Source organism: Engystomops pustulosus, chromosome 8 (assembly GCF_040894005.1).
Source record: "Engystomops pustulosus chromosome 8, aEngPut4.maternal, whole genome shotgun sequence".
Lineage (NCBI taxonomy): Eukaryota > Metazoa > Chordata > Amphibia > Anura > Leptodactylidae > Engystomops > Engystomops pustulosus.
The window spans coordinates 9,298,157-9,367,159 of NC_092418.1; the positions used below are offsets into that span (position 1 = coordinate 9,298,157).

General features: G+C 44.6%; 2 protein-coding genes across 6 annotated transcripts; one reads left to right on the top strand and one right to left on the bottom strand.

Annotated features, from left to right (window-relative positions):
- Positions 1-17,910: 17,910 nt before the first annotated feature.
- Positions 17,911-35,431, top strand: LOC140076004 (arylamine N-acetyltransferase, pineal gland isozyme NAT-3-like). Of its 3 annotated transcripts, none has more exons than XM_072122498.1 (3): positions 17,914-18,002; positions 33,773-33,812; positions 34,398-35,431. In XM_072122498.1, the coding sequence occupies exons 1-3, from the start codon at positions 17,941-17,943 to the stop codon at positions 35,211-35,213; spliced, it is 918 nt and encodes a 305-aa protein (XP_071978599.1). In that variant the 5' UTR covers positions 17,914-17,940; the 3' UTR covers positions 35,214-35,431. The 3 variants fall into 3 exon arrangements, with proteins under 3 accessions (XP_071978601.1, XP_071978599.1, XP_071978600.1); XM_072122499.1 differs by lacking the exon at positions 17,914-18,002 and adding an exon at positions 18,294-18,315; XM_072122500.1 differs by lacking the exon at positions 33,773-33,812 and having other exon boundaries at positions 17,911-18,002.
- Positions 35,432-39,709: 4,278 nt separating this feature from the next.
- LOC140074601 (NFATC2-interacting protein-like) lies at positions 39,710-57,503 on the bottom strand. 3 transcript variants are annotated; one of them, XM_072119614.1, is made up of 10 exons: positions 57,412-57,503; positions 52,573-52,725; positions 50,891-51,001; positions 50,254-50,341; positions 49,323-49,434; positions 49,162-49,245; positions 48,918-49,080; positions 48,066-48,210; positions 47,415-47,533; positions 39,710-40,182 (listed from the first exon to the last, which is right to left on the bottom strand). In XM_072119614.1, the coding sequence occupies exons 1-10, from the start codon at positions 57,490-57,492 to the stop codon at positions 40,027-40,029; spliced, it is 1,212 nt and encodes a 403-aa protein (XP_071975715.1). In that variant the 5' UTR covers positions 57,493-57,503; the 3' UTR covers positions 39,710-40,026. The 3 variants fall into 3 exon arrangements, with proteins under 3 accessions (XP_071975715.1, XP_071975717.1, XP_071975718.1); XM_072119616.1 differs by lacking the exons at positions 52,573-52,725; positions 57,412-57,503 and adding an exon at positions 51,676-51,793; XM_072119617.1 differs by lacking the exons at positions 52,573-52,725; positions 57,412-57,503 and adding an exon at positions 51,465-51,609.
- Positions 57,504-69,003: the final 11,500 nt, after the last annotated feature.

Sequence of the window (69,003 nt, forward strand, 5' to 3'; positions counted from 1 at the left end):
TGAGGATGAGGGGGTGACACAAGAGCTTACAGTCTATGAGGATGAGGGTGACACAAGAGCTTACAGTCTATGAGGATGATGAGGTGACACAAGAGCTTACAGTCTATGAGGATGAGGGGGTGACACAGGAGCTTACAGTCTATGAGGATGAAGGAGTGACACAAGAGCTTACAGTCTATGAGGATAAGAGGGGACACAAGAGCTTACAGTCTATGAGGATGAGGGGGACACAAGAGCTTACAGTCTATGAGGATGAGGGGGGACACAAGAGCTTACAGTCTATGAGGATGAATAGGGACACAAGAGCTTACAGTCTATGAGGATGGGGGGGACACAAGAGCTTATAGTCTATGAGGATGAAGGGGTGATACAAGAGCTTACAGTCTATGAGGATGAGGGGGGTGACACAAGAGCTTACAGTCTATGAGGATGAGGGGGACACAAGAGCTTACAGTCTATGAGGATGAGGGGTGACACAAGAGCTTACAGTCTATGAGGATGAGGGGGTGACACAAGAGCTTACAGTCTATGAGGGTGAGGAGGTGACACAAGAGCTTACAGTCTATGAGGGTAGACACAAGAGCTTACAGTCTATGAGGGTGAGGGGTGACACAAGAGCTTACAGTCTATGAGGATGGGGGGGACACAAGAGCTTACAGTCTATGAGGATGAGGGGGACACAAGAGCTTACAGTCTATGAGGATGAGGGGGTAACACAAGAGCTGATAGTCTATGAGGATGAGGGGGGGACACAAGAGCTTACAGTCTATGAGGATGAGGGGGGACACAAGAGCTTACAGTCTATGAGGATGAGGGAAGGACACAAGCTTACAGTCTATGAGGATGAGGGGGGGCACAAGAGCTTACAGTCTATGAGGATGAGGGGTGACACAAGAGCTTACAGTCTATGAGGATGAGGAGGTGACACAAGAGCTTACAGTCTATGAGGATGAGGGGGGGACACAAGAGCTTACGGTCTATGAGGATGAGGGATGACACAAGAGCTTACAGTCTATGAGGATGAGGGGGAGAAACAAGAACTTATAGTCTATGAGGATGAGGGGGGGCACAAGAGCTTACAGTCTATGAGGATGAGGGGGTGACACAAGAGCTTACAGTCTATGAGGATGAGGAGGTGACACAAGAGCTTACAGTCTGAGGATGAGGGGGTGACACAAGAGCTTACAGTCTATGAGGATGAGGGGGTGACACAAGAGCTTACAGTCTATGAGGATGGGGGGGACACAAGAGCTTACAGTCTATGAGGATGAGGGGGACACAAGAGCTTACGGTCTATGAGGATGAGGGATGACACAAGAGCTTACAGTCTATGAGGATGAGGGGGAGAAACAAGAACTTATAGTCTATGAGGATGAAGGGGGGCACAAGAGCTTACAGTCTATGAGGATGAGGGGGGACACAAGAGCTTACAGTCTATGAGGATGAGGAGGTGACACAAGAGCTTACAGTCTATGAGGCTGAGGGGGTGACACAAGAGCTTACAGTCTATGAGGATGAGGGGGTGACACAAGAGCTTACAGTCTATGAGGAAGAGGGGGTGACACAAGAGCTTACAGTCTATGAGGATGAGGAGGTGACACAAGAGCTTACAGTCTATGAGGATGAGGGGGTGACACAAGAGCTTACAGTCTATGAGGATGAGGGGGTGACACAAGAGCTTACAGTCTATGAGGATGAATAGGGACACAAGAGCTTACAGTCTATGAGGATGAGGGGGTGACACAAGAGCTTACAGTCTATGAGGATGAGGGTGTGACACAAGAGCTTACAGTCTATGAGGATGAGGGGGTGACACAAGAGCTTACAGTCTATGAGGATGAGAGGGTGACACAAGAGCTTACAGTCTATGAGGATGAGGGGGTGACACAAGAGCTTACAGTCTATGAGGATGAGGGGGTGACACAAGAGCTTACAGTCTATGAGGATGAATAGGGACACAAGAGCTTACAGTCTATGAGGATGAGGAGGTGACACAAGAGCTTACAGTCTATGAGGATGAGGGGGTGACACAAGAGCTTACAGTCTATGAGGATGAGGGGGGACACAAGAGCTTACAGTCTATGAGGATGAATAGGGACACAAGAGCTTACAGTCTATGAGGATGAATAGGGACACAAGAGCTTATAGTCTATGAGGATGAATAGGGACACAAGAGCTTACAGTCTATGAGGATGAAAAGGGACACAAGAGCTTACAGTCTATGAGGATGAGGGGGTGACACAAGAGCTTACTATCTATGAGGATGAGGGGGGGACACAAGAGCTTACAGTCTATGAGGATGAATAGGGACACAAGAGCTTACAGTCTATGAGGATGAGGGGGTGACACAAGAGCTTACAGTCTATGAGGATGAGGGGGGACACAAGAGCTTACAGTCTATGAGGATGAATAGGGACACAAGAGCTTACAGTCTATGAGGATGAGGAAGTGACACAAGAGCTTACAGTCTATGAGGATGAGGGGGTGACACAAGAGCTTACAGTCTATGAGGATGAGGGGGGACACAAGAGCTTACAGTCTATGAGGATGAATAGGGACACAAGAGCTTACAGTCTATGAGGATGGGGGGGACACAAGAGCTTACAGTCTATGAGGATGAGGGGGTGACACAAGAGCTTACAGTCTATGAGGATGAGGGGGGTGGGACACAAGAGCTTACGGTCTATGATGATGAGGGATGACACAAGAGCTTACAGTCTATGAGGATGAGGAGGGACACAAGAGCTTTCAGTCTATGAGGATGAGGGGGAGAAACAAGAACTTATAGTCTATGAGGATGAGGGGGGGCACAAGAGCTTACAGTCTATGAGGATGAGGGGGGACACAAGAGCTTACAGTCTATGAGGATGAGGAGGTGACACAAGAGCTTACAGTCTATGAGGCTGAGGGGGTGACACAAGAGCTTACAGTCTATGAGGATGAGGGGGTGACACAAGAGCTTACAGTCTATGAGGATGGGGGGGGGACACAAGATCTTACAGTCTATGAGAATGATGGTGACACAAGAGCTTACAGTCTATGAGAATGATGGTGACACAAGAGCTTACAGTCTATGAGGATGAGGAGGTGACACAAGAGCTTACAGTCTATGAGGATGAGGGGTGACACAAGAGCTTACAGTCTATGAGGATGAGGGGGTGACACAAGAGCTTACAGTCTATGAGGATGAGGGGGGGCACAAGAGCTTACAGTCTATGAGGATGAATAGGGACACAAGAGCTTACAGTCTATGAGGATGAGGGGGGGACACAAGAGCTTACAGTCTATGAGGATGAATAGGGACACAAGAGCTCACAGTCTATGAGGATGAGGAGGTGACACAAGAGCTTACAGTCTATGAGGATGAAAAGGGACACAAGAGCTTACAGTCTATGAGGATGAGGGGGTGACACAAGAGCTTACAGTCTATGAGGATGAGGGGGGGGGACACAAGAGCTTACAGTCTATGAGGATGAGGGAGGAGACACAAGAGCTTACAGTCTATGAGGATGAGGGGGGGACACAAGAGCTTACAGTCTATGAGGATGAGGAGGTGACACAAGAGCTTACAGTCTATGAGGATGACACAAGAGCTTACAGTCTATGAGGATGAGGGGGTGACACAAGAGCTTACAATCTATGAGGATGAGGGGGTGACACAAGAGCTTACAGTCTATGAGGATGAGGGGGTGACACAAGAGCTTACAGTCTATGAGGATGAGGGGGTGACACAAGAGCTTACAGTCTATGAGGATGAGGAGGTGACACAAGAGCTTACAGTCTATGAGGATGAGGGGGTGACACAAGAGCTTACAGTCTATGAGGATGAGGGGGTGACACAAGAGCTTACAGTCTATGAGGATGAGGGGGGGACACAAGAGCTCACAGTCTATGAGAATGAGGGGTGACACAAGAGCTTACAGTCTATGAGGATGAGGAGGTGACACAAGAGCTTACAGTCTATGAGGATGAGGGGAGACAAGATCTTACAGTCTATGAGGATGAGGGGGTGACACAAGAGCTTACAGTCTATGAGGATGAGGGGAGGACACAAGAGCTTACAGTCTATGAGGATGAGGGGGTGACACAAGAGCTTACAGTCTATGAGGATGAGGGGGTGACACAAGAGCTTACAGTCTATGAGGATGAGGGGGTGACACAAGAGCTTACAGTCTATGAGGATGAGGGGGGACACAAGAGCTTACAGTCTATGAGGATGAGGGGGTGACACAAGAGCTTACAGTCTATGAGGATGAGGGGGTGACACAAGAGCTTACAGTCTATGAGGATGAATAGGGACACAAGAGCTTACAGTCTATGAGGATGAGGAGGTGACACAAGAGCTTACAGTCTATGAGGATGAGGGGGTGACACAAGAGCTTACAGTCTATGAGGATGAGGGGGGACACAAGAGCTTACAGTCTATGAGGATGAATAGGGACACAAGAGCTTACAGTCTATGAGGATGAATAGGGACACAAGAGCTTATAGTCTATGAGGATGAATAGGGACACAAGAGCTTACAGTCTATGAGGATGAAAAGGGACACAAGAGCTTACAGTCTATGAGGATGAGGGGGTGACACAAGAGCTTACAGTCTATGAGGATGAGGGGGGGACACAAGAGCTTACAGTCTATGAGGATGAATAGGGACACAAGAGCTTACAGTCTATGAGGATGAGGGGGTGACACAAGAGCTTACAGTCTATGAGGATGAGGGGGGACACAAGAGCTTACAGTCTATGAGGATGAATAGGGACACAAGAGCTTACAGTCTATGAGGATGAGGAAGTGACACAAGAGCTTACAGTCTATGAGGATGAGGGGGTGACACAAGAGCTTACAGTCTATGAGGATGAGGGGGGACACAAGAGCTTACAGTCTATGAGGATGAATAGGGACACAAGAGCTTACAGTCTATGAGGATGGGGGGGACACAAGAGCTTACAGTCTATGAGGATGAGGGGGTGACACAAGAGCTTACAGTCTATGAGGATGAGGGGGGTGGGACACAAGAGCTTACGGTCTATGATGATGAGGGATGACACAAGAGCTTACAGTCTATGAGGATGAGGGGGTGACACAAGAGCTTACAGTCTATGAGGATGAGGGGGTGACACAAGAGCTTACAGTCTATGAGGATGAGGGGGTGACACAAGAGCTTACAGTCTATGAGGATGAGGGGGTGACACAAGAGCTTTCAGTCTATGAGGATGAGGGGGAGAAACAAGAACTTATAGTCTATGAGGATGAGGGGGGGCACAAGAGCTTACAGTCTATGAGGATGAGGGGGGACACAAGAGCTTACAGTCTATGAGGATGAGGAGGTGACACAAGAGCTTACAGTCTATGAGGCTGAGGGGGTGACACAAGAGCTTACAGTCTATGAGGATGAGGGGGTGACACAAGAGCTTACAGTCTATGAGGATGGGGGGGGGACACAAGATCTTACAGTCTATGAGAATGATGGTGACACAAGAGCTTACAGTCTATGAGGATGAGGAGGTGACACAAGAGCTTACAGTCTATGAGGATGAGGGGTGACACAAGAGCTTACAGTCTATGAGGATGAGGGGGTGACACAAGAGCTTACAGTCTATGAGGATGAGGGGGGACACAAGAGCTTACAGTCTATGAGGATGAATAGGGACACAAGAGCTTACAGTCTATGAGGATGAGGGGGGGACACAAGAGCTTACAGTCTATGAGGATGAATAGGGACACAAGAGCTCACAGTCTATGAGGATGAGGAGGTGACACAAGAGCTTACAGTCTATGAGGATGAAAAGGGACACTAGAGCTTACAGTCTATGAGGATGAGGGGGTGACACAAGAGCTTACAGTCTATGAGGATGAGGGGGGGGACACAAGAGCTTACAGTCTATGAGGATGAGGGGTGACACAAGAGCTTACAGTCTATGAGGATGAGGAGGTGGCACAAGAGCTTACAGTCTATGAGGATGAGGGGGTGACACAAGAGCTTACAGTCTATGAGGATGAGGGGGTGACACAAGAGCTTACAGTCTATGAGGATGAGGGGGGGACACAAGAGCTTACAGTCTATGAGAATGAGGGGTGACACAAGAGCTTACAGTCTATGAGGATGAGGAGGTGACACAAGAGCTTACAGTCTATGAGGATGAGGGGAGACAAGATCTTACAGTCTATGAGGATGAGGGGGTGACACAAGAGCTTACAGTCTATGAGGATGAGGGGAGGACACAAGAGCTTACAGTCTATGAGGATGAGGGGGTGACACAAGAGCTTACAGTCTATGAGGATGAGGGGGTGACACAAGAGCTTACAGTCTATGAGGATGAGGGGGTGACACAAGAGCTTACAGTCTATGAGGATGAGGGGGGACACAAGAGCTTACAGTCTATGAGGATGAGGGGGTGACACAAGAGCTTACAGTCTATGAGGATGAGGGGGTGACACAAGAGCTTACAGTCTATGAGGATGAATAGGGACACAAGAGCTTACAGTCTATGAGGATGAATAGGGACACAAGAGCTTATAGTCTATGAGGATGAATAGGGACACAGGAGGTATAAGAGCTTGTATAATGGTCCAGCCATTCTTTATTGGGAAACAGTAAAATAATTGAATAAATAAAACTAATGCTGCTTGAAGCAGCCATAAGCCACATCTTGTATACAAAGTCTGGGGGGCTACCTTGCACACTGGCAGAATCATCTTCCGAGTCCCAGGTTTGTTTTGCTTTGGATGCATTAAAAAATAATGTGATAGAAAACAAAGCAGAGATATTTGTCTCCACAGATGCAGTGAAGGGGTTTCCTGCTAAGTGAAACACAGAAATCGATGAAAGTTGATCTGCCAAAAAATTGAGATGATGGCAGTCCGCAAAGTCCCTTCCTGCTTCACCTCTGACCGAGTATCTAAAGGTTCAAAGAATTCCGAGCGGGTTATGAAGTAATATTACACCGATTATGTTACAAGATGATTAGATTTTCCATCAGGCTTTTTGTAATAGACATTCATTGGACTTTATGTCGCTGACTGCACAATATCTGCAAATGTCCATTCATGATGTACAAAAAGATATCGCCGGGGTGGAAAAGAAGTCAAATGAATACAAATGAGTTCAACTTTGTACGAGATGAGTTGGAGAAAAATATTGGACTTTTGAAAAACCTCAATAAATCAGAAAGGGATACAAGAGATCACCTGGGCAGATGAAAGACGAAGAATAGAAGATTCTCTAAACTATATCGGAAGAGCGATCTACGGACTCCGAGCAAGGAGGAAGAATGAAGGAATGACATAAAGGTCATTAAAAATAAAAAGTCTGGAAAAAACACAGAACGAGAGGAAAATTCAAGTGAAGAAATAAGTGTGAAAGAAAACACATTGGGGCGCATTTACTAAGGGTCCGAACGCCGCACTTTTGTCGGGTTTCCCGAATATTTCCGTTCAGCGCCGAATTGCCCCAGGATTTTGGCGCACGCAATCGGTTTGTGGCGCATCGGCGCCGGCTTTCACGCAACAGAAATTTGGGGGGGCGTGGCCGTCGGTTAACCCGACGGATTCGGAAAGAAACGCAGTATTTAAAAAACAATTTGTGTTGCAAGATCAGTACTCACATACACCAGGAAGAAGAAGGTGAACTCCGGCGGACCTCGGCGCAGCAGCGACACCCGGATATCGGGCCCACGGACCTTAGAGAATCCCGGCAGACCCGAATCCTCGTCGGAGAACGCACCGCGGGATCGCGACTGGACCGGATAAGTAAATCTGCCCCAGACTGTCACCAAAAATCTCAAGTAGCAGAATCGGTTCTTGCTGTTAATATTTTTGACATGTAGTGAAGTATCTGTGATTGACTAAGCGCAGGGTTTTGTGCTGACTGGTAATATGATTAAGTTTGACTTTACTGTGGACTTTTATCAATGTTGTAGAAGTTTAAGGCTTAAAATGTTTTTTGGAGGTGAAAAGCTTAGAATTTTCGATGTCCAAGGAGATTCCCCAAAAATTGAGAGCAAAAAGTAACTTTTACAAGAGGTTGGCTGGTGACCCACCGGCATCTGTGGCCAAGGAGATTGAACAGGTTCTCAATGATGCTCTCCAGGCCAAACAACTATTCCAAGTGTTATTTAACAGACGCCCCCAGGTCCCAATCCTATACCTCCTTCTAAAAATCCATAAAAAGTATGGCCAAACCTCCAGGAACACCAATCGTTTCGGGAGTTTCCATCCTGCAACCGTTAACTATTTTTCATTGATTCTTTCCTTAAAGGGGTTATCCGGGTTTAAAAATCTTTTTATGGCCGGGCTGGGGAGGGCTAGTTAAACATAATAAACATGTACTTACCTCCTCCGGCGCCGCCGATGTCCCGCTCCGCGGTCACTTCGATCCGTGCCCCTGTAAACAAACAGTGGCACGGAAGCCGCTCACAGGGAGCTTCCGGTCCGCGTTGTGGACGGCTCCTCCCATCCGTCCCTATCTCTCAGCGTTGTAAGCGCTGGGAGATGGTGCGCATGGGAGCTTCTGGCGGGCCGGAAGCTCCCTGTGCGCCCTTGTAATGAAACCGGCGCACGGAGAAGACGGGCCGCGGCGCGGGACATCGGCAGCACCGGAGGAGGTAAGTACATGCCATTTAAAGGATACAGTGGTTTTTTTTTTAATAGAATCAAGGGCATTAAGGTTTAGGAGTTTGTATGTTCTCTCTGTGTCTCCGTGGGTTTCCTCCAGGTCTCCCAGTTTCCTCCCACACACCAAAACATACTGCTAGGTTGATTAGATTGTGAGCCCCATTGGGGACAGGGACTGATTTGGACAACTCTGTATTTTGTTCAAACTCGAGCAATTGTGCCTCGTTTCCCTTCCACAATAGGAAGACATCGTCCAAGTATGGACAAGGCACGTGAACGGGCTCCCCAATGCACGAGCCAACTAATATAGTGACATAAATATATTGGCATAACTGGGGGTCACTGAGGAACCCATTCTGGTTCCTTACAACTGATGAAAGAACTGATTCCCAAACCTAAAGTAGTTTCTAGTTGTAACAGTGTCCTGATGAACTGAATCATCCTATTGCTCAACCAAGCGTCCTCGCACAACCTGTTTCTTGTTATATGGTGTGTCCGAGTACAGACTTTTAACCCTTTCCCACGAAGGCCCTCCCCACCTCAAATCCATAACTTTTTTTATTTCTCCTTGTACAGAGCGGTGCGAGGGCTTGTTTTCTGCGTAACACATTGCACTTCATAGTGATGGTATTTAATATTCAATGCCGTGTACTGGAAAGCAAGAAGAAAAAATTGAAAATGCAGTCAAATTGGTGGGAAAAAAAACTTATTTGCGACGTTTTCTTGTGGGCTAAATTCCTGACACAAGCATTATGTGTGAACACTCCTCGATAGATCAGGTTGCCATATTAGGTCATCCAAGAGGTTTGCCTTTAATTAGAATAGAGGCGTGTATTTAGGTTTACCTGTGAGGTCTATGCGTAAGCTTGAGAAAGGGGAGGTCCCCCAAAGGTAGCAAGAATGAACCCATGCCGTTCTAATCCATGTGGCTATGTCTATGAATACTGTACAGGTGTGGAGTGGACTACTGCTATTTAAGGACTATTTTTGGACTATTGAACACATGTCATATTCTCTGGTATCGTAGAACCACGAGATGCTGGAAGAATGGTCCCGTTTTTTGGAGGCGCTGCTGTCGGAGTGGAATGAGTGTATACACTCGATAGGATGTATACTTCTTTATTTGTTGAGAGACACTACGCGTTTCGGCCCCGGACCGGGGCCTTCGTCAGGTGCAGTAAAAAACATACATTTCCAAAGAACAATAGGCATTTAAATACATGAAAGGTTGACGTCACTGATGACATAGTCGGAAGTGACGTGAACCCCGTTAATAAAGATTGATTGTAAAAAAATGTAAAAAAAAAAAAAAAAAAAAAAAGTTTTTTTACATAATAACGATAAAAAAAGGATTTATATATAAAATCAAGTTAGTTTTTTCATAAAAGATTAAGAACATCATTGTGTGTTACCTCGGGGCATAGGTGATGAGGTATGTAAAAGGACCTGAACTTGTGGCGCACGGGAGTGTGGCGCACGGAGGGAGAGACGGTGTGAGTGGGATGCACCTCTGGGTGTGGAAGGACAGAGGGATCGATGGATGTATATATGTATATATATTTGAAAAATATCTGCAAGTGAAAGGGACCCAACTGGACAGTAGTAGCGTGTGGAGGTAAGTGAATAAAGTGGACACTATGGGTTGTATCGGAGGGGGAAAAAAGGATGTTTGTGTGGGAAGAATAATTATATGAAATGATTATACATATTCAATGACTTCATTTAGTCCATCTGGTTGGAGACTTTTAATCTTATAGATCCAGAACGATTCTCTTTTATTAAGTCTTTCATGTCTGTTGTTTAGGTCTTCTGCGATCTGTTCTATCCCTATAAGTTTTAATTGGTGAAAATTTTTATTATGTACTAGGGTAAGGTGTTTAGATAAACTTTGTTGCAAAAAACCTGACTTGGTTTTTGAGCGATGGCCATTCATGCGCATCCTTAGGGATTGAACGGTGCGACCTACATACTGGAGACCGCATTTGCATGTAATCAGGTACACCACGTATGATGAATCACAGGTGATGTGTTGTTTACAAGGATGTGTTTCGCCGGTACTCGTGGATCTAAAGGTCTGTTTACCATTGTCGATTATATTGCAACATAAGCATTTGGGTTTATTACATTTGAATGAACCAGGGGTTTTTATACCAGAACTGGACATATTTGTGTATTGGCTCGTATTTTTTAGCTTGCTGGGAGCTAATATATTTTTGATTGACCTGGCCTTCCTGTATGTGATGCTGGGTTGGAGTGGGAGTTCATTTTTGAGAATCGGATCTTGTAGTAAAATGTGCCAATGTTCTTGTAAAGTTTTTCGTATGGCGTGATGACCTTTGTCGAAGGTAGTAACGAAATTGTAGTCGAAACTATTTGTGTCTAGCTTTTTTTGAGAAAGATTGGGTTTCTTTTTTTCTTTGTTAAGTTGATAAGCTGTCTGGATGAGTTTTTTCGGAAATTTTTTCTCATTAAATTTCTTAGATATTATTTTTGCTTGTTCGTGATAGTCCTTATTTGAGGAGCAGTTTTTTCGGATCCTGGCAAATTGGCTAAAAGGTATATTTTTAAGCCATTTGTTATAGTGAGCACTCCTATAGTCGAGATATCCGTTGCTATCGACTTTTTTGAAATGATTTTTTGTAACGATGGTGTTCGAATTGTGGCTTATTTCTAGGTCTAAAAAAACCATAAGGTCTTTATTAATGTTTGCCGTGAAGTTGATGCCCCAGTTGTTGTGATTGAGTTCTTCAATGAATGTTTCTGCCTCCTGTACTGTACTTTTTGCGATCAAGAAGATGTCGTCGATGTAACGACGGTAATATACGATTTTTTTGGTCCAGAATTGGGAAACGAATACCACAGAGGACTCGAAGTGGCCCATGAATAAATTAGCGTAACTGGGTGCCACTCGAGTCCCCATGGCCGTTCCCAATATTTGATGGTAGATTTTTTCTTGGAAGGAGAAGTAATTGTGTGTAAGGATAAAGTCTAATCCTTGTAGTATGAATTGAATTTGTTCTGGGGGAGCATCTAGTTGTTGGTTGAGAAAGAATTCTGTGGCTACGTGGTACGTGGTGTACCTGATTACATGCAAATGCGGTCTCCAGTATGTAGGTCGCACCGTTCAATCCCTAAGGATGCGCATGAATGGCCATCGCTCAAAAACCAAGTCAGGTTTTTTGCAACAAAGTTTATCTAAACACCTTACCCTAGTACATAATAAAAATTTTCACCAATTAAAACTTATAGGGATAGAACAGATCGCAGAAGACCTAAACAACAGACATGAAAGACTTAATAAAAGAGAATCGTTCTGGATCTATAAGATTAAAAGTCTCCAACCAGATGGACTAAATGAAGTCATTGAATATGTATAATCATTTCATATAATTATTCTTCCCACACAAACATCCTTTTTTCCCCCTCCGATACAACCCATAGTGTCCACTTTATTCACTTACCTCCACACGCTACTACTGTCCAGTTGGGTCCCTTTCACTTGCAGATATTTTTCAAATATATATACATATATACATCCATCGATCCCTCTGTCCTTCCACACCCAGAGGTGCATCCCACTCACACCGTCTCTCCCTCCGTGCGCCACACTCCCGTGCGCCACAAGTTCAGGTCCTTTTACATACCTCATCACCTATGCCCCGAGGTAACACACAATGATGTTCTTAATCTTTTATGAAAAAACTAACTTGATTTTATATATAAATCCTTTTTTTATCGTTATTATGTAAAAAAACTTTTTTTTTTTTTTTTTTTTTTTACATTTTTTTACAATCAATCTTTATTAACGGGGTTCACGTCACTTCCGACTATGTCATCAGTGACGTCAACCTTTCATGTATTTAAATGCCTATTGTTCTTTGGAAATGTATGTTTTTTACTGCACCTGACGAAGGCCCCGGTCCGGGGCCGAAACGCGTAGTGTCTCTCAACAAATAAAGAAGTATACATCCTATCGAGTGTATACACTCATTCCACTCCGACAGCAGCGCCTCCAAAAAACGGGACCATTCTTCCAGCATCTCGTGGTTCTACGCTTCCTCCGCCGAGTCCGACATCTGCTATATGCCCGGACCTGACCATCCCGTTGGCAGCAGCTCTCACTTGCGATTTACACGCTATAATCGATCACTCCACAAGGTGAGAACCTGACTTTTCTACCTTACATATGGTTTTTAGAAATACACTTGAATCTTTCGCTATTCTTGTCTCCCGCACCGTGGTGAACTGGTGCACTACGTGCACCAACCCATAGCATTTTCGTCATATTCTCTGGTATGTGTATTTTCATAAAATTCGATAAAGAAACATTTAGCACAAGAAAGAATTGGATATTGGAACATTGGATATACACTGGATTAGAACGGCATGGGTTCATTCTTGCTACCTTTGGGGGACCTCCCCTTTCTCAAGCTTACGCATAGACCTCACAGGTAAACCTAAATACACGCCTCTATTCTAATTAAAGGTTATGTTATATAGAATTGTTTCCCCTAAATCCCTTCCTCACCCAATCCCTTCCCTTCCTTGGTTGAACTTGATGGACAAGTGTCTTTTTTCAACCGTATAAACTATGAAACTATGAAACTATGAAACTATGAAACTGATTGTCTGTGCTGCTCACTCCTCAGCTCTCAGCCCCCACCTTTGTGCTCCTGTAAAACTCCTCCCTCCTGCTTCTTCATTCACAGAAGAGGTCACAGCCTCCTGAGACAGGAGCTGTACAGGAGCACAAAGGGGGGGGGATGATTAAAGAGATGGGTTTTAATAGTATGTTTGAAGCGTGTAGTGATGAAGTGAACTGACCAAGATGGAGAGGTCAGGGTTGGGTTGGTTAGTAGAGGACATGATCTTAGAGATTTCATTGTGGACTGTAATGCCGCCACTTTCTGACCCGGTTAAGGTTCTTTGCCAGTAGGACAAAGGGATCTGTGTTATTGTACTTTCTCCTTTGTTGCATATAAGACGTATAACAGCAAGAATTTGGCTGCTGCCGTGTTTATTAATAAATGAAAGTCTCGTCTTGTGTATCACCTGCTCGCAGCGGCAACCGGTCACATCAAAACGATCTTCGCTGCTTGTATTGGAAAGTTTGACAAAACTTTTGGTTCAGCTCCTCTACTGTTTTCAGTTGTGATTCTGTTGGATGTAGGATGTGAGGAGCAGTAGAAATGTCATTTACACCCTACTTGTTACACCCATGTTGGACTGATGGCACCAGTGGTAGAGTATTTAGAGAATTGTAACGAGCTCTTGTACTCTTTCCTTACTATCTTGTTGATTGTTTCGCTATGTAGAGGATTTTTGCAAATGGACTGTGTAAGATTGCTGTGAGGTCATGTGGTGACACCATCCTTTGTTCCAAATGAAGAATGGAAAAATAACTTGTGCCCTTTATCCAACCCTAACATGGCGTCTTAGGGGTGCCAGGTTAGGCTTGTGGGTGTCTGGGAAATTCACCTGCTCGTAAGTCTTTATCAAAGTGATTGACATCAATTTTCCCGGGCACAGGACACGTATGGACCCGCTGTTTAGCTGATTCATTTCCCTTCTCAATAGAAATTGAACTTTTGGGAAAGTGTATAACAGCCGCCCAAAGCTGCTGATTTCCTCTAGGTGCACCCAACCTGTCGGGGGGAGGTGGATCGTTCCCATCTTTCTAGCTCCACTCTAATCTTTCCAATCACCGGTGGATAGTTGATGACAAACATAATAAAGCAGGAGATTAGTTGATTCTAATACTTAGATATTTGATAGTTGGATGTAGAACAGGGACCTAATCTCATTATATATAGGATATATCTTCCAAGGGTAAAGGGTCTATGCATAACATTTCATATTTCCCCAAATTTTGCCAAATATCGGAATGTGGCGCATGAGCCCACCCAGGTATTTCCCTCGGTCATTGATGAAGAGAAGGACATAATCTGCAAATAATGCGGCATGTAGGGTTTGGGTACATAGCCGTATTCCCTGTGTAAGAGTTTCTAATACTGGATGAGACGTGCTGCAATGGAAAGTTGAATAACGTTTTGACGGTGGGAACTCCCATCCCGTGCCTTTTCGGAGGTGATTTATAGCCCAGTATTCTGACTTCAGCACTGGGTGTAGTGTATGAGGCAGTAAAGAAGATGCAGAAGGCACCTGTGAAGTCCAATTTATCCAAGACCAGGTCCAACCAACGCCGGACGACCTTACTGAAAGCTTTTTCTGCGTCTTCGGTTACTAACACTCTTTTACCCGCTCCGTAGAGCGGTGTCATCACTTACCTGACATTCACGCCCAAGTCGTACCCTTTATAAAGCCGTACTGGGTGCGGTGAATCAGATCCGGCATGACCTGCGCCAGTCTGTCCACCATAATTTTCACCACGTGTTTTAAGTCCTGATTTATTAACAAGATAGGACTATACAATCCTGAGTATGGTTCCTGTCCGGTTGTCTGGTTTTGCAATGACTTCTATGGGCTATGTTTGTCGTTGGGTGGATCGGGTCACCATGTAGGAGTGATGTAGAACCTGGCTAGAGGTGGAGATATATGTGTTCAAAGCACTTTATAAAATTCAGGATTAGGTCTTGTGGTTTATTGTGGATTGAACGTCTAGGTCTTTGATATCTACGTTTGTTCTTGAGTCACCGGGAGATTTGATAATCGTAGATATTACTCAACTTTTTGTAGGTCATATGGAAAATTATCATTATATGATTGCTCATGGTTGCGTACAAAGGCATATACCATGGATTTTGGTGAGTCACACTGTGCGCTATATGATGGATTTGCCACGCCTTTGCCTTATTTCTATGATGAAATAGGGGAAGCCACCCCATAGCGCCCTCCTAAGGTGCTCTTTAGATTTCAACGCAGATTCATATACCTGTCTGGTCTCACTCCACAGATGAAGAGAATCGGGGTCGGGAGTTTGTAAATTATTTGTGTACACCCTACGAAGATTATCACTAAGGGAGTAAGATTTTCTTTTTTGCGTCTATTTTAAGGTTGGAAACATGAGAATTGATGTTACTGCGTATGACATGTACCCCATTGTGGAATTCAGTGCTCCTTAGTAATTGCAGGAATCTGTCATCTTTGGCAAAAAAAAGTCTAGAAATCTCTATATCCTATGGTTGCCTTTATGATGTGTGGTGGTGAGCGTTAAGGTGACTGGATTGCAGGGCTGCCAACGGGAATTTAAAGGGATATTCGTCCCACAAAGACAAGTTTCTTATATGTACTCAGGATAACAAAATAACACACTCTCTAATTCACTGTTATTAACAAAAATAATGCATTTCACAGATATAAGTCCAACCTGTCTCTATCACTCCTGGTGTATACAATTTCAGTTTCCCTGGGATCCGACCTGAAATCTTATGATTTTTATGGTCGGGCAGGACAGATTTTTCTCATGAATAGCTTCTCCTGTCTGCTCCATGCAGTGTGATCTCTGCCCCTCCCCTCCATTACAAGACGAGCTCACACACAGATACTTCCTGCTGGCAAGAGACTTACTCTACAAGCAACAGACAGATAAGGTCTTTATAGCAGGGGAAGGAGGCATGTAGCAGTGCTGACAGTGTGTCTTATATCCATCTCATGGATCTCATCATCTCTCATCTCTCTTTTTCTATGTGTCAGGTGCTAGTAGAATATTCAGAAGCTAAATGAAAGTGTAGATAAACCCTGTACCCTGATCATCTAAGCACATTGTCAGCACAGACAAAATCATGAAGTGTCTGCCTAGAGAGTCCCCGCTCACACTCTGGAATCTTACACTGACCATCACTGAGTGATAGGAGCTAAAACGGCAATAAAAATGTAAATGTAAAAATTGTAAAGTAACGGGTTACAAGTTATCTTTAGTAAACATCACTAGGGGATTATAATTTAGAACTTTACTCTGACGTAAAATTTTTTTTGTCCCCTACCCTTCCCCAAACACATCAGTTTCCCAACTTATGTTTGTGATGTGCTGCTGTAGCAGTAGCAGGGCCGCATCTGCCATGAGACGGGATGAAAATTCCGCCCCAGGCGGCAGATGCATAGCCATGAAGGAGGGGGCGAAATGGCTGTGGGTGATTCGTACTGCCAGATTACCATTACTATCCTCTGTGTCTGTAGAGGCAAGAAGAACAGCGCTGTACAGTGCAGCAAAACAGCGCAGACCCATTTGTCTGTGAGGACGCAGACAGTGTTTGATAACGTTACGTCGCCCGCGTCCATGCAAGGTAGTGCTGCCCGGAAGAAGAGCCAAGAGGAGAGGACCTCAGAGTGGGAGGAGGTGAGTACAAGTTTTATTATTTTTAAACTGGCCACATCATTGATAGAACAATAATTTTTTTTTGGGGGGGGGGATACATATAACAATAACACTATGGTACCCAGGATTAAAATGGGTGTACAACGTATTTTAATGAGTACTATAAATAAATAAAATGCGGGTGGAGGAGACTTTTTCTGGGGGGATGGATTATTAGTGGGATACTGTATATAGCTTAAATCGGGGGATCGTATGTGGGGGTCAGACCTTAAATAAAAGAGGTGCATTTATGGGGAGGGCTGTTATAGGGTACTGTATATAATTAAAGTGGGAGGTTCCCTCTACAGGGGCAGATTTTTATTACGGTGGGGGGCTGTATATGGGGTTCTGTATAGTTCATTAGGTTGGTGTTTTATATATACCATATATACTCGAGTATAAGCCTAGTTTTTCAGCACAAAAAAAATGTGCTGAAAACCCCAACTCGGCTTATACTCGAGTAAAAAAATATAGGTTTTACCAGGTTTATATGGTAAAATTAGGGGCCTGGCTTATACTTGGGTCGGCTTATACTCGAGTATATACGGTAAGTTTATTAGGGTGGCACTATTTAAATTATTAGGGAGCTGTATTGTGTAGTTTGGGATATATAGTACTTAGGATTGTCGTGGACGGGAGAAATCGCGTTTCAGTTTTCGTTTCAGGCAGCAAAAAAAAACTAGAATCGGCCCGGAGTAGCAGTATAAACTTAATCACAGGAGATAGTGGTTACCCCGATGGTCTAGAATTTTTAAAGGATCAAATTTTTGCATAAAATTTGTTACACAGAAGCTATAAAATAGCTAAACATATTACATGGGGACAGTACCGAAACCAATCTTACTACATAGATACAGAACCAGAACCAATCTGACTTCTCCAGGACATGTATTCCGACCTCCCATTATAATCCATAAAAAAGTGATTTTTCGGTACTTCCCCTTTAAGTGATAGTAGTATATGTTCAGCCCTCAGTGCTGTGACCAATCCCATGTAAGTTATGAGGAAATGACATGACGTGTTATATGACTCCTGGGGACTCGAGGCTTTACTCGTCTTGCAGGAACTTCATCAGGTGAGTGACCCGGGACACGAGGGGCCATTATTTATCTTTAGACATGTCCTCCCCTAAATAATATCGCACCTGAGTGATAGAGAGCGACAGACACAAGAGATCAGCCCCTCCATGAAGTGTCAGATACTCACAGATCATATATAACACAAGAATATTATATACCGGCATACTGCCCAGGATATAGAGGAGCCCCAGGAGAGGTTCATATAGAGCAATATTATAGCTTTGTGGATTGTTGTACATAAACCGAGGCCGTTCATATCCCTTCACATCTGAACAGAGGCTGAGTGGACTTTGAATGATTGTGGAGCTGGTGAGATACTTACATCCTTTTATATTATAGTAGTTATATTCCTGTACATAGGGGGCAGTATTATAGTAGTTATATTCCTGTACATAGGGGGCAGTATTATAGTAGTTATATCCCTGTACAGAGGGGGCAGTATTATAGTAGTTATATCCCTGTACATAGGGGGCAGTATTATAGTAGTTATATCCCTGTACAGAGGGGGCAGTATTATAGTAGTTATATCCCTGTACATAGGGGGCAGTATTATAGTAGTAATTATCTTGTACATAGGGGGCAGTATTATAGTAGTTATATTCTTGTACATAGGGGCAGTATTATAGTAGTTATATTCCTGTACATAGGGGGCAGTATTATAGTAGTTATATTCTTGTACATAGGGGGCAGTATTATAGCAGTTGTATTCCTGTACATAGGGAGCAGTATTATAGTAGTTATATTCTTGTACATAGGGGGCAGTATTATAGCAGTTGTATTCCTGTACATAGGGAGCAGTATTATAGTAGTTATATTCCTGTACATAGGGGACAGTATTATAGTAGTTATATTCTTGTACATGGGGGGCAGTATTATAGTAGTTATATTCCTGTACATAGGGGGCAGTATTATAGTAGTTATATCCCTGTACAGAGGGGGCAGTATTATAGTAGTTATATCCCTGTACATAGGGGGCAGTATTATAGTAGTTATATTCCTGTACATAGGGGGCAGTATTATAGTAGTTATATTCTTGTACATAGGGGGCAGTATTATAGCAGTTGTATTCCTGTACATAGGGAGCAGTATTATAGTAGTTATATTCCTGTACATAGGGGACAGTATTATAGTAGTTATATTCTTGTACATGGGGGGCAGTATTATAGTAGTTATATTCCTGTACATAGGGGGCAGTATTATAGTAGTTATATCCCTGTACAGAGGGGGCAGTATTATAGTAGTTATATCCCTGTACATAGGGGGCAGTATTATAGTAGTTATATTCCTGTACATAGGGGGCAGTATTATAGTAGTTATATTCCTGTACATAGGGGCAGTATTATAGTAGTTATATTCCTGTACATAGGGGGCAGTATTATAGTAGTTATATCCCTGTACATAGGGGGCAGTGTTATAGTAGTTATATTCTTGTACATAGGGGGCAGTATTATAGTAGTTATATTCCTGTACATAGGGGGCAGTATTATAGTAGTTATATTCTTGTACATAGGGGGCAGTATTATAGCAGTTGTATTCCTGTACATAGGGAGCAGTATTATAGTAGTTATATTCCTGTACATAGGGGACAGTATTATAGTAGTTATATCCCTGTACATAGGGGGCAGTATTATAGTAGTTATATCCCTGTACATAGGGGGCAGTATTATAGTAGTAATTATCTTGTACATAGGGGGCAGTATTATAGTAGTTATATTCTTGTACATAGGGGGCAGTATTATAGTAGTTATATTCCTGTACATAGGGGGCAGTATTATAGTAGTTATATTCCTGTACATAGGGGGCAGTATTATAGTAGTTATATTCCTGTAAATAGGGGGCAGTATTATAGTAGTTATATTCTTGTACATAGGGGGCAGTATTATAGCAGTTGTATTCCTGTACATAGGGAGCAGTATTATAGTAGTTATATTCCTGTACATAGGGGACAGTATTATAGTAGTTATATTCTTGTACATGGGGGGCAGTATTATAGTAGTTATATTCCTGTACATAGGGGGCAGTATTATAGTAGTTATATTCTTGTACATAGGGGGCAGTATTATAGTAGTTATATTCTTGTACAAAGGGGCAGTATTATAGTAGTTATATTCTTGTACATAGGGGGCAGTATTATAGTAGTTATATTCCTGTACATAGGGAGCAGTATTATAGTAGTTATATCCCTGTATATAGGGGACAGTATTATAGTAGTTATATTCTTGTACATAGGGGGCAGTATTATAGTAGTTATATTCCTGTACATAGGGAGCAGTATTATAGTAGTTATATCCCTGTATATAGGAGGCAGTATTATAGTAGTTATATCCCTGTATATAGGGGACAGTATTATAGTAGTTATATTCCTGTACATAGGGGACAGTATTATAGTAGTTATATTCCTGTACATAGGGGGCAGTATTATAGTAGTTATATTCTTGTACATAGGGGGCAGTATTATAGAAGGTATATTCTTGTACATAGGGGGCAGTATTATAGTAGTTATATTCCGGTACATAGGGGGCAGTATTATAGTAGTTATATTCCTGTACATAGGGGGCAGTATTATAGTAGTTATATTCTTGTACATAGGGGGCAGTTTTATAGTAGTTATGTCCCTGTACATAGGGGGCAGTATTATAGTAGTTATATTCCTGTACATAGAGGGCAGTACTATAGTAGTTATATTCTTGTACATAGGGGCAGTATTATAGTAGTTATATTCCTGTACATAGGGGGCAGTATTATAGTAGTTATATTCTTGTACATAGGGGGCAGTATTATAGTAGTTATATTCTTGTACATAGGGGCAGTATTATAGTAGTCATATTCCTGTACATAGGGGGCAGTATAATAGTAGTTATATTCCTGTACATAGGGGGCAGTATTATACTAGTTATATTCTTGTACATAGGGGCAGTATTATAGTAGTTATATTCTTGTACATAGGGGGCAGTATTATAGTAGTTATATTCTTGTACATAGGGGGCAGTATTATAGTAGTTATATTCTTGTACATAGGGGGCAGTATTATAGTAGTTATATTCTTGTACATAGGGGGCAGTATTATACTAGTTATATTCTTGTACATAGGAGGCAGTATTAAAGTAGTTATATTCTTGTACATAGGGGCAGTATTATAGTAGTTATATTCCTGTACATAGGGGGCAGTATTATAGTAGTTATATTCTTGTACATAGGGGGCAGTATTATACTAGTTATATTCCTGTACATAGGGGGCAGTATTATAGTAGTTATATTCCTGTACATAGGGGGCAGTATTATAGTAGTTATATTCCTGTACATAGGGGGCAGTATTATAGTAGTTATATTCTTGTACATAGGGGCAGTATTATGGTAGTTATATTCCTGTACATAGGGGGCAGTATTATAGTAGTTATATTCTTGTACATACTGGGCAGTATTATAGTAGTTATATTCCTGTACATAGGGGGCAGTATTATAGTAGTTATATTCCTGTACATAGGGGGCAGTATTATAGTAGTTATATTCTTGTACATAGGGGCAGTATTATGGTAGTTATATTCCTGTACATAGGGGGCAGTATTATAGTAGTTATATTCTTGCACATACTGGGCAGTATTATAGTAGTTATATTCTTGTACATAGGGGCAGTATTATAGTAGTCATATTCCTGTACATAGGGGGCAGTATTATAGTAGTTATATTCCTGTACATAGGGGGCAGTATTATAGTAGTTATATTCTTGTACATAGGAGGCAGTATTAAAGTAGTTATATTCTTGTACATAGGGGCAGTATTATAGTAGTTATATTCTTGTACATAGGTGCAGTATTATAGTAGTTATATTCCTGTACATAGGGGGCAGTATTATAGTAGTTATATTCCTGTACATAGGGGGCAGTATTATAGTAGTTATATTCTTGTACATAGGAGGCAGTATTATAGTAGTTATATTCTTGTACATAGGAGGCAGTATTATAGTAGTTATATTCTTGCACATAGGGTACAGTATTATAGTAGTTATATTCTTGTACATAGGGGCAGTATTATAGTAGTTATATTCTTGTACATAGGGGCAGTATTATAGTAGTTATATTCTTGTACATAGGGGGCAGTATTATAGTAGTTATATTCCTGTACATAGGGGGCAGTATTATAGTAGTTATATTCCTGTACATAGGGAGCAGTATTATAGTAGTTATATTCCTGTACATAGGGGGCAGTATTATAGTAGTTATATTCCTGTACATAGGGGGCAGTATTATAGTAGTTATATTCCTGTACATAGGGGGCAGTATTATAGTAGTTATATTCTTGCACATAGGGTACAGTATTATAGTAGTTATATTCTTGTACATAGGGGCAGTATTATAGTAGTTATATTCTTGTACATAGGGGCAGTATTATAGTAACTGAATGCAAATAATTCCACCTTTCTGTTTATCATTACGGCAAAAACTTGTGCAATTCTCTAGAATTCTCTTCGTACGGGGTAGAAGAAGCTTTGTATGTTGACTAAAGAGAATTCCATGCAAATGCCAGAATGTCTCACAGGTGGGAATGACATCTGCAAAGAGTTTGTATGTTCTCTCTGTGTTTGCGTGGGTTTCCTCCGGGTCCTCCAGTTTCCTCCCACACTCCAAAACATACTGGTAGGTTGATCAGATTGTGAGCCCCATTGGGGACAGGGACTGATATAACAAGCTCTGTGCAGCGCAGCGTAATCTGTGTGCGCTATATAAATAAAGGAATTATTATTATTATTAATTATAGTAGTTATATTCCTGTACATAGGGGGCAGTATTATAGTAGTTATATTCCTGTACATAGGGGGCAGTATTATAGTAGTTATATTCCTGTACATAGGGGGCAGTATTATAGTAGTTATAGTCCTGTACATAGGGGGCAGTATTATAGTAGTTATATTCCTGTAAATAGGGGGCAGTATTATAGTAGTTATATCCCTGTACATAGGGGGCAGTATTATAGTAGTTATATTCCTGTACATAGGGGGCAGTATTATAGTAGTTATATTCCTGTACATAGGGGGCAGTATTATAGTAGTTATATTCCTGTACATAGGGGGCAGTATTATAGTAGTTATATTCTTGTACATAGGGGGCAGTATTATAGTAGTTACATTCCTGTACATAGGGGGCAGTATTATAGTAGTTATATTCTTGTACATAGGAGGCAGTATTATAGTAGTTATATTCTTGTACATAGGGGGCAGTATTATAGTAGTTATATTCCTGTACATAGGGGGCAGTATTATGGTAGTTATATTCTTGTACATAGGAGGCAGTATTATAGTAGTTATATTCCTGTACATAGGGGGCAGTATTATAGTAGTTATATTCCTGTACATAGGGGGCAGTATTATGGTAGTTATATTCTTGTACATAGGGGGCAGTATTATAGTAGTTATATTCTTGTACATAGGGGGCAGTATTATAGTAGTTATATTCCTGTACATAGGGGGCAGTATTATAGTAGTTATATTCCTGTACATAGGGAGCAGTATTATAGTAGTTATAGTCCTGTACATAGGGGGCAGTATTATAGTAGTTATATTCTTGTACATAGGAGGCAGTATTATAGTAGTTATATTCTTGTACATAGAAGGCAGTATTATAGTAGTTATATTCTTGTACATAGGGGGCAGTATTATAGTAGTTATATTCCTGTACATAGGGAGCAGTATTATAGTAGTTATAGTCCTGTACATAGGGGGCAGTATTATAGTAGTTATATTCTTGTACATAGGGGGCAGTATTATACTAGTTATATTCCTGTACATAGGGGGCAGTATTATAGTAGTTATATTCCTGTACATAGGGGGCAGTATTATAGTAGTTATATTCCTGTACATAGGGGGCAGTATTATAGTAGTTATATTCTTGTACATAGGAGGCAGTATTATAGTAGTTATATTCCTGTACATAGGGGCAGTATTAAAGTAGTTATATCCCTGTACATAGGGGGCAGTATTATAGTAGTTATATTCTTGTACATAGGAGGCAGTATTATAGTAGTTATATTCCTGTACATAGGGGCAGTATTATAGTAGTTATATTCTTGTACGTAGGGGGCGGTATTATAGTAGTTATATTCTTGTACATAGGGGGCAGTATTATAGTAGTTATATTCCTGTACATAGGGGGCAGTATTATAGTAGTTATATTCCTGTACATAGGGGGCAGTATTATAGTAGTTATATTCCTGTACATAGGGGGCAGTATTATAGTAGTTATATTCCTGTACATAGGGGGCAGTATTATAGTAGTTATATTCCTGTACATAGGGGGCAGTATTATAGTAGTTATATTCTTGTACATAGGAGGCAGTATTATAGTAGTTATATTCCTGTACATAGGGGCAGTATTATAGTAGTTATATTCTTGTACATAGGGGGCGGTATTATAGTAGTTATATTCTTGTACATAGGGGGCAGTATTATAGTAGTTATATTCCTGTACATAGGGGGCAGTATTATAGTAGTTATATTCTTGTACAATGGGGCAGTATTATAGTAGTTATATTCTTGTACATAGGGGGCAGTATTATAGTAGTTATATTCCTGTACATAGGGGGCAGTATTATAGTAGTTATATTCCTGTACATAGGGGGCAGTATTATAGTAGTTATATCCCTGTACATAGGGGCCAGTATTATAGTAGTTATATTCTTGTACATAGGGGGCAGTATTATAGTAGTTATATTCTTGTACATAGGGGTCAGTATTATAGTAGTTATATTCCTGTACATAGGGGGCAGTATTATAGTAGTTATATTCCTGTACATAGGGGGCAGTATTATAGTAGTTATATTCCTGTACATAGGGGGCAGTATTATAGTAGTTATATTCTTGTACATAGAGGGCAGTATTATAGTAGTTATATTCTTGTACATAGGGGGCAGTATTATAGTAGTTATATTCCTGTACATAGGGGGCAGTATTATAGTAGTTATATTCCTGTACATAGGAGGCAGTATTATAGTAGTTATATTACTGTACATAGGGGGCGGTATTATAGTAGTTATATTCCTGTACATAGGAGGCGGTATTATAGTAGTTATATTCTTGTACATAGGGGGCGGTATTATAGTAGTTATATTCTTGTACATAGGGGGCGGTATTATAGTAGTTATATTCTTGTACATAGGGGGCAGTATTATACTAGTTATATTCCTGTACATAGGGGGCAGTATTATAGTAGTTATATTCCTGTACATAGGGGGCAGTATTATAGTAGTTATATTCCTGTACATAGGGGGCAGTATTATAGTAGTTATATTCTTGTACATAGGAGGCAGTATTATAGTAGTTATATTCCTGTACATAGGGGCAGTATTATAGTAGTTATATCCCTGTACATAGGGGGCAGTATTATAGTAGTTATATTCTTGTACATAGGAAGCAGTATTATAGTAGTTATATTCCTGTACATAGGGGGCAGTATTATAGTAGTTATATTCCTGTACATAGGGGGCAGTATTATAGTAGTTATATTCTTGTACATAGGAGGCAGTATTATAGTAGTTATATTCCTGTACATAGGGGCAGTATTATAGTAGTTATATCCCTGTACATAGGGGGCAGTATTATAGTAGTTATATTCTTGTACATAGGAGGCAGTATTATAGTAGTTATATTCCTGTACATAGGGGCAGTATTATAGTAGTTATATTCTTGTACGTAGGGGGCGGTATTATAGTAGTTATATTCTTGTACATAGGGGGCAGTATTATAGTAGTTATATTCCTGTACATAGGGGGCAGTATTATAGTAGTTATATTCCTGTACATAGGGGGCAGTATTATAGTAGTTATATTCCTGTACATAGGGGGCAGTATTATAGTAGTTATATTCCTGTACATAGGGGGCAGTATTATAGTAGTTATATTCCTGTACATAGGGGGCAGTATTATAGTAGTTATATTCTTGTACATAGGAGGCAGTATTATAGTAGTTATATTCCTGTACATAGAGGCAGTATTATAGTAGTTATATTCTTGTACATAGGGGGCGGTATTATAGTAGTTATATTCTTGTACATAGGGGGCAGTATTATAGTAGTTATATTCCTGTACATAGGGGGCAGTATTATAGTAGTTATATTCTTGTACAATGGGGCAGTATTATAGTAGTTATATTCTTGTACATAGGGGGCAGTATTATAGTAGTTATATTCCTGTACATAGGGGGCAGTATTATAGTAGTTATATTCCTGTACATAGGGGGCAGTATTATAGTAGTTATATCCCTGTACATAGGGGCCAGTATTATAGTAGTTATATTCCTGTACATAGAGGGCAGTATTATAGTAGTTATATTCTTGTACATAGGGGTCAGTATTATAGTAGTTATATTCCTGTACATAGGGGGCAGTATTATAGTAGTTATATTCCTGTACATAGGGGGCAGTATTATAGTAGTTATATTCCTGTACATAGGGGGCAGTATTATAGTAGTTATATTCTTGTACATAGAGGGCAGTATTATAGTAGTTATATTCTTGTACATAGGGGGCAGTATTATAGTAGTTATATTCCTGTACATAGGGGGCAGTATTATAGTAGTTATATTCCTGTACATAGGAGGCAGTATTATAGTAGTTATATTACTGTACATAGGGGGCGGTATTATAGTAGTTATATTCCTGTACATAGGAGGCGGTATTATAGTAGTTATATTCTTGTACATAGGGGGCGGTATTATAGTAGTTATATTCTTGTACATAGGGGGCGGTATTATAGTAGTTATATTCCTGTACATAGGGGGCGGTATTATAGTAGTTATATTCCTGTACATAGGGGGCAGTATTATAGTAGTTATATTCCTGTACACAGGGGGCGGTATTATAGTAGTTATATTCCTGTACACAGGGGGCGGTATTATAGTAGTTATATTCTTGTACATAGGGGGCAGTATTATAGTAGTTATATTTCTGTACATAGGGGGCATTATTATAGTAGTTATATTCTTGTACATAGGGGGCAGTATTATAGTAGTTATATTCTTGTACATAGGGGGCAGTATTATAGTAGTTATATTCTTGTACATAGGGGGCAGTATTATAGTAGTTATATTCTTGTACATAGGGGGCGGTATTATAGTAGTTATATTCCTGTACATAGGGGGCGGTATTATAGTAGTTATATTCCTGTACATAGGGGGCAGTATTATAGTAGTTATATTCCTGTACATAGGGGCGGTATTATAGTAGTTATATTCCTGTACATAGGGGGCGGTATTATAGTAGTTATATTCCTGTACATAGGGGGCAGTATTATAGTAGTTATATTCTTGTACATAGAAGGCAGTATTATAGTAGTTATATTCTTGTACATAGGGGCAGTATTATAGTAGTTATATTCTTGTACATAGGGGCAGTATTATAGTAACTGAATGCAAATAATTCCACCTTTCTGTTTATCATTACGGCAAAAACTTGTGCAATTCTCTAGAATTCTCTTCGTATGGGGTAGAAGAAGCTTTGTATGTTGACTAAAGAGAATTCCATGCAAATGCCAGAATGTCTCACAGGTGGGAATGACATCTGCAAAGAGTTTGTATGTTCTCTCCGTGTTTGCGTGGGTTTCCTCCGGGTCCTCCAGTTTCCTCCCACACTCCAAAACATACTGGTAGGTTGATCAGATTGTGAGCCCCATTGGGGACAGGGACTGATATAACAAGCTCTGTGCAGCGCAGCGTAATCTGTGTGCGCTATATAAATAAAGGAATTATTATTATTATTAATTATAGTAGTTATATTCCTGTACATAGGGGGCAGTATTATAGTAGTTATATTCCTGTACATAGGGGGCAGTATTATAGTAGTTATATTCCTGTACATAGGGGGCAGTATTATAGTAGTTATATTCTTGTACATAGGAGGCAGTATTATAGTAATTATATTCTTGTACATAGGGGGCAGTATTATAGTAGTTATATTCTTGTACATAGGGGGCAGTATTATAGTAGTTATATACCTGTACATAGGGGGCAGTATTATAGTAGTTATATTCCTGTACATAGGGGGTAGTATTATAGTAGTTATATTCTTGTACATAGGGGGCAGTATTATAGTAGTTATATTCCTGTACATAGGGGGCAGTATTATAGTAGTTATATTCTTGTACAATGGGGCAGTATTATAGTAGTTATATTCTTGTACATAGGGGGCAGTATTATAGTAGTTATATTCTTGTACATAGAGGGCAGTATTATATTAGTTATATTCTTGTACATAGGGGCAGTATTATAGTAGTTATATTCCTGTACATAGGGGGCAGTATTATAGTAGTTATATACCTGTACATAGGGGGCAGTATTATAGTAGTTATATTCCTGTACATAGGGGGTAGTATTATAGTAGTTATATTCTTGTACATAGGGGGCAGTATTATAGTAGTTATATTCCTGTACATAGGGGGCAGTATTATAGTAGTTATATTCTTGTACAATGGGGCAGTATTATAGTAGTTATATTCTTGTACATAGGGGGCAGTATTATAGTAGTTATATTCCTGTACATAGGGGGCAGTATTATAGTAGTTATATTCCTGTACATAGGGGGCAGTATTATAGTAGTTATATTCTTGTACATAGGAGGCAGTATTATAGTAGTTATATTCCTGTACATAGGGGCAGTATTATAGTAGTTATATCCCTGTACATAGGGGGCAGTATTATAGTAGTTATATTCTTGTACATAGGAGGCAGTATTATAGTAGTTATATTCCTGTACATAGGGGCAGTATTATAGTAGTTATATTCTTGTACGTAGGGGGCGGTATTATAGTAGTTATATTCTTGTACATAGGGGGCAGTATTATAGTAGTTATATTCCTGTACATAGGGGGCAGTATTATAGTAGTTATATTCCTGTACATAGGGGGCAGTATTATAGTAGTTATATTCCTGTACATAGGGGGCAGTATTATAGTAGTTATATTCCTGTACATAGGGGGCAGTATTATAGTAGTTATATTCCTGTACATAGGGGGCAGTATTATAGTAGTTATATTCTTGTACATAGGAGGCAGTATTATAGTAGTTATATTCCTGTACATAGGGGCAGTATTATAGTAGTTATATTCTTGTACATAGGGGGCGGTATTATAGTAGTTATATTCTTGTACATAGGGGGCAGTATTATAGTAGTTATATTCCTGTACATAGGGGGCAGTATTATAGTAGTTATATTCTTGTACAATGGGGCAGTATTATAGTAGTTATATTCTTGTACATAGGGGGCAGTATTATAGTAGTTATATTCCTGTACATAGGGGGCAGTATTATAGTAGTTATATTCCTGTACATAGGGGGCAGTATTATAGTAGTTATATCCCTGTACATAGGGGCCAGTATTATAGTAGTTATATTCTTGTACATAGGGGGCAGTATTATAGTAGTTATATTCTTGTACATAGGGGTCAGTATTATAGTAGTTATATTCCTGTACATAGGGGGCAGTATTATAGTAGTTATATTCCTGTACATAGGGGGCAGTATTATAGTAGTTATATTCCTGTACATAGGGGGCAGTATTATAGTAGTTATATTCTTGTACATAGAGGGCAGTATTATATTAGTTATATTCTTGTACATAGGGGCAGTATTATAGTAGTTATATTCCTGTACATAGGGGGCAGTATTATAGTAGTTATATTCCTGTACATAGGAGGCAGTATTATAGTAGTTATATTACTGTACATAGGGGGCGGTATTATAGTAGTTATATTCCTGTACATAGGAGGCGGTATTATAGTAGTTATATTCTTGTACATAGGGGGCGGTATTATAGTAGTTATATTCTTGTACATAGGGGGCGGTATTATAGTAGTTATATTCCTGTACATAGGGGGCGGTATTATAGTAGTTATATTCCTGTACATAGGGGGCGGTATTATAGTAGTTATATTCCTGTACACAGGGGGCGGTATTATAATAGTTATATTCTTGTACATAGGGGGCAGTATTATAGTAGTTATATTTCTGTACATAGGGGGCATTATTATAGTAGTTATATTCTTGTACATAGGGGGCAGTATTATAGTAGTTATATTCTTGTACATAGGGGGCAGTATTATAGTAGTTATATTCTTGTACATAGGGGGCAGTATTATAGTAGTTATATTCTTGTACATAGGGGGCGGTATTATAGTAGTTATATTCCTGTACATAGGGGGCGGTATTATAGTAGTTATATTTTTGTACATAGGGGGCAGTATTATAGTAGTTATATTCCTGTACATAGGGGCGGTATTATAGTAGTTATATTCCTGTACACAGGGGGCGGTATTATAGTAGTTATATTCTTGTACATAGGGGGCGGTATTATAGTAGTTATATTCCTGTACATAGGGGGCGGTATTATAGTAGTTATATTCTTGTACATAGGGGGCAGTATTATAGTAGTTATATTCCTGTACATAGGGGGCAGTATTATAGTAGTTATATTCCTGTACATAGGGGGCGGTATTATAGTAGTTATATTCCTGTACACAGGGGGCGGTATTATAGTAGTTATATTCTTGTACACAGGGGGCGGTATTATAGTAGTTATATTCCTGTACATAGAGGGCGGTATTATAGTAGTTATATTCCTGTACATAGGGGGCAGTATTATAGTAGTTATATTCCTGTACATAGGGGGCAGTATTATAGTAGTTATATTCTTGTACATAGAAGGCAGTATTATAGTAGTTATATTCTTGTACATAGGGGCAGTATTATAGTAGTTATATTCTTGTACATAGGGGCAGTATTATAGTAACTGAATGCAAATAATTCCACCTTTCTGTTTATCATTACGGCAAAAACTTGTGCAATTCTCTAGAATTCTCTTCGTATGGGGTAGAAGAAGCTTTGTATGTTGACTAAAGAGAATTCCATGCAAATGTCAGAATGTCTCACAGGTGGGAATGACATCTGCAAAGAGTTTGTATGTTCTCTCCGTGTTTGCGTGGGTTTCCTCCGGGTCCTCCAGTTTCCTCCCACACTCCAAAACATACTGGTAGGTTGATCAGATTGTGAGCCCCATTGGGGACAGGGACTGATATAACAAGCTCTGTGCAGCGCAGCGTAATCTGTGTGCGCTATATAAATAAAGGAATTATTATTATTATTAATTATAGTAGTTATATTCCTGTACATAGGGGGCAGTATTATAGTAGTTATATTCCTGTACATAGGGGGCAGTATTATAGTAGTTATATTCCTGTACATAGGGGGCAGTATTATAGTAGTTATATTCTTGTACATAGGAGGCAGTATTATAGTAATTATATTCTTGTACATAGGGGGCAGTATTATAGTAGTTATATTCTTGTACATAGGGGGCAGTATTATAGTAGTTATATACCTGTACATAGGGGGCAGTATTATAGTAGTTATATTCCTGTACATAGGGGGTAGTATTATAGTAGTTATATTCTTGTACATAGGGGGCAGTATTATAGTAGTTATATTCCTGTACATAGGGGGCAGTATTATAGTAGTTATATTCTTGTACAATGGGGCAGTATTATAGTAGTTATATTCTTGTACATAGGGGGCAGTATTATAGTAGTTATATTCCTGTACATAGGGGGCAGTATTATAGTAGTTATATTCCTGTACATAGGGGGCAGTATTATAGTAGTTATATCCCTGTACATAGGGGCCAGTATTATAGTAGTTATATTCCTGTACATAGGGGGCAGTATTATAGTAGTTATATTCCTGTACATAGGGGGCAGTATTATAGTAGTTATATTCTTGTACATAGAGGGCAGTATTATAGTAGTTATATTCTTGTACATAGGGGGCAGTATTATAGTAGTTATATTCCTGTACATAGGGGGCAGTATTATAGTAGTTATATTCCTGTACATAGGAGGCAGTATTATAGTAGTTATATTACTGTACATAGGGGGCGGTATTATAGTAGTTATATTCCTGTACATAGGAGGCGGTATTATAGTAGTTATATTCTTGTACATAGGGGGCGGTATTATAGTAGTTATATTCTTGTACATAGGGGGCGGTATTATAGTAGTTATATTCCTGTACATAGGGGGCGGTATTATAGTAGTTATATTCCTGTACATAGGGGGCGGTATTATAGTAGTTATATTCCTGTACACAGGGGGCGGTATTATAGTAGTTATATTCCTGTACACAGGGGGCGGTATTATAGTAGTTATATTCTTGTACATAGGGGGCAGTATTATAGTAGTTATATTTCTGTACATAGGGGGCATTATTATAGTAGTTATATTCTTGTACATAGGGGGCAGTATTATAGTAGTTATATTCTTGTACATAGGGGGCAGTATTATAGTAGTTATATTCTTGTACATAGGGGGCAGTATTATAGTAGTTATATTCTTGTACATAGGGGGCAGTATTATAGTAGTTATATTCCTGTACATAGGGGGCAGTATTATAGTAGTTATATTCCTGTACATAGGGGCGGTATTATAGTAGTTATATTCCTGTAGACAGGGGGCGGTATTATAGTAGTTATATTCTTGTACATAGGGGGCGGTATTATAGTAGTTATATTCCTGTACATAGGGGGCGGTATTATAGTAGTTATATTCTTGTACATAGGGGGCAGTATTATAGTAGTTATATTCCTGTACATTGGGGGCAGTATTATAGTAGTTATATTCCTGTACATAGGGGGCGGTATTATAGTAGTTATATTCCTGTACACAGGGGGCGGTATTATAGTAGTTATATTCTTGTACACAGGGGGCGGTATTATAGTAGGTATATTCCTGTACACAGGGGGCAGTATTATAGTAGTTATATTCCTGTACATAGGGGGCAGTATTATAGTAGTTATATTCCTGTACATAGGGGGCAGTATTATAGTAGTTATATTCCTGTACATAGGGGACAGTATTATAGTAGTAATATTCTTGTACATAGGGGGCAGTATTATAGTAGTTATATTGTTGTATATAGGGGGCAGTATTATAGTAGTTATATTCTTGTACATAGGGGGCAGTATTATAGTAGTTATATTCTTGTACATAGGGGGCAGTATTATAGTAGTTATATTGTTGTACATAGGGGGCAGTATTATAGTAGTTATATTCTTGTACATAGGGGGCAGTATTATAGTAGTTATATTCCTGTACATAGGGGGCGGTATTATAGTAGTTATATTCTTGTACACAGGGGGCGGTATTATAGTAGTTATATTCCTGTACATAGGGGGCAGTATTATAGTAGTTATATTCCTGTACATAGGGGGCAGTATTATAGTAGTTATATTCCTGTACATAGGGGACAGTATTATAGTAGTAATATTCTTGTACATAGGGGGCAGTATTATAGTAGTTATATTGTTGTATATAGGGGGCAGTATTATAGTAGTTATATTCTTGTACATAGGGGGCAGTATTATAGTAGTTATATTCTTGTACATAGGGGGCAGTATTATAGTAGTTATATTGTTGTACATAGGGGGCAGTATTATAGTAGTTATATTCCTGTACATAGGGGGCGGTATTATAGTAGTTATATTCCTGTACATAGGGAGCAGTATTATAGTAGTTATATTCTTGTACATAGGGGGCAGTATTATAGTAGTTATATTCCTGTACATAGAGGGCAGTATTATAGTAATTATATTCTTGTGTATAGAGTGCCATATTATGGCAGTTTCTATACATGGGGCAGTATTATATTTCTAATTTATTTCTGTTCTATTTTCAAAGAACTTTTAAAATAAATGGGATGTGGCTGAAACTGTAATAATTGGAATATTTTATCATACAGGACACGTCACACCATGGACCTGAAATTGGACCCCCAAAGGGTGAGTTTTACAGACTCTGAGCCTCATTCAACTTCAGCATTACAGACATTACACCGCCATCATGTTCGGGCTGTGACCATACACAGTGGAGAGGACATTATCGTGGATATATGACAATATAGTTATAAGATGATGAGGAGGTTTCTGGTGTGAGGACAATGGTCTTTTTCCGGCTTTTATAACACAGATGGTGTCATCCAGGATGAGGGACCATATAACTTGGGTTTCTGTCCCACTATATGACCAAATGATATTCACAGTAGAGCTAGGAGCAAGGAGATGGGTTTGTGATGTTAGTTTTGGGGAAGGGGTCACAGAACCTTTCCGGTTGGAGGTGGAGGAGTGTAGACCACTCAAGATGCAGATATTGTGATCCTTAATCTGTCTCAATCAGTAAGGCTCATAAGTGTGTCCATGATGCTACACAATGGCGGTGCATTTCATTAGATGTCTTCTTCTGACCTGTCATGTCCTGTCATGGTTGACCAGCCCGCTATAAGTCGTCACCAAATCATAATGGCCATAGGAGAATTATTTGCCATGTTCTTGGTTTCTCTTGACTAATCAGTGATAGTTCTCTTCTAGGACTTGTCCAAGATGGATCTGAACCACTATCTCCGGAGGGTTGGGATTACCGAATTCACAGCAGCGTCAATACAACCCTCCCTGTCTACTCTACGCACTTTACACCACCACCACCTGCACTCTGTGCCCTTTGAAAACCTCAGTGTCCACAGCGGGGAGAAGATCCTTCTGGATATCTGCTGGATATTTGATAAGATTGTCCTAAGGAAACGTGGAGGCTTCTGTTTCGAGAACAATAGTCTTTTCTTTTGGGTCTTGCAGCAAGTTGGGTTCCAAGCACGAATGTTATCAGGAAGAGTTAGGGACCCAGTGACCGGTGTGTATGGGCCACCATTTGACCATATGCTATTGGTGGTAGAGCTGGAAGGAAGGAGATGGCTGTGTGATGTTGGTTTTGGGGAAATGATAACTGAACCGATCCCATTGGAGGCAGGATGGGAAGAGGAGCAGGACAGCGGTGTGTACCGGTTACGTGTAGATGGAGAGGAGTGGTTTATAGAGAGGAAGGATGAGGAGGCCTGGAGAAGTCTTTACAAGTTCACCCTGGAGGAGAGGTCATCTGAAGAATACCGAGAGATGTGCGAGTTTCATCAGACTGACCCAAGCTCGTTCTTTCTTATAAGGTCCTTGTGCACTCTACAGCTTCCACGTGCCAGACTGACATACATGGGGCATCGGCTGACCAGCACCGAGTACATGAAGGGAGGTGGAAGTGTGAAGACCACGAGAGAACTCAGCGACGAGGAGATACCTGGTCTACTCAGAGATAAATTTGGGATTGTCCTGAATAGGAAACTGATACCAAAAGATGGCTAGCCCTGGATCCATCAGCCCGTGTCTATCTGTATGCATCAGGAATTATCTGCAGGATGTGACGATGGGGCCACACCTCCAGTGTCACCTGATGCTGACACTTCCTGCTGGGGGAGGGGAGACACTTCTTCCCCCTTGTCTGTTATGAAAAGAAACGGCTCAGTGAATGTTAAAAAGCTTTCTGGGAATGTAATAAAAAATAAGATGGATTTTTGAATTTATCTTTATGATTTTTGTATCACATTATAACGAGCCTTTAGGGTTTTCTGGTTGTGAAATTTTAACTCAATATTTAGATTTATATTTGTTCCTGTGTGCTGTCCCCATGTAGATCCTTCCTCCAGCACCTCTACTGCCCATATGTATGGTGTGTACACCAAGGGTGTCACCACGGGACCACATCTTCCTTGTGGTTGCTTTAAAGGTGCCAAATGTGTTTGCTATATACATCAATATCGGAGAAGCCATTACCTACATCTGCACCGGACTCCACACAAGAGGAGGGTCCATTGTCCTGTAATATTCATCCAGTTTGACTCATCATTAAGGAAATATTTCTTCCCAACACTCAACCTGGTGATCAGAATAAATGCCTAGATCGTTAATCCCAGAAATCCAACTATAACCCTACAATCTGAGCATTGGGGGGCCCCTCAGGACCCCCAGAGCGTTCACCATGACCACTTCTTCTAGCAGACGCTCCATGATCTCACTGCTCCTACAGCAAAGAACCTCCTTCTCTGTAGGAACCTTCTTCCCTCTAGATGTGGAGGACGGTCTCTTCTTCATGGATCATGGTGGAGCTTTCTGTGATATGACCCTTCATTTATTAATGAATTACTAATGATACTGGCTCCTCGGTGCCTGGTCCACGTGTCAGAGTCCCCTGATAATATACTGGCAGGTCACCATTAAGACAATTACCCAGAACAACCCCTTTAGTTTGAGCTGCTAATAATAAAACATTTGGACATTCAGGATTCTCACCAGTTGAGCTTTCATTTCATTACACCCTGCAGATGCTGGACCCCAAAACATTAAATTATTGTCTGCAAGTAGCTGATGATTCCATCCAATGGAAAGCAAAACGAGATTAAGATGCCACCAGAGCCGGGGAGTCCTCCAGCTACAGGCCGCGTCACCTCCATTCCAGCCTCCAGGTTACAGTACAACAAAGAGACCGAATCTCGGACATCCCCTTATGTTGAAGGCTTGAAGATAATATCCATAAATACGTAAAGTAGATGTCTCTTGCATTGACCTGTGAGATTTCTATGGCCCTGGAGAAGCGATTGGGCGCATAGACTTCAATGTGGTCTATAAGCGTGAGCTGCCACCTCCTGGATTACGTGACGAGTCCAGCTACTTATCTATTATAGATATAGATTGGGTGTAGGACACATTGTCCCTCATGGTTATTGTGTGTCCTGTTCACAGATGATGTCGGCAGCGTTGGATTATCTGAATGTGGAGAACATTACAAATTCTTCACTAACGTCCCCGCACCATCCTCTAAGACCCCACTGCTCAGTCATTGGGGCACATTCACTAAGAATGTAGGAAACTGCACTAAAAGTTCTCTGTCCATGTATAACGCCAATGTCTCTACTAAGCTGCAAGCTATTCCGCAGGAGGTCTCCCAACACACCACACGCCTGGAGGCCCGAGCAACCGAGCTGGAACATACCCGGCCTTACCACAGACTATAACCCAAGACCTGGTCAGTGAAAATAATAGAAGATGTGGAGAATCACTCCAGGCACAACAAATAAGAATAGTGGGCATCCCCAATCCTGTCCTCCAAGAGGAACTTGTATAAAAGTTGAACAAGCCCAACCCCAACAACAACTGCAATAGTCCCGATCCAAACTCTGACAAAATGGAGATCCTCGGCGCCTTTAATAGACCAAAGGTTAAACTGGACTCCATTAAATACTAATTGTATGACAGGACTATGAAAAGGAAGGCATTCCCCCAAATTTACACAGAACTCTATACACAGCAGGTGCACTTTGTATTGGCCTATCCTACGTACATACCACCCATGGAACCATGACCTCCCAAAGCTGCTGGACTCCTTCCAAGCTACTGTCGAAAACACCCATCACCTTCGAGAACCAACTCCTGCAAGATCACCAAATACTCACATTGCTCAGCACCCAAGGAACACAAATCTAGAAGAGCTCCTAGTTCCCGGCCCAACACGCTCCTCGGTTAGTCTTACAAGCCTTCCTGAGACTAATGTGACCCCCTGGGCTTATACCTTTGATGGCCTCGTCAACAGACACTTTGTTATATGTTATTTACAGAGACTCCTTGTCCGCTACATATGGCCCTCGAAATACTCTTTCTCCTGCCCAAAAGAAGAAAGTCCTAGAGTCTTTCTAGGTGGTGGGAGAGATTCGGTTCCTCTAGTAGACCGGCTACAGGTTCTGTTATATTTACTGCTGTTGGTAATAGTTAATAGGGGGGGGGGGGTGTTGGATAATCCACAACCACACTAGGAAGCAGCTAAAACTGCCCTAAGGGGCCATATAAAATTTTATATGATAAGCGTTGGGGCCAAGGTAGAGCCACATAGCAAAGTATTGCGACTTGGGTACACAACGTCCTTATCTCACCCTCTCTGACTAATAAAACAACCGGGCAAAGAGCCAAACAGGATTATGAGAAGGAGCAGTTTTATGGTACAAAGTTAGAGGCCAAATTACTGCGCAGGGCCCCTACAATGGCCCTGAAGGACCTCGCGGCCGCACTCCGAAACTATGACATAGATGAGGTTCTCAAACCTTTCGTTGGTCCCCTCTAGGACATAGATCCCCCTTCCACCTGTCTGGATCTCTGACTTGAAACTACTCAATTCCCTAATAACTATAGGTAGGTCATAGGTGTAAACGACACGGGTCCAAGTCTAGAAGGGGAACGAATTACACATAATGTCAATATGGCACAATAGAAAGGAGCCCCCCCCTCTCCACGGCCACTGATAAATGTGGACCTAAAATTCTTAGGCTCCAGGTGGGGCTACTTTTCCTAGCTACTAAATACCTACCTGGGACACTTACCGCTTCTAGTCTCCTCCATCAGGGCAAACCCTGAATCCTTACTTTGATGCTGGTCGAGGGAATAACTACCTAGACGCTGCGCTACCCCAGGTACAGACTCTCGTTTCTATTCCCACAATTATGTAAAGATATCGGGGATTGACTCTCTAGCGCATTATTCAAAGGGTGGAAAAAAGGACCTGGGTTTTTCCTGACCTTACACCCCTGATTCTGAATGGGCGGGCCCAAATCAGAGTAACGGTCATTCGCCATCGGTGGCTAGACATACACTTTCCATTTCTTCATGGTTTTACATCACAATGCACCTCACAGGTTGAAATGTAAGGAACCGATTATCAACCTGTATCACGGTATATGCAGGAGTGTCCCAGCCTTGAGCCTTTTGCCTCAGGCAGCAACTCCTGCAGCAAGATGGGAGGCAGCATCAGGGGTGCAGGGCCCTGCTACAAAACAGAACTTAACCATGGAGAGAGATGGTAAAATTAAGGAATGAGGTGATGATGGTGGTTATAGTAGTGACAGGGAGGCTAGTGAACCTTCTCTGGGGTCTCTCTCCTCTATAATTCCCCGGGTGCTTTGGGGGGGGGGGATGTCTGTCTCCTCCATAACTCCCCGAGTGGTGAGACTAGAGGCCTTTGCTTTGCCACCATTTTCAGGACTGTACGGCCTTTTGATCACTTGTTAAAAGATAAAATTATATGTTGCAAAAAGGTGGCCATTTAGACGCTATTTTCTGTTAATCTATTTTGATAAATCAGACATTTTGGGAGGCGGCGATACCTAACAGGTTCATGATTTTTACTCTTTATTTTTAGATCTGTAAAGGGGGATTTATTTATCAATTATTTTTTTTTACCATTTAGGTTACCTTAACATTAGTATGGCATTATATGGTGGATTTTACTAACCATCTGTTACAATGTGCTAGTGGCACATTGTAACAGATCATAAAGAACTGTACAGCCTCAGGTCTTACATAGTCACTGATCTAAGCCAAAATGGCGGTGTCCACGGGTGTTACCGGGGGGTGTTTCCTGCAATACGCAGCAAGCACCCACCTTGTATGGAGAAGGCCATGAACCCTCTACATACATACTCTACTGACATGTGACCGTACCAATATGTCACATGTCATTAAGGGGTTTAAATCTATTAAACCCTACTAAACCTATATAAATTTCATATTCCAGTCTTCATACTGACCCAAATAAAAAAGGGGAGGAGTCATTAAGAGCGCACATAACGCCATAACAGCAGAGCCCAGGAGAAAATGGTGCAAATGTGGTTTGGAATATTAAACACCGTCACCAAGTGAAATTTGTTACACAAAAAACGAGCCCTCGTACAGCTCCGCACATAGAAAGAAAAAAAAAAAGTGGCCCCAGGGGGAAGGGGTTAACCCCCAGATGACGACATGACAGACGGTCCAAGCCCTGCACCAACATTGACCAGAACCAAACCCGGCCCTTTATTTCTTACAAAATATTACACATTTATGAAAATCCTACATACAACGCAATGTAGAAAATGTAATTCTGCCTTGTGTGACCCCGAGCCGTCCTCATGGTCAGGGGCTTAGGGGTTCTAAAAGCAAAGTCCAAATACTTGTGGTTGCTGGAGGATCCAGTTCTCAGTACCCCGTGCGGTAGGTCCCATACATGTAGGTGACCGCGGTCTTAGAACGTGACCTCTCCATGGCACGCGGCCTCCATCTTGAATACGGCCCCTGGTCCGTGTATTACAGACGTGGCTCACGCCCACGCCTCTATGATGTCATCGCTCTCCAGGCCCAGCTCCTCGGGGGTGCTCCTCCCTTTTAGCTTCTGCCCTTCGAACATGAAGCAAACACTTTTGGAGAGGCCCATGGCGGCTTTGTACTGATCCATGAGAGACTGGAGGGGCTCCTTCTGCAGAGAAAAGAGGGATCCCCCTCAAAATCAATATATACCCCACAACAGTCCACAGCACAGATAGAAGGGCAATAAGACACAAGGGACAAGAGAAGGAAGTCCTAAGCTGTACACAAAATGTGGCTGCAATACCAACAACAGTCACTATACAATGTACAGCGCTGTGCCAGGAAAGGGATCCTCAAACAGATGATCTTTAGCGCCCCCCCCCCCCCCCCCCTTCACATCTGATACTGATCACATATTAAAGGGAACCTGGCACCAGTTGACACCCTTTTAGTAGTAAAAAAAAAAAATTTCCCCTCACATCCCATAACTCAACTTTTACATGGCATATAGTCATATGGAGCAGTGAGTCGGATTGGGCGGAGTCCTGCAGCTCCTCCCCACGTCCCGTGCCTCCTTAGTCAGCACTTCATGTCATGTGACCAGGGTGATGTCATCTAAGGTGCTTTACCCACTAACATTTGCATAGTCTGCCCCATGTATGTATCTGATCACATGAAACCACAGTACTCTCCTAGGATTCCTGCTCCTCCCCATCCTCCATGGAGGCTGCTGTAATTTCATGTGATCAGATACATACAGGGGGCAGATTATGCAAATGTTAATGACATCACCCTGGTCACATGACACGAAGTGTTGAATGGCGGGATAGAGCCAATCTATTTTAGCGAGCTAAACACGCCCCCTCCGACTCCTGCTAGATCTGGTTCCTGGTTTATGCCAGGGAAGATAAAGTTGATTTTATGGGGATGGGGAACAATTTATAGCTAAAAGGTAAGTAATAGGGATCTATGGGAACCTGTCACTAGCTGCATTTGTGAAAAAATGTGGCAACAGGTTTCCTTTAATAAATCTAACTTTCCCCTTTAAAGGCCATCTCCCACCCGGGTGAAGGATTGTAAACCAAGCACTGACATACTGGTGTGCTCCTCCTCTGAAACTGCCATTACTAGAGTCTCCAATGATCTCCTCACTGCTAAATCTAGAGGTGACTATTCTCTCCTGGTTCTTCTGGATCTCTCAGAGCGTTCGATACTGTGGACCACCAGCTCCTCCTCAGGGGCTTTGCTCCATTGGCCTGAAGGGCTCTGCACTCTCTTGGTTTTCTTCCTATCTCTCTGACCGCACTTTCAGTGTCTCCTTTTCTGGTTCTTTCTCTTCTAATCTTCCTCAGGTGTCAGGGTCCTCAGGGCTCAGTCCTAGGTCCTCTTCCTCTCAGTGTCGGGGTCCTCAGGGCTCAGTCCTAGGTCCTCTCCTCTCAGTGTCGGGGTCCTCAGGGCTCAGTCCTAGGTCCTCTTCCTCTCAGTGTCGGGGTCCTCAGAGCTCAGTCCTAGGTCCTCTTCCTCTCAGTGTCGGGGTCCTCAGGGCTCAGTCCTAGGTCCTCTTCCTCTCAGTGTCGGGGTCCTCAGGGCTCAGTCCTAGGTCCTCTTCCTCTCAGTGTCGGGGGTCCTCAGGGCTCAGTCCTAGGTCCTCTTCCTCTCCGTGTCGGGGTCCTCAGGGCTCAGTCCTAGGTCCTCTTCCTCTCAGTGTCGGGGGTCCTCAGGGCTCAGTCCTAGGTCCTCTTCCTCTCAGTGTCGGGGGTCCTCAGGGATCAGTCCTAGGTCCTCTTCCTCTGTGTCGGGGGTCCTCAGGGATCAGTCCTAGGTCCTCTCCTCTCAGTGTCGGGGTTCCTCAGGGATCAGTCCTAGGTCCTCTTCCTCTGTGTCGGGGGTCCTCAGGGCTCAGTCCTAGGTCCTCTTCCTCTCAGTGTCAGGGGTCCTCAGGGGTCAGTCCTAGGTCGTCTTCTCTTCTCTCTCTATACTGCCCCCATTGGACAAACCATCAGCAGATTTGGTTTCCAGTATGATCTCTGCTGATGACCCCCAGCTGTATACTTCTGCACCCCAGCCTTACTCCAGAACACTAGTGACTGTCTCTCTGCTGTCTCTAACATCATGTCCTCTCTCTTCCTGAAACTTAATCTAAGACTGAACTTGTCTTTCCACCATCCACTAACCGACCCACCCCCGACCTCTCCATCTCTGTCTGTGGGATCACTATAGCCCCGGGGCACAGGCCGCTGTCTTGGGGTTGTGCTGGACTTTGACCTCTACTTTGCACCGTATATTCATTCTCTTGCTGCATCTCAGAAACATCTCCAGAATCCGACCATTTCTGAAAACTGAAACCTCTAAAACACTAATTGTCGCTCTGATTCCCTCTCGTCTAGACTCCTGTAACTCCCTACTAATCGTCTTCCACTCGCTAAACTCTCTCCTCTACAATCTATTCTTCACGCAGCAGCCAGGCTCATCTATCAGACCAAACGCTACACAGATGCCTCCAATCTGTGCCAATCACTGCACTGGCTGCCCGTCTCCTTCCGAATACAGTTTACAATAATCACCCTCATCCACAAAGCTCTGCACAATGCTGCACCTCCCTATCTCTCATCTGTCTATCGCCCTTCCCGAGCTCTTCCATCTACCAGTGACATTAGTTCAAACCCCTCATGCACGTCTCCAGGACTTCTCCCGAGCTGCACCAAGTCTCTGGAATGTCCTTCCCCGGACTCTCAGACTAATTCCCAACACCCAAAGCTTCAGACCTGCTCTCATAATCTCTGCATGAAATGTCACCTCTCCCTTTACTAATCCATCCTCCCGTTTGTTGTCCGGCACCAGTAATATACCAAGCTCCCGGCTTCTCTGCAGTCACCTTGGACCTTGTATATAAGATGCAGCTGATGGCTGGTTCAACCTGCAGCATTTCTATTAAATGTTATATTAACCCTTTATAAAGAATGGCTGGACCATTATACAAGCTAGTGTGCCTCCTCTTCATCCTCAGACTGTAAGCTCTTGTGTCACCCCTCATCCTCATAGATTGTAAGCTCTTGTGTCACCCCTCATCCTCATAGACTGTAAGCTCTTGTGTCACCCCCTCATCCACATAGACTGTAAGCTCTTGTCACTCCCCTCATCCTCATAGACTGTAAGCTCTTGTGTCACCCCCTCATCCTCATAGACTGTAAGCTCTTGTGTCACCCCCTCATCCTCATAGACTGTAAGCTCTTGTGTCACCCCCTCATCCTCATAGACTGTAAGCTCTTGTGTCACCCCCTCATCCTCATAGACTGTAAGCTCTTGTCACTCCCCTCATCCTCATAGACTGTAAGCTCTTGTCACTCCCCTCATCCTCATAGACTGTAAGCTCTTGTGTCACCCCCTCATCCTCATAGACTGTAAGCTCTTGTGTCACCCCCTCATCCTCAGACTGTAAGCTCTTGTCACTCCCCCTCATCCTCAGACTGTAAGCTCTTGTCACTCCCCTCATCCTCATAGACTGTAAGCTCTTGTGTCACCCCCCTCATCCTCATAGACTGTAAGCTCTTGTGTCACCCCCTCATCCTCATAGACTGTAAGCTCTTGTCACTCCCTCATCCTCATAGATTGTAAGCTCTTGTGTCCCTCCTCATCCGCATAGACTGTAAGCTCTTGTGTCCCCCCTCATCCGCATAGACTGTAAGCTCTTGTGTCACCCCCTCATCCTCAGACTGTAAGCTCTTGTCACTCCCCTCATCCTCATAGACTGTAAGCTCTTGTGTCACCCCCCTCATCCTCATAGACTGTAAGCTCTTGTGTCACCCCCTCATCCTCATAGACTGTAAGCTCTTGTCACTCCCTCATCCTCATAGATTGTAAGCTCTTGTGTCCCTCCTCATCCGCATAGACTGTAAGCTCTTGTGTCCCCCCTCATCCGCATAGACTGTAAGCTCTTGTGTCACCCCCTCATCCTCATAGACTGTAAGCTCTTGTGTCCCCCCTCATCCTCATAGACTGTAAGCTCTTGTGTCACCCCCTCATCCTCATAGGCTGTAAGCTCTTGTGTCACCCCCTCATCCTCATAGACTGTAAGCTCTTGTCTCCTCCCTCATCCTCATAGACTGTAAGCTCTTGTGTCACCCCCTCATCCTCATAGACTGTAAGCTCTTGTCTCCTCCCTCATCCTCATAGACTGTAAGCTCTTGTGTCCCCCCTCATCCTCATAGACTGTAAGCTCCTGTGTCACCCCCTCATCCTCATAGACTGTAAGCTCTTGTGTCACCCCCTCATCCTCATAGACTGTAAGCTCTTGTGTCACCCCCTCATCCGCATAGACTGTAAGCACTTGTGTCACCCCCTCATCCTCATAGACTGTAAGCTCTTGTGTCACCCCCTCATCCTCATAGACTGTAAGCTCTTGTGTCTCCCCTCATCCTCAGACTGTAAGCTCTTGTGTCTCCCCTCATCCTCATAGACTGTAAGCTCTTGTGTCTCCCCTCATCCTCATAGACCAGTGATGGCAAACCTTTTAGAGCCTGAGTGCCCAAACTTCAACCAAAAGCCACTTATTTATTGCAAAGTGCAACACAGCAATTTAAGAAGTAATGTATTTCTCCTTGTTCATTGACAACTTTCAATCCTTCAGCCTCCCAAGTACACCAACACAGTTAAAAGGAGGAGGGAAAATTCATCTATCATTGTAGGAAGGTTCTGCAGGCAGATTCTTTGAGTTGTATCTGGTGAACTTCATTCTGGGGTGATGGCCTGGGTGCCCACAGAAAGGGCTCAGAGTGCCGCCTCTGGCACCCGTGCCATAGGTCCGCCACCCCTGTCAGACTGTAAGCTCTTGTGTCACCCCTCATCCTCATAGACTGTAATCTCGTGTCACCCCCTCATCCTCATAGACTGTAAGCTCTTGTGTCACCCCCTCATCCTCATAGACTGTAAGCTCTTGTGTCACCCCCTCATCCTCATAGACTGTAAGCTCTTGTGTCCCCTCCCTCATCCTCATAGACTGTAAGATCTTGTGTCACCCCCTCATCCTCATAGACTGTAAGCTCATGTGTCACCCCCTCATCCTCATAGACTGTAAGCTCTTGTGTCACCCCCTCATCCTCATAGACTGTAAGCTCTTGTGTCACCCCCTCATCCTCATAGACTGTAAGCTCTTGTGTCACCCCCTCATCCACATAGACTGTAAGCTCTTGTGTCACCCCCTCATCCACATAGACTGTAAGCTCTTGTGTCACCCCCTCATCCTCATAGACTGTAAGCTCTTGTGTCACCCCCTCATCCTCATAGACTGTAAGCTCTTGTGTCACCCCCTCATCCTCATAGACTGTAAGCTCTTGTGTCACCCCCTCATCCTCATAGACTGTAAGCTCTTGTGTCACCCCCTCATCCTCATAGACTGTAAGCTCCTGTGTCCCCTCCCTCATCCTCAGACTGTAAGCTCCTGTGTCCCCTCCCTCATCCTCATAGACTGTAAGATCTTGTGTCACCCCCTCATCCTCATAGACTGTAAGCTCTTGTCACTCCCCTCATCCTCAGACTGTAAGCTCTTGTGTCACCCCCTCATCCTCATAGACTGTAAGCTCATGTGTCACCCCCTCATCCTCATAGACTGTAAGCTCTTGTGTCCTCCCTCATCCGCATAGACTGTAAGCTCTTGTGTCCCTCCTCATCCGCATAGACTGTAAGCTCTTGTGTCCTCCCCCTCATCCTCATAGACTGTAAGCTCTTGTGTCACCCCCTCATCCTCATAGACTGTAAGCTCTTGTGTCACCCCCTCATCCTCATAGACTGTAAGCTCTTGTGTCACCCCCTCATCCTCATAGACTGTAAGCTCTTCTGCCCCCCTCATCCTCATAGACTGTAAGCTCTTGTGTCCCCCCCTCATCCTCATAGACTGTAAGCTCTTGTGTCCCCCTCATCCTCATAGACTGTAAGCTCTTGTGTCACCCCCTCATCCTCATAGACTGTAAGCTCTTGTGTCCCCCCCCTCAGCCTCATAGACTGTAAGCTCTTGTGTCACCTCCTCATCCTCATAGACTGTAAGCTCTTGTGTCTCCTCCTCATCCTCATAGACTGTAAGCTCAAGTGTCTCCCCTCTCATCCTCATAGACTGTAAGCTCTTGTGTCCCCCCTCATCCTCATAGACTGTAAGCTCTTGTGTCACCCCCTCATCCTCATAGACTGTAAGCTCTTGTGTCACCCCCTCATCCTCATAGACTGTAAGCTCTTGTGTCACCTACTCATCTTCATAGACTGTAAGCTCTTGTGTCACCCCCTCATCCTCATAGACTGTAAGCTCTTGTGTCACCTCCTCATCCTCATAGACTAAGCTCTTGTGTCACCCCCTCATCCTCATAGACTGTAAGCTCTTGTGTCACCCCTCATCCTCATAGACTGTAAGCTCTTGTGTCACCCCCTCATCCTCATAGACTGTAAGCTCTTGTGTCCCCCCCTCATCCTCATAGACTGTAAGCTCTTGTGTCACCCCCTCATCCTCATAGACTGTAAGCTCTTGTGTCACCTCCTCATCCTCATAGACTGTAAGCTCTTGTGTCACCCCCTCATCCTCATAGACTGTAAGCTCTTGTGTCACCCCCTCATCCTCATAGACTGTAAGCTCTTGTGTCCCCCCTCATCCTCATAGACTGTAAGCTCTTGTGTCACCCCCTCATCCTCATAGACTGTAAGCTCTTGTGTCACCCCCTCATCCTCATAGACTGTAAGCTCTTGTGTCACCCCCTCATCCTCATAGACTGTAAGCTCTTGTGTCACCCCCTCATCCTCATAGACTGTAAGCTCTTGTGTCCTCCCCCTCATCCTCATAGACTGTAAGCTCTTGTGTCCCCCCTCATCCTCATAGACTGTAAGCTCTTGTGTCACCCCCTCATCCTCATAGACTGTAAGCTCTTGTGTCCTCCCCCTCATCCTCATAGACTGTAAGCTCTTGTGTCACCCCCTCATCCTCATAGACTGTAAGCTCTTGTGTCACCCCCTCATCCTCATAGACTGTAAGCTCTTGTGTCCCTCCTCATCCTCATAGACTGTAAGCTCTTGTGTCACCCCCTCATCCTCAGACTGTAAGCTCTTGTGTCCTCCCCTCATCCTCATAGACTGTAAGCTCTTGTGTCACCCCCTCATCCTCATAGACTGTAAGCTCTTGTGTCACCCCCTCATCCTCATAGACTGTAAGCTCTTGTGTCACCCCCTCATCCTCATAGACTGTAAGCTCTTGGGTCACCCCCTCATCCTCATAGACTGTAAGCTCTTGTGTCACCCCCTCATCCTCATAGACTGTAAGCTCTTGTGTCACCCCCTCATCCTCATACTGTTTGTTGGGGTAAAATCTGGTAATAAAGGAAACATAACTGCCCCCTCCCCTATAATTACCCTCTATACATCTCTTACCGTCCCGATGCTGATGCTGAGGTGTGACTGCTTGTCCTTGCCCTGGACCTTCAGACAGACCTTCCCATCGGAATGATCCCCGGATCCCACATTCCTGGGGGCGGAGTGGACGACACAGTCTGGAAGGAGGAGACGAGAGCAGGTGAGACCCCGGAGTCATCAATAATCTCCAACACTGCAGCACAACAGAGAGTGCAGGACATCACAGAGCATCATGTACAATCATCAAGCGTCCACAAGTAACGCACCATCTCCTCGCCGCGCACCCTGACCTCCACCGCACAAGGCTGAGAGGTCAAGGGTCAGACATGAGGATACAGATCTGTACCAATACAAGTAGTACCAATACAAAAAATAGAAAAGGGACCCCGCAGGGGCCCCACAGCCCACACGCGGCCCTCCCCGCAGGGGCCCCACAGCCCACACGCGGCCCTCCCCGCAGGGGCCCCACAGCCCACACGCGGATATGTAATCGCTTTCTACTGATTGGACGTTTGTGAATAAAGGAGAAGTGGAATGAGAAAGGATTCTGTGTCGTGATTGGTGGATATAATGGTTAGTATAGAGCAGCGAGGGGCTTTATAGACCCCTATACACACTACAGAGACCTCCACCACCACCACCCGGCTCCTGCCTCCTCCTCTGACTCACCGATGATGTCGGCCACCGTGAGGTTCAGGGATTGTGGCGTCTCCTTGGTGTCGAGCTCCTCGTCTCCGCGCAGCAGTAAGACCTGAGAGGAGGCCACCTCCAGCCGGGAGGCCACAGACTCCACCAACCTCTGCAGGGAGTCCGTCTGAAGACACAAGACGAGTTAGGAAGAGCCGGTAATGACTCCCCTGCCGCCCCCCACATAGTCACATGCTCCACAACCTAACCCTACAAGAAGGATTGCTGCACCTCCTGACACAGGGCCAGCAGAGGAAGGGAACCCGTCCTTTCTAGAATTCTCACTTTTTACCTATTAAAGTCTCCTCCAAAATCCTGTGACATTGAGCAGAAAAGAGTCAGATTTAAGATGAGTTAAGTTTAGGAGGCTGCAAGTGGAGAGTCACTTTACACATCTCTATCTTTAGCTCTATAGCACCTAGAAACATGGTGCTGGTGTCATATTAACGATAAGAATCTTATCTTTCATGTCACTAAATTTGTAGTTCTGTGATCTTCAGACACAGGCAGACAACAGCCAAAGATATAGCTGAGAAATAAAAACTACCCGTTTCTCTAACCACGATCCTGATGTAATCTGAAAGATGAGATTCTTATCTTTAATATGACACCATGTTTCTAGGTGCAATGCAAGAGAAGAAAGGGGCATCAAATGACACTCTCCCTGCAGCATCTAAACCTGACTCGTCTCAGGTAAACATGACTCTTCTCTGATTATTGTCATAACAATGAGAGCATTTTTTAAAAATAGTTAAATGAGGGGGGCAGATAGTTCAGTGGGGCAATATCTGGTGACAGGTTCCCTCTCATCCCATTACAGCACAATCATCTCACCGGTCGGATGTTTATCCTGAAGATTTTCCCCCTGCGCCGCACTTTGATGGTGACCTCTGGTGGTGGGCTGCTCCCCAGCACTATCAGGTCGTTGTCATCGTTTGCAGAGTTATGTGATGGAGACAGGAAGGTGCCCAGGTCCTGTAGACGCGCTTCCATCGCCCTGGTAAGAGAAGACGTGTGCACGTTACACGCAGGGTCCTGCACAGAGCTCAGGCACAGCAGGGTCAGGCTGAGGACTCACCGGATTTTCCGATTCACTCCTCCTCTTCTTTTCCTCACCGGAGTGTTTGGGGAGGGCGGCGGAGACGGAGAAGAGTCTCGTAATCTGTAAAATGGAGTCAGGTGCGTCAGGGCCAGGTAGAGGGGGAGGGGCAGTTTTGGGCAGGGGGAGGGGCCTGTTACCTTTCACATGGGGCGTTCCTATTGTTCTCTACATCTTCAGAGTCGGAGAGGTCGTACGTGGGAACCGCGGGTTGTACAGGCGGAGGCTCCACGGGGGCTTCACTCTCCAGGTCTGACGAGACACAAAGTGACCGGACTCATGTGTGGAAGCTTCCGGGGAAACGACTCCCTACCCCCTCCTGTCACCAGGGTGGTCTCACCTACCCCCTCCTGTCACCAGGGTGGTCTCACCTACCCCCTCCTGTCACCAGGGTGGTCTCACCTACCCCCTCCTGTCACCAGGGTGGTCTCACCTACCCCCTCCTGTCACCAGGGTGGTCTCACCTACCCCCTCCTGTCACCAGGGTGGTCTCACCTACCCCCTCCTGTCACCAGGGTGGTCTCACCTACCCCCTCCTGTCACCAGGGTGGTCTCACCTACCCCCTCCTGTCACCAGGGTGGTCTCACCTACCCCCTCCTGTCACCAGGGTGGTCTCACCTACCCCCTCCTGTCACCAGGGTGGTCTCACCTACCCCCTCCTGTCACCAGGGTGGTCTCACCTACCCCCTCCTGTCACCAGGGTGGTCTCACCTACCCCCTCCTGTCACCAGGGTGGTCTCACCTACCCCCTCCTGTCACCAGGGTGGTCTCACCTACCCCCTCCTGTCACCAGGGTGGTCTCACCTACCCCCTCCTGTCACCAGGGTGGTCTCACCTACCCCCTCCTGTCACCAGGGTGGTCTCACCTACCCCCTCCTGTCACCAGGGTGGTCTCACCTACCCCCTCCTGTCACCAGGGTGGTCTCACCTACCCCCTCCTGTCACCAGGGTGGTCTCACCTACCCCCTCCTGTCACCAGGGTGGTCTCACCTACCCCACCCCCCCGGGTGGTCTCACCTACCCCACCCCCCCGGGTGGTCTCACCTACCCCACCCCCCGGGTGGTCTCACCTTCATAGCCCTGCTTCTTCTGTAGCTCCTTCTCCATCTGGGCCAAAGCACTGAGGTTATCGGGCATCAGCTTTAGGGAACTATTCACCTGCACGGACGATACAGAAGTGTGAACGCAGCCCAAGCACACAGCCCCCGTCCCCTCCCCCGTCCTGGACACACAGCCCCCGTCCCCTCCCCCGTCCTAGACGCACAGCCCCCGTTCCCCTCCCCCGGGACTCGCCCGTCCAAGACGCACAGCCCCCGTTCCCCTCCCCCGGGACTCGCCCGTCCAAGACGCACAGCCCCCGTTCCCCTCCCCCGGGACTCGCCCGTCCAAGACGCACAGCCCCCGTTCCCCTCCCCCGGGACTCGCCCGTCCAAGACGCACAGCCCCCGTTCCCCTCCCCCGGGACTCGCCCGTCCAAGACGCACAGCCCCCGTTCCCCTCCCCCATACTAGACGCACAGCCCCCATCCCCTCCCCCAGGACTCCCCTGTACTAGACACACAGCCCCTGTCCCCTCCCCTAGGACTCCCCTGTACTACACGCACAGCCCCTGTCCCCCAGGACTCCCCTGTACTAGACACTCTGCCCCTCCCACAGGACTCCTCCGTGGGGTCTCCCGGCTTCATTGTACCCTCCATGTCTTTCCTACCTTGTTGGAGTAGACTGAGGCCATGATGGGTGCGGTGCCCTGGAGGATCCGGCGACGTTTGGGCCTTTGTGGATTCACCACCACCACGTCACTGTCACTGCTGTCATCGCTCTGCAGAACAAAGTAATAATAATAATAATCCTTTATATAGCGCACACAGATTCCGCAGCGCTGCACAGAGTTTGTTACATCAGTCCCTGTCCCCAATGGGGCTCACAATCTAATCACCTGCCAGTATGTTATGGAGTGTGGGAGGAAACCGGAGGACCCGGAGTAAAACCCACACAAACACAGAGACGTACAAACTCTATGCAGACGTTGACCCTGAGACTTGAGGCCAGGTCCCCAGCGCTGCAATGCTGTAGTGCTACCCACTGAGCCCCCGTGCTGCAAGGCTGTAGTGCTAACCACTGAGCCGTGGCATGATGGCAGTGACTTCACATCCGCCGAGTCCCCCGACTTCATTGTAAAGAGCGAAGGGTAAAAAAAATGTCGCAACATCAGTGAAGTTTTAGTCAAAAGTCCCAAAGTTACAAGATTTCCAAAAATAACCAGAACTACAGAGAACACGGACCATAACAGCTCCTGCAGTCCGTATACAGAAGCGTCTGCAGTCCGTATATACAGCTACAGACTGAAACTACAAGTCCCAGCAGCCCTCAGATCCCACACACAGGAAGGACTGACACCAGGGGCCCCGGGAGCTGAGGGCCACACACAGCCGGTGATACAGAGCTCAGGCTCAGAGCTGCCCCCATGGTTGTCCTTCTGTACACAACACTCACCCTGTCCCCACAAACATCCGCCATTGCGTCTTATTCTGCCTATTCCCGCGTACTACTCGCTGATTGGCTGAGCCCGCTGTCAGTCACGTGGAATCCATCAGTACAAGGACAGGATAGGCTGCGCGCCTCTGACCACGCCCCTATGCGGTACAAAGCATGCCGGGATTTGTAGTCTTTGAGCACAGGAAGCAGCGTGGAAGAGATAGCGGACTATGGGGAGGAGGGAGAGGAAGGGTTAATGGGGGCAGTAATAGGGGGCATGTTATACCTCGCACTACTCAGAGCAGGGACACTGTAACAACCCCTCAGCTCTGATAATGTGCAGTGTTTCTAGTCACTGCGCCTCAGGCACAGATCAGGGATATGAGCTGCCATTCAGTTTCCATTACTAATGGGGGCTTGTGTTTTGCGGGAGGGGGCAGGTGCTGCATTGCTGTTCCTTTTGGGGTTAAACATCACATTAATCGCTGTGTTGACCCTTCCTGGGAGGGGAAAGTAATTTAATTTCCAGGTAACAGAAGTTTTGTGACGGTTTTTATGTTCAATATTTTTTTATTTTTTGTGATATTGTAGAATACAGACCCCCCGTATCCGCTCAGCAGCCATGTAATGACATTAGAGCCCTGCAGAGGGCGCCCATTACCTCCACTACCCCCCAGATGCCTTGGGTTTTAGGAACCACAGCATCTGAGGAGTGAATTCTGCAGGATCGGAGTTTCTCGGACCCGGTAAATATCCTGATTCCTGAGCCGCACAGGGGAGACAAACAGGATAGATGGCGGCTGGGTCACCCATTACATGTAGTATGAGGGGAGTTACCCTTTAACCCGGAGATCCCCCTGTTGTGAGTGACTTCCACCCCCTGTTCATTATCATCAGTGATCTGCATTTACCTACCGCCTCGTACCTGGGAGGAGGAGGAGGAGAGGCCCGTGTGTCACTGCAGGCGTCCGACCGCTCAGGATCCTGCACCTCCACCAGAAGGTCCACAGCATTATCCACCAGCACATCCCCCGCCACAGCCGACTGCTCAACGGGTTTTCTGTGGATCTGTAAGTAATGTCATGTATGTACACAGTGACTGCACCAGCAGCAGAATAGTGAGTGCAGCTCTGGGGTATAATACAGGATGTAACTCAGGATCAGTACAGGATAAGTAATGTCATGTATGTACACAGTGACTGCACCAGCAGCAGAATAGTGAGTGCAGCTTTGGAGTATAATACAGGATGTAACTCAGGATCAGTACAGGATAAGTAATGTCATGTATGTACGCAGTGACTGCAGCAGCAGCAGAATAGTGAGTGCAGCTCTGGGGTATAATACAGGATGTAACTCAGGATCAGTACAGGATAAGTAATGTCATGTATGTACACAGTGACTGCACCAGCAGCAGAATAGTGAGTGCAGCTCTGGAGTATAATACAGGATGTAACTCAGGATCAGTACAGGATAAGTAATGTCATGTATGTACACAGTGACTGCACCAGCAGCAGAATAGTGAGTGCAGCTCTGGGGTATAATACAGGATGTAACTCAGGATCAGTACAGGATAAGTAATGTCATTTATGTACACAGTGACTGCACCAGCAGCAGAATAGTGAGTGCAGCTCTGGAGTATAATACAGGCTGTAACTCAGGATCAGTACAGGATAAGTAATGTCATGTATGTACACAGTGACTGTACCTGCAGCAGAATAGTGAGTGCAGCTCTGGAGTATAATACAGGATGTAACTCAGGATCAGTACAGGATAAGTAATGTCATGTATGTACACAGTGACTGCACCAGCAGCAGAATAGTGAGTGCAGCTCTGGAGTATAATACAGGATGTAACTCAGGATCAGTACAGGATAAGTAACATCATGTATGTACACTGTGACTGCACCAGCAGCAGAATAGTGAGTGCAGCTCTGGAGTATAATACAGGATGTAACTCAGGATCAGTACATGATAAGTAATGTTATGTATGTACACAGTGATTGCACCTGCAGCAGAATAGTGAGTGCAGCTCTGGAGTATAATACAGGATGTAACTCAGGATCAGTACAGGATAAGTAATGTCATGTATGTACACAGTGACTGCACCAGCAGCAGAATAGTGAGTGCAGCTCTGGAGTATAATACAGGATGTAACTCAGGATCAGTACAGGATAAGTAATGTCATGTATGTACACAGTGACTGCACCAGCAGCAGAATAGTGAGTGCAGCTCTGGTGTATAATACAGGATGTAACTCAGGATCAGTACAGGATAAGTAATGTCATGTATGTACACAGTGACTGCACCAGCAGCAGAATAGTGAGTGCAGCTCTGGAGTATAATACAGGATGTAACTCAGGATCAGTACAGGATAAGTAATGTCATGTATGTACACAGTGACTGCACCAGCAGCAGAATAGTGAGTGCAGCTCTGGAGTATAATACAGGATGTAACTCAGGATCAGTACAGGATAAATAATGTCATGTATGTACAGTGACTGCACCAGCAGCAGAATAGTGAGTGCAGCTCTGGTGTATAATACAGGATGTAACTCAGGATCAGTACAGGATAAGTAATGTCATGTATGTACACAGTGACTGCACCAGCAGCAGAATAGTGAGTGCAGCTCTGGAGTATAATACAGGATGTAACTCAGGATCAGTACAGGATAAATAATGTCATGTATGTACAGTGACTGCACCAGCAGCAGAATAGTGAGTGCAGCTCTGGTGTATAATACAGGATGTAACTCAGGATCAGTACAGGATAAGTAATGTCATGTATGTACACAGTGACTGCACCAGCAGCAGAATAGTGAGTGCAGCTCTGGGGTATAATACAGGATGTAACTCAGGATCAGTACAGGATAAGTAATGTCATGTATGTACACAGTGACTGCACCAGCAGCAGAATAGTGAGTGCAGCTCTGGAGTATAATACAGGATGTAACTCAGGATCAGTACAGGATAAGTAATGTCATGTATGTACACAGTGACTGCACCAGCAGCAGCAGAATAGTGAGTGCAGCTCTGGGGTATAATACAGGATGTAACTCAGGATCAGTACAGGATAAGTAATGTCATGTATGTACACAGTGACTGCACCAGCAGCAGAATAGTGAGTGCAGCTCTGGAGTATAATACAGGATGTAACTCAGGATCAGTACAGGATAAGTAATGTCATGTATGTACACAGTGACTACACCAGCAGCAGAATAGTGAGTGCAGCTCTGGGGTATAATACAGGATGTAACTCAGGATCAGTACAGGATAAGTAATGTCATGTATGTACAGTGACTGCACCAGCAGCAGAATAGTGAGTGCAGCTCTGGGATATAATACAGGATGTAACTCAGGATCAGTACAGGATAAGTAATGTCATGTATGTACACAGTGACTGCACCAGCAGCAGAATAGTGAGTGCAGCTCTGGGGTATAATACAGGATGTAACTCAGGATCAGTACAGGATAAGTAATGTCATGTATGTACACAGTGACTGCACCAGCAGCAGAATAGTGAGTGCAGCTCTGGAGTATAATACAGGATGTAACTCAGGATCAGTACAGGATAAGTAATGTCATGTATGTACACAGTGACTGCACCAGCAGCAGCAGAATAGTGAGTGCAGCTCTGGGGTATAATACAGGATGTAACTCAGGATCAGTACAGGATAAGTAATGTCATGTATGTACACAGTGACTGCACCAGCAGCAGAATAGTGAGTGCAGCTCTGGAGTATAATACAGGATGTAACTCAGGATCAGTACAGGATAAGTAATGTCATGTATGTACACAGTGACTACACCAGCAGCAGAATAGTGAGTGCAGCTCTGGAGTATAATACAGGATGTAACTCAGGATCAGTACAGGATAAGTAATGTCATGTATGTACACAGTGACTGCACCAGCAGCAGAATAGTGAGTGCAGCTCTGGAGTATAATACAGGATGTAACTCATGATCAGTACAGGATAAGTAATGTCATGTATGTACAGTGACTGCACCAGCAGCAGAATAGTGAGTGCAGCTCTGGGGTATAATACAGGATGTAACTCAGAATCAGTACAGGATAAGTAATGTCATGTATGTACACAGTGACTGCACCAGCAGCAGAATAGTGAGTGCAGCTCTGGGGTATAATACAGGATGTAACTCAGGATCAGTACAGGATAAGTAATGTCATGTATGTACACAGTGACTGCACCAGCAGCAGAATAGTGAGTGCAGCTCTGGGGTATAATACAGGATGTAACTCAGGATCAGTACAGGATAAGTAATGTCATGTATGTACACAGTGACTGCACCAGCAGCAGAATAGTGAGTGCAGCTCTGGAGTATAATACAGGATGTAACTCAGGATCAGTACAGGATAAGTAATGTCATGTATGTACACAGTGACTGCACCAGCAGCAGCAGAATAGTGAGTGCAGCTCTGGGGTATAATACAGGATGTAACTCAGGATCAGTACAGGATAAGTAATGTCATGTATGTACACAGTGACTGCACCAGCAGCAGAATAGTGAGTGCAGCTCTGGAGTATAATACAGGATGTAACTCAGGATCAGTACAGGATAAGTAATGTCATGTATGTACACAGTGACTACACCAGCAGCAGAATAGTGAGTGCAGCTCTGGGGTATAATACAGGATGTAACTCAGGATCAGTACAGGATAAGTAATGTCATGTATGTACAGTGACTGCACCAGCAGCAGAATAGTGAGTGCAGCTCTGGGATATAATACAGGATGTAACTCAGGATCAGTACAGGATAAGTAATGTCATGTATGTACACAGTGACTGCACCAGCAGCAGAATAGTGAGTGCAGCTCTGGGGTATAATACAGGATGTAACTCAGGATCAGTACAGGATAAGTAATGTCATGTATGTACACAGTGACTGCACCAGCAGCAGAATAGTGAGTGCAGCTCTGGAGTATAATACAGGATGTAACTCAGGATCAGTACAGGATAAGTAATGTCATGTATGTACACAGTGACTGCACCAGCAGCAGCAGAATAGTGAGTGCAGCTCTGGGGTATAATACAGGATGTAACTCAGGATCAGTACAGGATAAGTAATGTCATGTATGTACACAGTGACTGCACCAGCAGCAGAATAGTGAGTGCAGCTCTGGAGTATAATACAGGATGTAACTCAGGATCAGTACAGGATAAGTAATGTCATGTATGTACACAGTGACTACACCAGCAGCAGAATAGTGAGTGCAGCTCTGGAGTATAATACAGGATGTAACTCATGATCAGTACAGGATAAGTAATGTCATGTATGTACAGTGACTGCACCAGCAGCAGAATAGTGAGTGCAGCTCTGGGGTATAATACAGGATGTAACTCAGAATCAGTACAGGATAAGTAATGTCATGTATGTACACAGTGACTGCACCAGCAGCAGAATAGTGAGTGCAGCTCTGGGGTATAATACAGGATGTAACTCAGGATCAGTACAGGATAAGTAATGTCATGTATGTACACAGTGACTGCACCAGCAGCAGAATAGTGAGTGCAGCTCTGGGGTATAATACAGGATGTAACTCAGGATCAGTACAGGATAAGTAATGTCATGTATGTACACAGTGACTGCACCAGCAGCAGAATAGTGAGTGCAGCTCTGGGGTATAATACAGGATGTAACTCAGGATCAGTACAGGATAAGTAATGTCATGTATGTACACAGTGACTGCACCAGCAGCAGAATAGTGAGTGCAGCTCTGGGGTATATAGCACATACTCACCGTCTTCTGTCTTCTCCTTTTCACCATCTTTCCTTCTCCTTTGTGCTGATTCTGCTTTATATAAATTACTAATTGCCTCATTAATTAGGATGCCTGTCTCTGATTGGCTGGTGCTGGGGGTGGAGCATCACTGGGTGGTAAAGTGCAGACCAGGATCAGCTGGAGTGGAGTAATATGTGTAGTGAAGTGAGGTTTGTGGTAGGTTGAGTAGGGGCGCGGTCACATGATGCGTCACGGTTTTGGATGCATTTCAAAGGCTTCAGCTTTGATCACATGATGTTACATTGTATGTAAATAATACAAGACGACGGATACTTGTCAGCGGTCTCGCATATTCCTGCAGGATTGTTTTTTATGGGATGAAGTGTATTTTTGAGGATTACATTGTAGCGGGACGCGATTCCGGATAGATGTGCGCGGGGCAGGAGGAGGAGCCACAAGCTAATAATAATAATAACACAGGAAGGGTCCGCTTCCTTCTACCGAGAATTTCTGCAGAACTGAGATAAAGGTGAAGGAGAAAGATCAAGAAATCCTCCAAGATGACAACCCTCATCATCCTCCTGATCCTCATCACCTGCATCTGCAAAGGTAACAATGGCGGCGCATGGGTGACAATCTATTACTCTCTGTTATCAGCCATTACACCCCGGGGAGAGGAGACTGTACAGGGGGATACAATCTATTACTCTCTGTTATCAGCCATTACATCCCGGGGAGAGGAGACTGTACAGGGGGATACAATCTATTACTCTCTGTTATCAGCCTTTACACCCCGGGGAGAGGAGACTGTACAGGGGGGATACAATCTATTACTCTCTGTTATCAGCCATTACACCCCGGGGAGAGGAGACTGTACAGGGGGGATACAATCTATTACTCTCTGTTATCAGCCATTACATCCCGGGGAGAGGAGACTGTACAGGGGGATACACTCTATTACTCTCTGTTATCAGCCATTACATCCCGGGGAGAGGAGACTGTACAGGGGGGATACAATCTATTACTCTCTGTTATCAGCCTTTACACCCCGGGGAGAGGAGACTGTACAGGGGGATACAATCTATTACTCTCTGTTATCAGCCTTTACACCCCGGGGAGAGGAGACTGTACAGGGGGATACAATCTATTACTCTCTGTTATCAGCCTTTACACCCCGGGGAGAGGAGACTGTACAGGGGGATACAATCTATTACTCTCTGTTATCAGCCTTTACACCCCGGGGAGAGGAGACTGTACAGGGGGGATACAATCTATTACTCTCTGTTATCAGCCATTACATCCCGGGGAGAGGAGACTGTACAGGGGGGATACAATCTATTACTCTCTGTTATCAGCCATTATACCCCGGGGAGAGGAGACTGTACAGGGGGGATACAATCTATTACTCTCTGTTATCAGCCATTACACCCCGGGGAGAGGAGACTGTACAGGGGGGGATACAATCTATTACTCTCTGTTATCAGCCATTACATCCCGGGGAGAGGAGACTGTACAGGGGGGATACAATCTATTACTCTCTGTTATCAGCCATTACACCCCGGGGAGAGGAGACTGTACAGGGGGGGATACAATCTATTACTCTCTGTTATCAGCCATTACATCCCGGGGAGAGGAGACTGTACAGGGGGGATACAATCTATTACTCTCTGTTATCAGCCATTACATCCCGGGGAGAGGAGACTGTACAGGGGGGGATACAATCTATTACTCTCTGTTATCAGCCATTACATCCCGGGGAGAGGAGACTGTACAGGGGGGATACAATCTATTACTCTCTGTTATCAGCCATTACACTCCGGGGAGAGGAGACTGTACAGGAGGATACAATCTATTACTCTCTGTTATCAGCCATTACACCCCGGGGAGAGGAGACTGTACAGGGGGGATACAATCTATTACTCTCTGTTATCAGCCATTACATCCCGGGGAGAGGAGACTGTACAGGGGGGGATACAATCTATTACTCTCTGTTATCAGCCATTACATCCCGGGGAGAGGAGACTGTACAGGGGGGGATACAATCTATTACTCTCTGTTATCAGCCATTACACCCCGGGGAGAGGAGACTGTACAGGGGGGGGATACAATCTATTACTCTCTGTTATCAGCCATTACACCCCGGGGAGAGGAGACTGTACAGGGGGGATACAATCTATTACTCTCTGTTATCAGCCATTACATCCCGGGGAGAGGAGACTGTACAGGGGGGGGGGGGGATACAATCTATTACTCTCTGTTATCAGCCATTACATCCCGGGGAGAGGAGACTGTACAGGGGGGGATACAATCTATTACTCTCTGTTATCAGCCATTACATCCCGGGGAGAGGAGACTGTACAGGGGGGATACAATCTATTACTCTGTTATCAGCCATTACATCCCGGGGAGAGGAGACTGTACAGGGGGATACAATCTATTACTCTCTGTTATCAGCCATTACACCCCGGGAAGAGGAGACTGTACAGGGGGGGATACAATCTATTACTCTCTGTTATCAGCCATTACACCCCGGGGAGAGGAGACTGTACAGGGGGGGGGGGGGGATACAATCTATTACTCTCTGTTATCAGCCATTATACCCCGGGGAGAGGAGACTGTACAGGGGGGGATACAATCTATTACTCTCTGTTATCAGCCATTACATCCCGGGGAGAGGAGACTGTACAGGGGGATACAATCTATTACTCTCTGTTATCAGCCATTACATCCCGGGGAGAGGAGACTGTACAGGGGGGATACAATCTATTACTCTCTGTTATCAGCCTTTACACCCCGGGGAGAGGAGACTGTACAGGGGGGGATACAATCTATTACTCTCTGTTATCAGCCATTACATCCCGGGGAGAGGAGACTGTACAGGGGGGGATACAATCTATTACTCTCTGTTATCAGCCATTACATCCCGGGGAGAGGAGACTGTACAGGGGGGATACAATCTATTACTCTCTGTTATCAGCCATTACATCCCGGGGAGAGGAGACTGTACAGGGGGGGATACAATCTATTACTCTCTGTTATCAGCCATTACATCCCGGGGAGAGGAGACTGTACAGGGGGGGATACAATCTATTACTCTCTGTTATCAGCCATTACACCCCGGGGGAGAGGAGACTGTACAGGCGGATACAATCTATTACTCTCTGTTATCAGCCATTACACCCCGGGGAGAGGAGACTGTACAGGGGGGGGATACAATCTATTACTCTCTGTTATCAGCCATTACATCCCGGGGAGAGGAGACTGTACAGGGGAAGATACAATCTATTACTCTCTGTTATCAGCCATTACATCCCGGGGAGAGGAGACTGTACTGGGGGGGATACAATCTATTACTCTCTGTTATCAGCCATTACACCCCGGGGAGAGGAGACTGTACAGGGGGGGGATACAATCTATTACTCTGTTATCAGCCATTACATCCCGGGGAGAGGAGACTGTACAGGGGGGGGATACAATCTATTACTCTCTGTTATCAGCCATTACACCCTGGGGAGAGGAGACTGTACAGGGGGGGATACAATCTATTACTCTCTGTTATCAGCCATTACACCCTGGGGAGAGGAGACTGTACAGGGGGATACAATCTATTACTCTCTGTTATCAGCCATTACACCCCGGGGAGAGGAGACTGTACAGGGGGATACAATCTATTACTCTCTGTTATCAGCCATTACACCCTGGGGAGAGGAGACTGTACAGGGGGATACAATCTATTACTCTCTGTTATCAGCCATTACACCCCGGGGAGAGGAGACTGTACAGGGGGATACAATCTATTACTCTCTGTTATCAGCCTGTATTGCCTCCTCTGTGATGTGTCACCTCCTCTCCATGTTGGGTAGGTTGCCCGGAGCAGCGGGTTTGGCAGTCGGGGGCACAGACCGTATATCGCGGTTCCTCGGTGAAGCTGAATTGTACGTTCGCTGTGAGTCTGTACATGATGAGGCTGTCGCTGACCTGGGTAAAAGTAGACAAGAATAAAGTGGAGACCAGAATCTTCCCCCCTGATGGATCCGTGGACTCGGCTCGTTTTCATGTGGATTCTGAGGCCTTTAGGATTTTCAGGGATGCAGGGATCCATCTGACGGACCTGCGAGGACGGGACTCAGGACTGTACCGATGTTCTGTCAGCGTCCAGCACGGCGGAGCGTCCGAGGAATGTAGAGGAGAGGGCACGGATCTCACCGTACGAGGTAACCGGATATAAACGTGTCCCTCAGGACGGGGAATACTCTGCTTTTATGTTGTGGGATAAGTGGTTTATCACGTCTACATTTCACTGCTTGTATTTATGAAGTGTCTGCGCCAGTTCTGCGTTCGCGGCTGCTCGGTGTCCGACAACACAGAAAAAATGTGCACCTAAAGGGGCTGTTACTGCTCAGCCGGACCGTGCGCCACATTTATTACTGACTGCTCCACATTTCTGCGCCCGTGTGGCTCTGAGATTTCTGCAGGTCACTAGGTCCCCTCTGTGTGGTTCTGGGATATCTGCAGGTCACTAGGTCCCTGTGTGGTTCTGGGATTTCTGCAGGTCACTAGGTCACTGTGTGGTTCTTTTCTGCAGGTCACTAGGTCCCCTCCGTGTGGTTCTGGGATTTCTGCATGTCACTAGGTCCCCTCCGTGTGGTTCTGGGGTTTCTGCAGGTTACTAGGCCCCCTCTGTGTGGCTCTGGGGTTTCTGCAGGTCACTAGGTCCCTGTGTGGTTCTGGGATTTCTGCATGTCACTAGGTCACTGTGTGGTTCTTTTCTGCAGGTCACTAGGCCCCCTCCGTGTGGTTCTGGGATTTCTGCAGGTTACTAGGCCCCCTCCGTGTGGTTCTGGGATTTCTGCAGGTCACTAGGTCCCTGTGTGGTTCTGGGATTTCTGCAGGTCACTAGGTCCCCTCCGTGTGGTTCTGGGATTTCTGCAGGTCACTAGGCCCCCTCCATGTGGCTCTGGGGTTTCTGCAGGTCACTAGGCCCCCTCCGTGTGGCTCTGGGGTTTCTGCAGGTCACTAGGCCCCCTCCGTGTGGCTCTGGGGTTTCTGCAGGTCACTAGGTCCCCTCCGTGTGGCTCTGGGGTTTCTGCAGGTCACTAGGTCCCTGTGTGGTTCTGGGATTTCTGCATGTCACTAGGTCCCCTCCGTGTGGTTCTGGGATTTCTGCAGGTCACTAGGTCCCCTCCGTGTGGTTCTGGGATTTCTGCAGGTCACTAGGTCCCCTCCGTGTGGTTCTGGGATTTCTGCAGGTCACTAGGCCCCCTCCATGTGGCTCTGGGGTTTCTGCAGGTCACTAGGCCCCCTCCGTGTGGCTCTGGGGTTTCTGCAGGTCACTAGGCCCCCTCCGTGTGGCTCTGGGGTTTCTGCAGGTCACTAGGTCCCCTCCGTGTGGCTCTGGGGTTTCTGCATGTCACTAGGTCCCTGTGTGGTTCTGGGATTTCTGCAGGTCACTAGGTCCCCTCCGTGTGGTTCTGGGATTTCTGCAGGTCACTAGGCCCCCTCCATGTGGCTCTGGGGTTTCTGCAGGTCACTAGGCCCCCTCCGTGTGGCTCTGGGGTTTCTGCAGGTCACTAGGCCCCCTCCGTGTGGCTCTGGGGTTTCTGCAGGTCACTAGGTCCCCTCCGTGTGGCTCTGGGGTTTCTGCAGGTCACTAGGTCCCTGTGTGGTTCTGGGATTTCTGCATGTCACTAGGTCCCCTCCGTGTGGTTCTGGGATTTCTGCAGGTCACTAGGTCCCCTCCGTGTGGTTCTGGGATTTCTGCAGGTCACTAGGTCCCCTCCGTGTGGTTCTGGGATTTCTGCAGGTCACTAGGCCCCCTCCATGTGGCTCTGGGGTTTCTGCAGGTCACTAGGCCCCCTCCGTGTGGCTCTGGGGTTTCTGCAGGTCACTAGGCCCCCTCCGTGTGGCTCTGGGGTTTCTGCAGGTCACTAGGTCCCCTCCGTGTGGCTCTGGGGTTTCTGCATGTCACTAGGTCCCTGTGTGGTTCTGGGATTTCTGCAGGTCACTAGGTCCCCTCCGTGTGGTTCTGGGATTTCTGCAGGTCACTAGGCCCCCTCCATGTGGCTCTGGGGTTTCTGCAGGTCACTAGGCCCCCTCCGTGTGGCTCTGGGGTTTCTGCAGGTCACTAGGCCCCCTCCGTGTGGCTCTGGGGTTTCTGCAGGTCACTAGGTCCCCTCCGTGTGGCTCTGGGGTTTCTGCAGGTCACTAGGTCCCTGTGTGGTTCTGGGATTTCTGCATGTCACTAGGTCCCCTCCGTGTGGTTCTGGGATTTCTGCAGGTCACTAGGTCCCCTCCGTGTGGTTCTGGGATTTCTGCAGGTCACTAGGCCCCCTCCGTGTGGCTCTGGGGTTTCTGCAGGTCACTAGGCCCCCTCCGTGTGGCTCTGGGGTTTCTGCAGGTCACTAGGTCCCTGTGTGGTTCTGGGATTTCTGCATGTCACTAGGTCACTGTGTGGTTCTTTTCTGCAGGTCACTAGGTCCCTGTGTGGTTCTGGGATTTCTGCAGGTCACTAGGTCCCCTCCGTGTGGTTCTGGGATTTCTGCAGGTCACTAGGCCCCCTCCGTGTGGTTCTGGGATTTCTGCAGGTCACTAGGTCCCCTCCGTGTGGTTCTGGGATTTCTGCAGGTCACTATGTCTCCGTGTGGTTCTGGGATTTCTGCAGGTCACTAGGTCCCCTCCGTGTGGTTCTGGGATTTCTGCAGGTCACTAGGTCCCCTCCGTGTGGTTCTGGGATTTCTGCAGGTCACTAGGTCCCCTCCGTGTGGTTCTGGGATTTCTGCAGGTCACTAGGTCCCCGTGTGGTTCTGGGATTTCTGCAAGTCACTAGGTCCCTGTGTGGTTCTGGGATTTTTGCAGGTAACTAGGTCCCCGTGTGGTTCTGGGATTTCTGCAGGTCACTAGGTCCCCTCCGTGTGGTTCTGGGCGTCACCGGCGCCCGATGTAAATGATGTGAATGACATTTTAGACAATAACTAAAACGGGAGGAGATGCAAGTAAAGTTAAAGGAAATCTACCACCAGGATGAAGGATTGTAAACCAAGCACTGACATAGCATCGCATGCCCCTTCTGGCAGGACCTGCTTTTCTTTTAGCTATTTAGGACCTTGTTTATATGGAAAGAAAAGGGTTTAAAAAAATTATACAAATGAGCCTGAGGGTCTCCATAGAAGTCAATGGAGTCTGGAGCCCCTCAGGCTCATTTGCATAACTGTTTAAAACTTTTTTTCTTTCAGTAAAAACAAGGTCCTAAAAATGCTAAAATAAGAGCAGATCCTGCTAGAGGGGCCTCTCCTCTCTCCACACAGTAAATTCAGTATAAAATACTAACCCTGACATGGAAACCCGTCCCCTCCATATATCTGCCCCTCACGTAACCTCCACCCCTCACAGGACCGTCAGCACTGCTCTATGCGGCTGCATTCACATGGGCAGTTTTCCATGTCCAAATTATGAGTAAAAGTAAGAGGCGCAGCAGCAGCTTCTCTCACTGATCACCCACAGAGATCCACTCCTGGTTTTGGCTTTGAAAACTGCATCTGATAAAAACTGCACATGTGAACGCACCTTTAGCATCCGCTGTTCTCACAACCATCGCCAGGGCTTCTCCTGCGCTTCCCCAAAATGTGTCAGACTGTCCCTCGCCTTCCACCTGTAACCTGAAAACCTGTGTAGGATCTACAAGAGGCAATGACTGCTCTGCTCCCTCGCCTCGCGTCTCCGCCCACCCTCGCCTCGCGTCTCCGCCCACCCTCGCCTCGCGTCTCCGCCCACCCTCGCCTCGCGTCTCCGCCCACACATAGATTGTGAGGCCTCATGGGCAGGGTCCTCCCTTGTTATAATTGCATTTAATGTATGTGAACCCCTTACTGATTGTACAGCTCTATAAATAATACAAGATGGTGCCCCCTGTAAGCTGCACCTCATTTACATCCTCAAATTATCCCTCACATTGCCTTTGGTTGTATGTATGGCCCCGGTGCCCCCTGTAGCGGCTGTGGTCTTGCTCCCACAGGATATTACAGTATCTGGAGGGCAATAATATCACAGGTTATGGGGGAAAAACATTTGTTTAATTCTTAAAGGTCGGACTTGCATCTTGTTCCAGCCCTTTATACTATGACACTAGGACGTTCCTGTACAGATGTCACTACTGGGCAGAAGGTCATTTCAGTTTATGTTTTGTTTTCAGCCACAATCTATGACTGTCTGATCGCCTGCTGTCCCCTGGGGTTACTCATCGCCGCCCTGCTGGTCCTGCACGGTATGACCTACAGGCAATGGAGGGAGTACAGGACAGTGACCAATGCAAGAGGACGAAAATCAGAAGCCACATCCCCTGGGTCTCCCTCCACTTCATAGACCTTTGCTCTGTGCTGTAATAATGTGTCAGGTCACATCCCGGGATTATTATCCTGTATACAGGATGGATCCTAAATATATGTGTATATAAACGTGCCCCGCGTCTCCCCAGAGCCAATCATTAGTGTGGACAGGGACTACCTTGTAAACGGACAACTACTCCAGTATTAAAGGGGTTTCCCATTAAAAAAGAAAATTCTCAGATTATGATCCCCTAGTGATGTTACACAATAAAGATCATTTTTAACACTTAACTTTACAATGTTACTCAGTGTTATTGCTGTTTGAGCTCCTATCACTCAGTGATGGTCGGTGTAATATTCCCGATTGTGAGCGGGAACTCTCTGAGCAGACACTTCATGATCCCTCTGTGCTATGAGATGCTGTGCTGACAATGTGCTAAGATTATCAGGGTACAGGGTTAACCTACACTTCCATTTAGCTTCTGAACATTGTACTAGTATCTGACACATAGAAAGAGAGGAGACAGATCAGAGATGATGAAATACACATAACACACAATGACAGTCAGCTCTACTACATCTCTGCTTTTTCACAACCCGCTAGATCTGCTGTGCCTCCCCAAATAAAGAACTTATCTGCCTATAACTTTACACTCCTCACACTGCTGCTGGCAGGAAGTCAGTGTCTGTGTATCAGTGTGATCCTGGATGCAGGGGGCAGAGAGAGAAACTCAGCTCCACGGCCGTCACATAAAAATCCAAGATGGATTCCCCAACCTGAAGTTAGAAGTTACAGGGTCGGGTCTATGGGCAACTGAAATTGTGTACAGCAGGACTCAGAGACAGGTTGAACTGCTGTATTATTGTTAATAGCAGTGAATTAGAGAATGTGTTTCTCTTTGTTATCCTGAGTACATATAAGAAACTTGTCTTTGAGGAAGGAATATCCCTTTAACTGCAACACCCTAATACCCTCTAAGTAAAAGAATATAACTACTATAATACTGCCCCCTATGTACAGGAATATAACTACTATAATACTGCCCCCTATATACAGGAATATAACTACTATAATACTGCCCCCTATGTACAAGAATATAACTACTATAATACTGCCCCCTATGTACAAGAATATAACTACTATAATACTGCCCCCTATGTACAGGAATATAACTACTATAATACTGCCCCCTATGTACAGGAATATAACCACTATAATACTGCCCCCTATGTACAGGAATATAACTACTATAATACTGCCCCCTATGTACAGGAATATAACTACTATAATACTGCCCCCTATGTACAAGAATATAACTACTATAATACTGCCTCCTATGTACAAGAATATAACTACTATAATACTGTCCCCTATGTACAAGAATATAACTACTATAATAGTGCCTCCTATGTACAAGAATATAACTACTATAATACTGCCCCCTATGTACAGGAATATAACTACTATAATACTGCCTCCTATGTACAAGAATATAACTACTATAATACTGCCCCCTATGTACAAGAATATAACTACTATAATACTGCCCCCTATGTACAAGAATATAGCTACTATAATACTGCCCCTATGTACAGGAATATAACTACTATAATACTGCCCCCTATGTACAAGAATATAACTACTATAATACTGCCCCCTATGTACAAGAATATAACTACTATAATACTGCCTCCTATGTACAAGAATATAACTACTATAATACTGCCCCCTATGTACAAGAATATAACTACTATAATACTGCCCCCTATGTACAAGAATATAACTACTATAATAGTGCTTCCTATGTACAAGAATATAACTACTATAATACTGCCCCTATGTACAGGAATATAACTACTATATTACTGCCCCCTATGTACAGGAATATAACTACTATAATACTGCCCCCTATGTACAAGAATATAACTACTATAATACTGCCCCCTATGTACAGGAATATAACTACTATAATACTGCCCCCTATGTACAAGAATATAACTACTATAATACTGCCCCCTATGTACAGGAATATAACTACTATAATACTGCCCCCTATAATACTGCCCCCTATGTACAAGAATATAACTACTATAATACTGCCCCCTATGTACAAGAATATAACTACTATAATACTGCCCTTATGTACAAGAATATAACTACTATAATACTGCCCCTATGTACAAGAATATAACTACTATAATAGTGCTTCCTATGTACAAGAATATAACTACTATAATACTGCCCCTATGTACAAGAATATAACTACTATAATACTGTCCCCTATGTACAGGAATATAACTACTATAATACTGCCCCCTATGTACAGGAATATAACTACTATAATACTGCCCCCTATGTACAGGAATATAACTACTATAATACTGCCCCCTATGTACACGTATATAACTACTATAATACTGCCCCCTATGTACAAGAATATAACTACTATAATACTGCCCCCTATGTACAAGAATATAACTACTATAATACTGCCCCCTATGTACAAGAATATAACTACTATAATACTGCCCCCGATGTACAGGAATATAACTACTATAATACTGCCCCTATGTATAAATATGCTTCTGTGGAGTTGTTGTAGGAGGCGCAGAGGGTGCAGTCACATCCCATAAAGTTTCTCTTTCCTTCATGCAGAGACGTTTGATGTATATTATAGTGTAAGACTTTGCAGGTGGGGGCGTGTCCTGACTAGTGATGTAGAAGGACGCATACTGCGGAGCTCCTTCCCAACATCCTGCTAATTATCCTGTATATTGGTGAAAAATCACCCTAACTGCCGGGAAAAGTGGGAGCGTTACACCCTGCTTTTGGTGTACCTGCTAACCGGCTTTGAGAGGTCTGCAGTCAGTCCTGGTCGGCATCGAGTGCAGGTCCGCGGGACGCTGAGGGCGCCATCTTGTCAGCACGAGGTGGAGAGGTGCCACGATAGCTGCTGCGAGGACCGGAGCCGGATCTGAGTGCTAAAGACCAGGGAAGGAGTGGGGCTCGCACAGCAGAAAGTGCCCGACGACTTCGGCAAACAGAAGAGGAGATGGGCGGACCGCTCCATTTTCTGCTGCGGTCGGCCATCTTCCCTCGCCACGTGGTGGCCTCCATTAGCAGCATTGAACCTCACGCAGTCACCGGATACAACTACCGGATCCCCGTATCTGCAAAGCGGAGGCATCGTCACTTCTCCCTGCGCTAATTCTGAACAGATCTAGCACGCAGTCAAGTAAGGTACCCTTTGCTTTGCTCTCTGACTCTCTGTATCTCCTGCAATTCCAG

Bases quoted from the DNA above. Each gene is read 5' to 3' on its own strand.
- LOC140076004 (XM_072122498.1), top strand. From the start codon at position 17,941: ATGACGTGTTATATGACTCCTGGGGACTCGAGGCTTTACTCGTCTTGC. The intron at 18,003-33,772 runs GTGAGTGACCCG...TTTATCATACAG, and splicing joins TCTTGCAGGAACTTCATCAG to GACACGTCACACCATGGACC. The intron at 33,813-34,397 runs GTGAGTTTTACA...GTTCTCTTCTAG, and splicing joins TGAAATTGGACCCCCAAAGG to GACTTGTCCAAGATGGATCT.
- LOC140074601 (XM_072119614.1), bottom strand. From the start codon at position 57,492: ATGAGGCAATTAGTAATTTATATAAAGCAGAATCAGCACAAAGGAGAA. The intron at 50,342-50,890 runs GTAGGAAAGACA...TCGTCCGTGCAG, and splicing joins CCTCAGTCTACTCCAACAAG to GTGAATAGTTCCCTAAAGCT. The intron at 49,081-49,161 runs GTGAGTCCTCAG...TTCTCTTACCAG, and splicing joins GGAGTGAATCGGAAAATCCG to GGCGATGGAAGCGCGTCTAC.